This window comes from Callorhinchus milii, unplaced genomic scaffold (assembly GCF_018977255.1).
Source record: "Callorhinchus milii isolate IMCB2004 unplaced genomic scaffold, IMCB_Cmil_1.0 Scaffold5, whole genome shotgun sequence".
NCBI lineage: Eukaryota > Metazoa > Chordata > Chondrichthyes > Chimaeriformes > Callorhinchidae > Callorhinchus > Callorhinchus milii.
The window spans coordinates 19,915,364-19,982,500 of record NW_024704746.1 but is presented as its reverse complement, the minus strand read 5'-3'; the positions used below and the strand labels follow the sequence as shown (position 1 = coordinate 19,982,500).

General features: G+C 40.4%; 5 protein-coding genes across 5 annotated transcripts in view; 2 read left to right on the top strand and 3 right to left on the bottom strand.

Moving 5' to 3' along the window:
* The first annotated feature begins 10,764 nt into the window (after positions 1 to 10,764).
* cunh1orf210 (chromosome unknown C1orf210 homolog) lies at positions 10,765 to 17,584 on the top strand. The gene is given in 6 exon segments (NM_001292919.1): positions 10,765 to 10,780; positions 12,418 to 12,545; positions 13,124 to 13,637; positions 14,595 to 14,756; positions 15,601 to 16,692; positions 17,035 to 17,584. Coding segments are annotated over 4 exon segments (1,113 nt in total). The 5' UTR covers positions 10,765 to 10,780; positions 12,418 to 12,446; the 3' UTR covers positions 15,939 to 16,692; positions 17,035 to 17,584.
* A 2,361-nt stretch (positions 17,585 to 19,945) lies between these two features.
* On the top strand, positions 19,946 to 31,449 carry LOC103174622 (AP-1 complex subunit mu-1). The gene is made up of 12 exons (XM_007887086.2): positions 19,946 to 20,038; positions 21,384 to 21,540; positions 22,289 to 22,356; positions 23,260 to 23,390; positions 25,622 to 25,769; positions 26,584 to 26,710; positions 27,099 to 27,241; positions 27,792 to 27,863; positions 28,052 to 28,210; positions 29,381 to 29,503; positions 29,774 to 29,849; positions 30,095 to 31,449. The coding sequence occupies exons 1-12, from the start codon at positions 19,997 to 19,999 to the stop codon at positions 30,118 to 30,120; spliced, it is 1,272 nt and encodes a 423-aa protein (XP_007885277.1). The 5' UTR covers positions 19,946 to 19,996; the 3' UTR covers positions 30,121 to 31,449.
* A 1,566-nt stretch (positions 31,450 to 33,015) lies between these two features.
* LOC103174624 (transmembrane protein 125) lies at positions 33,016 to 35,869 on the bottom strand. The gene has a single exon (XM_007887088.2). It carries the CDS (start codon positions 34,198 to 34,200, stop codon positions 33,553 to 33,555), a length of 648 nt encoding a protein of 215 aa, XP_007885279.1. The 5' UTR covers positions 34,201 to 35,869; the 3' UTR covers positions 33,016 to 33,552.
* A 5,803-nt stretch (positions 35,870 to 41,672) lies between these two features.
* On the bottom strand, positions 41,673 to 59,339 carry cfap57 (cilia and flagella associated protein 57). The gene is made up of 22 exons (XM_007887091.2): positions 58,794 to 59,339; positions 57,349 to 57,662; positions 56,245 to 56,486; positions 55,597 to 55,759; positions 54,026 to 54,178; positions 53,571 to 53,710; positions 53,226 to 53,391; positions 52,869 to 52,982; positions 52,081 to 52,293; positions 50,867 to 51,040; positions 49,919 to 50,074; positions 49,173 to 49,328; positions 48,781 to 48,874; positions 48,468 to 48,658; positions 47,832 to 48,005; positions 47,224 to 47,382; positions 46,433 to 46,576; positions 46,003 to 46,119; positions 45,177 to 45,311; positions 42,969 to 43,112; positions 42,521 to 42,656; positions 41,673 to 42,161 (listed from the first exon to the last, which is right to left on the bottom strand). The coding sequence occupies exons 1-22, from the start codon at positions 58,948 to 58,950 to the stop codon at positions 41,995 to 41,997; spliced, it is 3,609 nt and encodes a 1,202-aa protein (XP_007885282.1). The 5' UTR covers positions 58,951 to 59,339; the 3' UTR covers positions 41,673 to 41,994.
* A 2,491-nt stretch (positions 59,340 to 61,830) lies between these two features.
* LOC103174790 (putative ferric-chelate reductase 1) overlaps positions 61,831 to 67,137 on the bottom strand; it is an 8,506-nt gene continuing 3,199 nt past the window's right edge. Inside the window, exons 7-15 of the mRNA XM_007887340.2 lie at positions 66,355 to 66,478; positions 65,547 to 65,660; positions 64,861 to 64,976; positions 64,692 to 64,778; positions 64,028 to 64,125; positions 63,367 to 63,425; positions 62,954 to 63,088; positions 62,828 to 62,853; positions 61,831 to 62,739 (exon numbers count right to left, since the gene is read on the bottom strand). Coding sequence (XP_007885531.2) covers positions 62,650 to 62,739; positions 62,828 to 62,853; positions 62,954 to 63,088; positions 63,367 to 63,425; positions 64,028 to 64,125; positions 64,692 to 64,778; positions 64,861 to 64,976; positions 65,547 to 65,660; positions 66,355 to 66,478 — 849 coding nt within the window. The 3' untranslated portion in view covers positions 61,831 to 62,649. The remainder of the gene's footprint in view (positions 62,740 to 62,827; positions 62,854 to 62,953; positions 63,089 to 63,366; positions 63,426 to 64,027; positions 64,126 to 64,691; positions 64,779 to 64,860; positions 64,977 to 65,546; positions 65,661 to 66,354; positions 66,479 to 67,137) is intronic.

Here is a 67,137-nt window from a genome sequence, read left to right as displayed (position 1 = left end):
AACTTTACAATAGTAGGACTGAGGTCCAGGCACTCCCAAATTCCACATGTAGCAAACTTTAAGAAGGTAGCGCCCAAAGTGCCCCAAAATCCATTGAATACCCCTAGAGATATGAAGATTAAAGTAACCTGTGTTAAAATCCTAATTTTGGGGGGGGGGAGGTGTAAATAAATTGATGTCGTGGCTGTAAAAAAAAACTAAATTGACCCTCATAAACAGACGGGGTTCAAACAATCCTTATACAACTCCATCCACGGAACGCTCTGGTTTTAGATGCTCTTCAGCACGGTGATGGGTTTCCGCATTTGTCCGACACCTGGCTGACCCAGAAATAAACTCTGTACCTTCCGTTTGTTGAAGACTCCTTTAAGGTCATTGCTCTTTTACACTTGAGACATTATGGAATGGAACCAACATGGCAGATTGGGCAACAGGTAGAATGGGGTGTGTGTTCCTTCAAGTGAAACTTTACTTTCGGCTATTACGACCACTTTTCCATCAGCCATTTTTTTCTTTTGACTCCCAAACCGAAGTTGTTTTTGTGTACAATGAGACGCAGCTCCTTAACTGATTTTCCAGTGCAGTTACCATTGCAAGGTTTCTAACCCCACGTTAATACATCAGCATGTTACTGTGGTCCAATGTGTAACAAAATACTTTTGATCCTGTTAATTCTGTGGAAGTTTTTCGAGTACATTATTATGTAATGCTACTGTGCGGGAGATTGACAAGGCTGGTTTGTTAATAATCCTTGCATTTGATACAGCGCCTTATCACCTCTTCGAGACGTCTCAAAGAGCTTCACAGAATATACTGTAAAGAGAATTGACTGCATATTTTATGGACGAGATTTTGTTCTTGCAAAGCAACGTGCAGGTTAAAGAAAATATAGTCTGCTAGCACGACTTCTGACGGCAACCAAGCATGCCCTGATCCAAATCATTTGCTCCGATAATGGAGCACTACCCAAGCATTTCACAGGTGTGTCAGCCTAGACAATGAGCTCATAATCTTCTGACTCAGAGGTCACAGTGCTACCAACTGAACTTCCAGTTCATAGTTGAGTATAAATATATCTAAAACAAGAGGTAAAACAAGTGTCACCTTGGCTCAGCTGGTCAGTGTTATACTGTAGTAGGTAGCTCTTGAGTCTCTGACATTAAAGGTTTCAAGTCCCATATTGGGGTCTTTTAGCTCATAGCGCATGAAGACCTTTCTTTTCGACTATGCCTACTGTCACCTCCCCCCTCCCCCAGCTCGGCGGCATGCTCTGCCACTGTCAAGCTCCCTGGGACGCTACCCTGCATGAGAGGTGCTTTATAAATGCATGTGGTTGTTGTTGTTGTTGTTGATGCTCAAGTGTGTTCTCATCGTTCAGATGAGGCATTAAAACCATCTCACCTATTCAGATGGACGTTGAACGATCAATGACTCGTTTTAATAATAATAATAATAATCCTTGCATTTGATATAGCGCTTTTCACGTCGGGAGGACGTCCCAAAGCGCTTCACAGAACACACTGTAAAGTGAATTGACTGTATATTTGTGGGCGAACGCGGCAGCCAATTGCGCACAGCAATGTCCCACAAACAGTCGTAGATTGAAAATGACCAATTTAATTATTGTTTTTGGAGGGATTATTTTTAGGCGTGTGGAGTAAGGAAACTTGCCCAAGGTTTCGCCCTGACCTGCCTGGAATTGAACTCAGGTCTCTCGCTTGCAAAGCGAGTGCTGAATAGAAAAAAATGTTTATTCCAGTGTCCTGGCTAACAAACCCCCAAATAAAACTGATAATTCACCTTCTGACTGTGTGGGAAATTGCTTTGAGCAAATTGGTTGCCGATTTTGGCTACAGATAGTCACTTCACTTTACAGTAATTTGAGACGTGTAGTGTGATAAGGCGCTGTAACAAAAGGAAGAATTATTGTTGCTTCATGTGCTTTTGAGGCCTTTAGTTTCATATCAACATTACCAGCAGGAAGTCTAAAATTGGTGAAATAGATAATTTCCAAAACTGTGTTCAAAAGCAGTGACTGTCACAGTCTCTAGTGGAAACAATTAACTTTGTCAGATGAGTGTCTCGGTCCACAGGAAGGACTGTGCACAGGACACAGTCATGAAACAATCAACAGCGAGTAATAGTTTTAGCCAGGTTAGTAGTTCAGTGGCAGGAAATCTGAAATTGGCAGAGATCTTTGGGTTGGGTGGAGTTAGCAACACAGGCGGCTGAGACAGGAAATGCTAATGCTGAGTTAACAAAAACATACTCCTTTGAGAACCTAACAATTACTTTTACATTAAATGTACTGTAAATTGCATAACAACTCAACTACTCAAAAGTTTCTTTATATTCATTACATTTTAATTCTATTGGGAGCTATATCTTCATTATTCCTCATCTGTTATATTGCAATTTCAGAATTTCTCTCAGAAGCGCACCTTACAACCAAACAAGACTGCTTTCATTCAGTTTTCAATAAGTTTGTGTAATGAATGCACCTGCACCTCAGTATTGTATGGTCACTTTTGACTTTGGGAGGTGTCAAAACAGATGGAATGCGTTATACGCATAATGACATGGTTTTGATTTACTCTGGAGTTAATCAAAGCTACTCAATAGCTTCTCCTTCAAGCCTTTCATCTGGGCTCTGGCCAAGTCTGCTTTCTCCTATCTCCTCGACACCGCTGTCCTCTGAATTACTTTGCTGCCTACATAGCCGAAACCCTCGTCCTCGTCTGTCGCCTCCAGATTTGACTTTTTATTATAATTATTATTATTATTTTTCCAGTGCCCGGTTGGCCGGCACCCTCAGCTTCACCCTCCACAAACTCCAGACCATATCCTCTTCCACACTAGGCTCCACAAGCCAATCACCCCATCCCTGTCCAGCTCCATTGCCTCCCTATCCCCCAGTGGATCGACTTTAAGATCCTCATCCCCACCTTCAGATTCCTCCGCAGCATTGCACCACCCTAACTCGGTGATCCCGGCCACACTGCCAATGGCAGCATTTTGCCCCTCCCTCTGTAATACTGGCCTGATATCCATCCCCATTTATTGCACCTTCCCTCTCTGTGTTTAGTCCTGCCTGAAGAACCACCACTTTGACTCCACTTCCAGGCACCTTCCCCCACCCTCCTTCCCCCTGAGTTCCTCTCAGCTCAGGCTGACACTCAGTCAAGTGCTTTGAGACAGGTTCCGAGTGTGAAAGTTGCTACAGAAATGCAAGTTGTTGTTGCTGTTTGATGCCCAAGTTGACAGAAAGGAAGTTATCCCTTTGAATTCTAATAATAGCGAGATAGAAACTTGGCCACGTTGTAACTAAAATCCAAATGACAGACAGGAGGAAGGGAAGATATTAATCCTGTACACTTCTCTTGCTCTGTTATATAACTAGTTTGACACCAGCAGAAATCTCCCAGCACGCAGGTCCTGTTTAATACCCAGCGTACAATAGAAGAAACCTCCCTACACATACTGGGAGAGTTATTATCTTTAGAAAAAAAAATTGTTGCTACTAGTGACCACCCCATTGTTGTTGCTGACTTTGGAGCGTGGCATTTCAATGCTAATTTATGGAATTCGAGATTAACTGAAACCTGAGTTAAGACAGTGTCCTTGAAGAGGCCTTGATAACAACGACAGTGACATTGAACTCTTGCCACTGGCTTCTGACACAGCTGACAATCACATCAAACTTGTTAAGAAACATCCCAACTTTCACCCCACAGATTTAACCTACAAAATATACATTCCCGCTACATTTTACGGTAAATCCTACAAAGTGGTCTGAAATGTTTTGCCGACGTGATAAGGCGCTACATTAAATGCAAAGATTATTATTATTTGAATTGATTGCTCATGTTTACATAGAGTTTACCCTCATGGGTTGCCTTATTGTCAAAAGGCAGTGGGTTAACTTGAGAACAAATATCTGCTTCGCCATAGAATTTGGAGGGTTTGGGGTGATGTACAAACTGAGACGAACGATCATTCCCGAGGACTTAAAGATTTCTGTACTGCTGGACTGTGGTGGGTTTGGAAATGCTGTCTGGAGAGTGAAGGAAGTTACATTTAAACAGTAGAGAATGATAAAGGTTCAAGATTTTGCTCAATTATTTTTTCGGTTTCAGTAAATATCTATGCAGAATTTTCTCCTTAGAATTCAGATGTATCTACGCAGAATTTCCCCCCCAGAAGATTCTGCACAGATACATCTGAACTCAAAAGATAAAGAAGGACATAGCTTAAAAGTTCTTTTCTTACTTTCTTCTCTTTAAAGTTGCTGCAAGGCTTTCATCATTATCCTTAGTTGTTGTTTAAATAGAACAGTAACTTCTCAGAGCTATTCATGAGTCTGCCCTTAAGTCTCTGGGATCAGCAAGACACGCTCTTCACGCAGTGGATTGTGCTTGAAATCTCAAAATCATAATTTTATGGGAGTGTTGAAACCATCTGGAGCTTACGTAAAATAAAACAATCGCCTCACTGATGTTCCAATGATATGACTCCTCACAGCAGTCAACATCAGCATTAGATATGGTGACTGCCGTAGGAAACTGGGTGTGTTTTGATTCTAAAATGGATTTTAATCGTGTCATTAATTAACGGATGGAAACAAATCCCAGTTTAGAAAACGCATGATTTCTATGGGACATAAATAGATTATCACGTTGCCCAACATCCAAACGTACCGACAGTGAATAATCTGACAATAAGTAGCTTTTATTAAAAAATGAGCCATTGATGGCTTAATGTGCTTTTCCTTTGAGTGGTCAGAAATCACTTTTGTTCTACCGGTTTGGCGATTTGAGTCAATCTATCTTTACCTTTCTTCACGTTTTGTAACAGTCCATTTCTCTTGGGGATGGGATGGGCAATGCGCTTCCACAGCACACAGGCAAAGTAGGAATAAATGATCAGTTGATAAAGAGTGGCACAAGAACACTGGGGAAAGGTAAGCTCAAAGGGAGAACTACTCAAATATATTATTTTAACAATAATAATCCTTACATTTTGATACAGCGCCTTATCACGTCTTCGAGACGTCTCAAAGCGCTTCACAGAATATAATAATAATAATCCTTGCATTTGATATAGCGCTTTTCACGTCGGGAGGACGTCCCAAAGCGCTTCACAGAAGACACTGTAAAGTGAATTGACTGTATATGTTGTGGGTGAAACGCGGCAGCCAATTGTGCACAGCAGTGTCCCACAAACAGTCGTGGATTGAGTGACCAATTTATTATTATTATTTTCAAAAAAAACAATTGAAGGAATTATTACACCTGGAAAAGTGAAAGCCAATCGACTAACAACTGGGTTCCAACTACTGCTAGATAAACAACAACAATAATAATCTTTGCATTTTGATATAGCGCCTTATCATGTCTTCGAGACGTCAAGACAACAACTATGAAAGAGACAGAAATTATGAATCAGGACTCTTAAGGTCATGTTGAATGTGTGCTCACCTTCTCACCCATCCACGAGTCTCTACTTCACCACCTGGTGGCTGACATCAAGACTTGTACCATTGCTTCTGTTGATGATTACCTCCCAATGTAAATGCAAATAACAACCCAATCTGGGACAGACAGAATTAGATTCTGAGGTGACAACACTAACATACAATCATTCATTCTACTGCAAAGCTTGACTGCGGTAATCCTTTCAAGGGTACACAACATTTGAGATAAGGGGGAGGCAAATAAGTGGCAAAGATAACTGCAAAAGGTGGTAACAGAATGCTTTACCAAATTCTAGCTTACCTGTTACAATCTTCTATAAAGTTTATATCTGATAAGCAATTCCTATTAAAGGCCTGATTGACGGGCTGTGGAATATATTGCCCAGCATTAACTTAAATGTTTGTAACATTATGCAACTAATTACTTAGGAGAACAGTATATGAAACAACTAATGTATTGTTGTTCTATATAAACACAGAAATTGTTGGGAACATGCAGCAGGCCAGGCAGGATCCATGGAGAGAGGAAAATTAGTTAACGTTTCAGGTCAATGACCTTTCAGATGTATTGTTCTGTAGCTTTTTTCTACCTGATTGACATGAACCTATGGGTTCAATTTAACTAAGGAATTGAACAAGATCCTTCAATATATAAAAAAATCTAAGGCAAAACCTTAGGCAAGTTTCCTTACTCCACACACCTCAGTTTACCGAGCAGTAAGTAGGAACCCAGTTGTTGGTCGATTGGCGGATGGTTTCTCCAGGAGTTAATAATGCCTTTTCAAAAACAAAATTGGTCACTCAATCCACAAATGTTTGTGGGACACTGCTGTGTGCAATTGGCTGCCGCGTTTCTCCCATAAAATATACAGTCAATTCACTTTACAGTATATTCTGTGAAGCACTTTCAGATGTCTCGAAGATGTTAAAAGGCATTATATCAAATGCAAGGATTATTATTATTATAAAAATGGAGTCAGTTAACATTGGACCCCTTTTTTGTGACTTTTAATGCTTTGGTATCAATGGTATTAAGTAAGAGAAAGTTTGCCGGGACAATGGAATGCTTGCATTATGTGTGACAACAGTGCAATGTAAACTGGCCCCACGCATGCTGTTTTATTTAGTAACGCATTTCGATGGGCAAGTAGTTTTCTTTTTCTCATACTATCTGAGACTGGGCTGATCATAACGAACAAGACTCCAAATGAAACGCACAGCCAAGGACAGGAGATTCATAGAGATCAAGGGAGAGTCAGGAACTGGATTACCCACAGTGGGTTAACTTGATTCGGATATTCCGTTACCAAGCAGCCCTCAAACCGTTGGCAGAAGCTATTCCCTTTTAAAGGATAGCTTACTCTAAATATCTATGAGTTATTGTTTAAATGCTTCTGGTTGTAAACAGGAACTAACACTGAATTGGGTCATGAGACATCAGTTCAGGTTGGCTGTGAAAGGGCTTTCTGTTGTGTCATTTCAATGAGTGCTTCACACCAACACATCTAGTCAACAGACATTCATTGTTCAGTCTCTGAAATGTATATTCTGCAGTAATTTTAGAATACTTTAATTTGATGGAACCTTATCTATCCTTATATCCTACCTGAAGACCTACCTCTTTGACCCCCTCCTATGGTTACCTTCCCTTTCTCCCTTGCTTGGTGTCCATCCTCACCTCTGTACGTGGCTCTGAGATGCTATCCTGCGTGAAGGGCGCTATAAAAATGCAAGCTGTTACTGTAGTTGTCGTCATGTTGATAATGACCTTTTCAGCTATAGATTCACATTGCGACATTGAGAAGAAGCTGACTTCATCTTGGTGAATGCTCATCTTAGACAATGCAAGGCACAGAAAAAANTATTCTTGTGCATTGAAATGTGACGGATAGGGAGCACTTGAGCAAATATCAGGAGCAATAAGCAATAACAGAAGGGAGAATCATCAAGCAGCAACAACAACTTGTATTTATATAGCACCCTCCACACAGGGTAGCGTCCCAGAGCGCTTGACAGTGGCAGAGTCTGACCCTGAGCCGGGGGGAGAGGGAGGGGAGAGGTGACCATAAGCACGGTCAAAAAGGAAGGTCTTTAGGCGGGATTTGTAAGTGGGGAGGGGGCAAGGCGAAGGGATTGAAGGAGAGAATTCCAGAGCTTCGGGGCGTAGTGGCTGAAAGCCCGGCCGCTGAAGGTGGAGCGGTTAGGGTAATTTCAGGCATTAATTCCTTGCAAAGCTCAGAAGAGGTGTGTTTTCAAGCAGTATCAGGTCGACAGAGAAGGGATACTTGAGAAAGGCAAGCAGGAGAAGCAATGTCATGATGAAAAAATGGGAAAGCCACTCAATACTATTGTAATAAATGAATCCAGCAATAACCCAGGGCTTCAGCTAGGAGCAATAAGTAAGATCATTGTCATCTCCCAGAAATAAAGCAGCTTTTTAAAGGTCAGTGCCAAACTACATCAGTTCTGTAAGATATAGACAGGAAGCAGCCAGATCCTGAAGATATGGCTGTTATTGTGTGCGAGTCTATAATGAAAACACTGCTTTCACTGCAAGGAAACAAATGTGTTCTGCCCACTGCTCTCCATGCCCTGGAAAAGGGACATGATAAAATTGTTGGAACAAATCTCAAAAGACAGTTTCCTTATACTATGATTTCCACATGCACTCTTTCAACCTGGATTTATCTGAACAAAGAGGAAAGAGTTTTCAATAATAGCAGACAGGGCGTATTCATTCTTAATGACATATCTGTGAGATCTTCTGAGGAACAGCTCGTTCATTAATACAGTTGTGAAATATAAGTTTTAAATCTATGCACAACTAATCCCATTATGGGGTGACATCTGTGGCATTTCACAATAAGTTTAAAGTGATCTCATTGTGAAATGCCACTAATTTTATTCAATTATAGTACACCATGCTATTGTATAAACTATAGTGCAATATGGTCCAATATTGCAGAACACAATATTAAAAACAGTCCAAAATAAAGTTTTGTGTAGTAAAACATAGAACAGTGGTCAGGTGAACCTTAATGAACCCAAGGCACTATTCGAAAAAACAAGAGAGTATCTCTGTGTCCTAACGAACATTCCCCCAAATAAAATTACTCGTTCTCATTATGGTTGCCTGTAGGGCATTGTAATGTGCAAATTGGCTGCTGCATTTCCCTAATAAACAATCACTACACAGTGGTAACTCCTGTGAATCCCTTTGAAAAATTTCGATGACGTGATAAGCCGCTACATCAGATGCAAGGATTAATTATTCTTATAATATAGTACACTGTAGCACTTTGTGATACAGCAACAATACAGCCATTATGTAGTCGACTGTGGTGTTTAGCAAGTTAAGGCAGTGACAGAGCTAGATACCACATGGTGATTGACTAGTGACTAGCAGACAAATACCAGCGCCTCGCCGCAGCTCGGATGAAACCATAATAGCTGCTGACCCAGAAACTGAGACAGACAGACAAAGTGACAGAGCTGGCTATAAACTTCAGAGCCTTACAGTGACAGAGCTATAACAACTACACATGAAATCCTGCAGCCCATAGCTGATATAGAACAAGGAAACCAGTTTGGCTCGTTTCAAACATGGCCCCATTGGGACAGGAAATTCTCTGTCTGCTGTAGAAATATTCCAAATCATGGATCCTTTCCTCTCTGTTGTCCAAATCACGTGACATTTGGTGGCAGGAGTGTTCAGAGGCCAGTGATTGCTGCAGTCAGCAGGAGTCTCTGTATTGTTGTTGAGACTCCTATCAAACTTCCTCCTGACCCTGTGAATCAGTTGTGACTTGATTAGAGTGCGGAAACATTACTTTTCCAAAAACAGCTCAGCTCAGAGCTCTCGCTGCGTGTGAGCAACAGGACCTAGTATCAACCCATTAGGTAAACTTCAGGCAGAAGAATGATTCCATTTGATTTTTAAAGGGTCAAAGTGAGATATGGGGTCTTTATGCAAAAAAAATTTCTGCAATCGTTTTCTCTCCACAGAATGGAAACAACCAAATATAAACGTGGGTTAGGAAGGCCGAGTCTGATTAAGAGCAGATTTACCGAGAGTCAGATTGAAACTAGAGGAGAGAGGAAATGGTCTCACAGGGAAGAAGATTTACACTGGAATCAGAGAGAAAGATTAAAATAGGATTGAGACTGACTGGACGAGTAGTTACTGGCCTAGAAGCCTTAATCTCTGTCTTGTTCAGGAATACTCTGTTTCTTCCTTTTTTCTTCCAAGTCTCAATCTTTTTTCTCTCTCTATTTTTTTTCCATTTCAGCCCCTCTTCCACTTTGTGCTCTCTTTCATTCAGTTTCTCACACGTAGTCTCCTTACCATTATTACGGTATCCGTTCTCTCCTTGAAGTCGCATGTGCCTGTGTGCTGCAACCTTGGAAGCAAGAAAACTGACAAAAGACCCTGATGTGTCAAAGAATTTCTTTACAAATTGTCTGAGAAAGATGCTTGAGGTGTTAGCCTGGCTCAGCTGATAGCACTCTGACATCTGAGGCAGGAGATTTGTGGGTTCCAGCTCCATGTCAGGACTTTGAGCTCATAACGTAGGCTGACACTCCAGTGCATTACTGAAGGTGCACTGCATTGTTGCAGTTGCCATCCTTCGTGTCACTCAACCAAACTCCCTTCTGCCCGTTCAGGTGCGTGTTAATGATCCCACTGCATGATTCGAAAAGAGAAGGGATTTTTTTTTCCCAGGGGCCTGGCCAATAATCCCCCCGATAAAGTTGCTAGTTCACCTTTCGGCTGTGTGTGGGACATTCCAGTATGCAAACATCAGCTGCCGCATTTGTCTACAGAATACACAAGTCATTACACTTTACAGGAAATCGTGTGAGGTGCTTTGAAACATTTAGATGACCTGTTAAAGTGCGATATCAAAGGTAAGGATTATTATTATTATTGTTAAGTTAGTTAGGCAGAATGGTCCTTCTCAGCCTCAGCCCAGGCTGGATTTCAAAAGAAACTTTTCTTATGCGTGTTTTGTTAGGAGGGGGACTGTGTCTTTGAAACACATATAGACCCAACCCTAGTGTTGGTGCTGATACACGATTCCTTTAGTTCATGGCAAGGAAAGCAAATGAAGGGAAGTTGAAATGGGTTACTAGTTAAACATTAGCTACTATTCAGCCTTCAGATCAGTAAGTGAACAGGTTCCTGAACAGTTAACAGATTGCAACCTTTGCACTGTAGCACTCCCACATTATAAGCACTCCTGTATGCTAAGAGGGGGAAGAGTCGACATTCAATACATACCTGGCCTTTTATAAAATATTCTTCAGGTAAGAGTTTCCTTTTCTAACATTTCACTCAGTGAGCTTTGTGGTTTCAGTCTGGTGGAGAAAATGCAGATCCATTAATACATTTAATATCTTAATCTTTAAATAGTCAGTACCCAGGAAATAAAACTGCATCATGTGTGGGTGAGGGTTCAGTTTCCTTTCACAAACACGCACAAAATGCAGACTGACTGAGGTTTGTGTTGAAGTTAAGGTCACATGTGGGACCTAAGAACAGGTAGAGCAGGATTGAAAAGAGAATTTATAGAGCACAGGAATATTAGAAACAAAGAGGGAACACAGAATGAAGGACAAAAAACGAAGGCTTACAGAAGAAAGGTATATATCAAGTCTAAGCCATTGTGACTTCCAGGTTATATTTTCTAATGTTTGACTTAGTGTTGGTTGGATAAAAACATGTTGAGCAGTTTAGAGAGTCAGAATCAACACAAACAGATGAAAGGAACTGGTAGAAAGCAAAGATTTCACAATTGCACAAGCCGAAAACAACTCATAAATTGATCCGAAAAATGATCACGATGAACAGTACAATGGCTGCCAGTGGGGAATGCAAAGACATTGTAAATAGATAGGGACCTGGGATTTCTTAAACACTGCAACTGAATCCTGCCCAGATTATAGGCTGCTTCTGAGGTTTGGTAATATTGTACCAAGCCACAAAAACTTGTTGTAGCAAGTGCCAAATTTGAACTGCACATTGTTCCTAACAATGGTAGTGCTTCCCCTAATATGAAAAAGCCATTTCTCAATACAATGTTTACTGTTTATCCATGCAGACTTCTGGCTGTGACCCCGAACAACTTTAAAATCTAATCTGACAAGCATTGAAATAATATCTAAGAGAACATTTGGCTGATATTCACAGCTGGACTGCATTTAAACAATAAACTTACTACCTGGTAACAACCACAGAGGGCTTTTATTTTCCAAAGTGCAGACAGGAAAGGAAGTTATTAGTTCTTTGCCAGGCACATTTCTGAGACTGGCAATTGCTGTGCCTGGTTCATTATTAATATGTGTTCATACTCAGATTGTTGAGGTACTGTTGGTAATACTTGATATGCTACTGTTATGTATTGATGCAATAACAACCCGCATTTATATAGTGCCCTTCACGCAGGGTTGTGTCCCAGAGCATTTGAACTATGATGACATTCGCCTATTCGTATAACATTTTGGTAAACAGAAATCAGAACTATTTAGGCAACACCTAGAGTTATATGTATTCATAGATATCATGTAATTCAAAACAATATTCAACATTTTTAATTTAATATTATAAACAATACTAAGTTTTTTTTACTTATGATGGACTCTTACATCACTAGCAATATTTGTATATTAGCATGAATACCACAATTGTTACATAATAAAAAAATTAATTATTAGTTAAGATAGTAGTATTAACAGAGTAATATTACTGATATTCATATTATTAACATGCACCCTGGTGCGTTATTGTTCAGGATTATTACAATCTTGCTATTGATATTTATGTTCATTACCGAAAATATTTGTATTGTGAGCAGATTGTTGCACTGAAATTCATGCAAATAACCAATGGCACATTTTTATTGTATGTGGATACTTTGACATTGACACAACTTGGAAAAATACAGATTAATAGAAAAAGTCCTTCTGACGAACCATGAGAAGAATAAGATGCCACGATTGGGTCACGATGGCATTTTGTATGGGTTTCCTAATGACTGTTCTACACGCTAGCCCTTGTGAAATAAATAACGAGGTGAGTTTGCAGTCTCAGTTTATTGACCAACATTGGGAAGATTTGAAGTTTTTATTCCTTGACTGATTGTTCAAGTATAACCCTGAGGAATGAGTGACGCTGTAAGGGAAAGCATGATGTAAATTGATACTCTACAAATGAGCTGACCTGAGAACTCCCAAGTGTTAATATTGTGCACAAGCTGAATTATACTCTTATATGTGTTCGCCTGCAAATATAGTCACTACACTTTAGAGTAAAATCCTATGAAACGCTTTAAAATGACAACACGCTAAATCAAATGCACAATGATACGATTAATATTATGATTTATGATAGATAAGATTCAAAATGATGAAATAAAACATTGAAACTCTTTATGAAAGATCATGGACAATCATTGAGATGAAACTAACCAGCCATTTGAGAACAGATGGATTATCAGATTTAGGAATTAATACAGATTATTTTATAATGATATGATTAATATTTCTGGCCAACATAATTTTTCCTTTGGCCAACATGGTCAGATTTAAGTTTAACCTGCGGAAAAACTTGTAACTGAAATTTGTAATTGGAAATTTGTACGTATTTCCCAGGGGACAGCAAACTGCAATGGGAGGAAACTTCTGAATATCCCGAAAGATCTTCCTGCCAATTTGACAAGTTTGGATTTGTCACACAATTGGGTGAATGTGTCTGATCCAGATAACTGCAGACAACTGCAGGCATTTAAAATCCTGATCTTCCTCAACCTTTCAAATAATCACATCCCAACTCTTAACCGTGGGATCTTCACGGACATGAAGACTCTAAAATTGTTGGATCTGAGTCACAACAATATGGCTTCACTCCACCCTGGTGCCTTCCAAGGTCTTTCTAGTTTACACATCCTGATTCTGAGAAATAACAGGATAAAAAACGTAACTCCTGAGCTTCTGAATGGTATGCAGAAACTTATGACACTGGACCTAGCAAACAACAGACTGACCACAGTGACAACCCAGTTGTTACAGAAATTCAGTGCACTGCAAGAAGTTCAACTGAAGGGAAATCCCTGGGTATGTGATTGCTCACTGTACCCACTGCAGCAATGGCTGATGACTCGAAATGGTAAGTGACATATTTAATTTGTGTCCTATTAAGTTTGGTCTGAGAAGACTTTGCTCACAGACAAACCCATCCACGGCCACAAGAGGACTGTAAGCCTGACAGTCCTAGTTTACATTGCAACCTACAGCTATTAATCTGAAGCTAGTCCAAAGCATACAATGTTCAAGGAATTAGTAGATATCTGGGGCCTCCAGAGCATGGGATAGTCAGTATTAATGTATAGAATGGTCCTGACTCACAGCCCAGACATCACACTCAAAGCACAGTGCAGAATTGTCAATCAAGATATGCAAAGAGACAACGTTGCTCAGAATTCCCTCTATACACAATCTCAGCCTAAGTCAGGTCCATCCAAGGATATCTAAGGCAGTCAGTATAGCCATATACAATATACAAGTACTAACAATCCTGTAATAGCTGTAGCAGATGAAGAAACAAGAAGACCAATGTTTGGTATGTTTTTGCCAGAAGCGTAAGTAACAAATTGGACTGAGACAAACTACTGTATACATAATGTGAAATGAATGGAGTAAATATGCTTGTATTTTTTCCTTTATCTTTTAATAAGTATCCTGCCTTTTTGGTTTTCCTCCGCAGTACACTCTTATTGAGGTACAATAATTGATTTCTGTAAAATGTACAGTAAAATAGTGACACTGAATAAATAAACTGCTTAACAAAGCACCACTTATGCAAAATTTACAATAATTTTATGCAGTTATAAACAAGCAAATGAAATCCATTACATGGCTGTTTGTGGGACATTGCTGTGTGCAAATTATCGCTCGACCAATTGCAAAGATTTTTTAAAAAATTAACAAAAAATGTAAAAAGTTAAATCATATCAATCAATCAATCAGTATTTCATGCCATTCCTTTGTCAGCAGCTGGAAGATGAAAATAACTACAAAGGATAATTAAAATAGCATTGTGAAAGTCCTTCTGTCCTTCTGTCAGATTCCATGGAAGACATACAGTGTGGCCACCCTCCTGATCTCCCGGGTAGGACCATACTGACAATGTTGTGTCCAATAACTGGTGCAAGAATGATCAGAGGAATCCGAATTCCTCGTAATACAAACAATTCGACGTCTACAGCTCCATATGTCTCCATTGCGAGTAAGTTTTGCTAATAACAAACAGATGAACAAAACTGGACAATTAGTCATTGGCATTAACTAGGTCTGTTGATCATTTAAAAAGCGGTTAGTTATTTGTTATAAAGCTTCACTTGATGATTATTTCCCCTCCCCCTAAAAATTTGATAGTTGGTCACCATTACATGTATCTGGTCATTAATTGTTAATTGCTTAAAAAATAGTGATTACTAACTTTTTTTTTGTAAATGAAATCAACTTTCTTTAGCGATGTTTATATGACATTACTGAAGCTCAGTGAGATAGAATATTTTTTGTGGATGAAGAGATAGAACACATGGATTTGTCAGCCTGGTACAAAATTAGTTTTCTCATGACATCTATTTGCATCTAGTTTGCATAGATTCACATTACGTTTTCTTCAGGGCATTCGTGTAGATTGTGGACTCCTTTTGCTTAGTGGTTAGAGCGCTCGCCTCACAAGCAAGAGGACCTGGGTTCGATTCCCGGCAGGATGAAATGTTGGGCATGTTTCCATACTCCACTGGGCTCCATTTACCCAGCAGTAAGTAAGAACCCGGTTGTTAGTCGATTGGTGGTTGCATTTCCGGGGATAATAACACCTTAAAAAAAAATCTGGTCATTCAATCCACGACTGTTTGTGGGACACTGCTATGCGCAATTGGCTGCTGCGTTTCGCCCACAGAACATTCAGTCACTACACTTTACAGTATTTTGTGTGAAGCGCTTTGAGACGTCTAGAAAATGCGATTAGGCACTTATATCAAATACAAGGATTATTATTACTATTATCTCGATGAGGGCACTTTGATGTTTAATTACCATTTATTTATTGAAATTTCCAGCATCACCGTCACCACCAACAAAAAGTGCAAATACCTTGCGAGTTCTGCTTGGGGTCCTGGTCACTGCTATATTACTCTCTGTGCTGATAGCAATTGCTGCAAAATGTAAACTCTTTCACAAATACCTCGCCAGCTACAGCCACCAACTGCTGCCAGAGCAAGACAACTGCTCAGCTATTGTGACCATTAGCAACAGTGGAGAAAGACAGACAATTGGGGCTCAGGTGATGTTTCCACCTCCAGGGCTCGATGAGGATGATGGTTACATTGAGGACAATTACATTCAGACCGAGGTAAGGGAAGAGGAAGATGATGATGAGCTACACGTTGCCATCTAACGGGAGAAAATGAACAAGGAACAGATCCACGTTTCCCTCACCCAGATAATAAAGGCTCGACACTCTTGCAGAATATCCAGCTCTTCAGGATTTTTAAAAAAACGCACAAAATCATAGAATCAATTTGAAGAAAATTCAAATTTTATTTCTGTCTTTAAAAACGATCTATTCAATTTTCTTCGGAGGTCAATGCTTCTTGTTTGATGTAATTTGAAATCTGCTGAAACATTTTCCTGCAGTTGTACTTTTCTTATCAAACCTTGATACATTCTCACATCTAGGTAACGTCCCTCCATACAGTATGTCACCCTTATTTGCCTTCACAATAAAGCTCAATGGAAGGAAATGACTGGGGAAAATTGCTTTGAGTGGGGGAAAAAAAAAAGGAAGAATATGTTCAGTTTAACTTCAAGCCTCAAAATGGATGCTCTGGAAATGAAAGAGGACATGCGGGTCACCAGTAGGATATCCTACTGCTGACTGGAAACCAGCCTGCCAGATTGTGAGGTCTTACAGGCAACTTACAAAGGGTCGTGGCTTGAACCTGAGAGTTTGCGAGGAAACATGAACATGGAGGGAGAGGGTGGGGGTTGTGGGGGGGGGGATGTGGGCGCTTATGTGTCTCAAAAAAAAATCATAGCTCGAGGAAAGAACTCACAACATAGCTCAATGTGTATGTACAAGACTGACCTTGCAGCATAGGGAGGGAAGCAGAGGGGAAAGAGGGAATCTCAGATCTAAGTAATGTCCCCGCATATAAGGACTCGTGGAGTCCTGTAGCTCAGTGGTTAGAGCACTCGCTTTGCAAGCGAGAGACCTGAGTTCAATTCAAGGCAGGGCGAAACCTTGGGCAAGTTTCCTTACTCCACACGCCTAATAATAATCCCTCCAAAACCAAAAAAAAACAATAATAAATTGGTCATTTTCAATCTACGACTGTTTGTGGGACATTGCTGTGCGCAATTGGCTGCCGCGTTCGCCCACAAATATACAGTCAACTCACTTTACAGTGTGTTCTGTGAAGCGCTTTGGGACGTCCTCCCGACGTGAAAAGCGCTATATCAAATGCAAGGATTATTATTATTATTATTATTATTATAATTAATGACCACCCCATTAGCAGTGGACAACAGTGGGTTCCAGAAAACTGCTCATTGAGTAATGTTGAGAGGAAATGACCTGGATCACAAAGGCTGCTTCAAAATTAGTTCTTCATATCCTATGTAATTGCTTTGCGTACAATATCCCATATATTATATATTTTGATCTTTCGTAGAGAGACACTGACAAATAATGTCACATCCAAAGTTACTGCTAAATAATGACACTAAACATTTGGGTTTAAAGGCCACTTAATAGCATAAGATCACATTAGTTTGGCAATGGAACATTGTAAAATGTGAATCAAGACTGCTGTAACAAAGAAATGTTGTTGTACCTTAAATATATTGTGCGGGACCAGATTGAGTGTGTATATTCATCCACAGTGCTTTCATTAGAAAGATCTGAATAAATCAAGATATTTTATAGAAACAATTATAGTGCTATACAAATGGCTATAGGATCACAATGTTCGATGTACTTTAAGAATTTTATCCAATTGATTTGTTTTTTTGATTCTTGAAATTAAACTTTACGGAAACAGTAGTTCATTCTGCTGAGATTACTGCCTCTACTGCTGAATATTCTTTGATGTTAAAATGTGGCATATGATGTGATAAAATCCCATGGTGGGACTTTCCAACATTCCTCTCCTGAAGATTTCTCTGCACGAGATGAAATAGGATCTCCTGCTCCGACTTCAGTCAAATGAAGAAGGGGAATTTCTCCCAGCGTACTGGCCAACAATCCCCCAGAGAAAATTGATCAGTCACTTCATGTTTGACATTGTTGCGAGCAAAAACTGGCTGCTGTGTTTACCAGCAAAATACAGTCCTTACACTTTACTGTACAATCCTATGAAACACTTTCCAATGTCCTCTCAATGAGAAAGGTACTATATTCATTACATTGAGGCTCGACTATGCAAACTCACTGCTTGTCGGCCTCCCCAACTCCTCCCTCCACAGGCTGCAGATCATCCAGAACTCTGCAGCCCGTGTCCACTCCCGCACCAAACTCTGTGACCCTATCACCCCCATCCTTGCCCAACTCCACTGGCTTCCCATCACACAGAGGATACATTTCAAGATCCTGGTTCTCACCTTCAAAGCCCTCCATGGTCTAACTCTCCGACCTCCTAACCCCCTACCATCCTGTTCGCTCCCTCCGTTCAGCGAGCTCTGGCCTGCATCACGTCCCCCGCCTTGCTAACCCCATTATTGGCGGGACGGGCTTTCCGCCACTCTGCGCCCACGGTCTGGAACTCCATCTCACAGTTCCTCTGTCTCGTCCCCTTCCTCGCCACCTTCAAGACCCAACTCAAGACCCTCCTCTTCGACCGTGCTTTTGATCTCCCTGCTTCGCCCCCTTGCCCTCCTCCACACCGACCCTCAGCTCGGGTCCGTAAATCTGTCTGTCCAGCGCCTTGGGGCGCCCTCCCGACATGAAAGACGCTTTACACATAATTTTGTTGTTTGTTGTTGTATATTAAATGCAATTATTATTATAATTATTGTAATAAGAAATGTGTTTGTGGGACTCTGTGTGGCATGTGCCAGAATGTGTTTATATAGTGCATGTGGGATTCTGGATAGAAAGCTCTGCAGTGTACACGTGTGGGTCATTGTGTATCTCATGCATGAATACATAATTCTGAGAACATACATGGGCAGATATGAGGACTTGGATTGTGCCTATAGGTATAGATTATGGGCATGTTGGGATGGATAGATGTGAGTGTTTTGGATACAAGAGTGGGTCTATATATATATATATATATAGGTGGGGTGTTAATGTGTGTCCACAATATGTGCAAATGAAGTGCAGGGGTAATGATCTACATTTGCATTCTCTGTACTTAGATTTCAACATAAAGTTTCTACGATACATACAATGTGGAATACCAATGTTAGGTAACCACTATTACAGTAGTTATATTATACAACTCGTATTTGATTTGGTTGGTATCTTATCGCGTCTTTGAGACGTCTCAAAGCGCTTCACGGGATATACTCTAAAGTGTAGTGACTGTATTTTGGCAGCCAATCGTGCACATCAGGGTCCCACAAACAATGGTAAACCACGAATGGCAAATATCGGGGGTGCATTTTTAAAAATAAAACATCTTTTTTTCATTTTTCCAGCAAAGGCAATCAATTTGTCCCACTACAGCTCTGGTGAAGAACAGACACAGACACACAGCACATGTGCCAAACACATTACACCACCAGTTGAGTAACAAACACCCTTTGTCAATTGGTTGTAATTGTATACTAAAACCTCCTCTACATCACATGTCCTTCCTGCTTCCTGTCCAACACAGTTTCCAGAAGTTAAATAAATAAAGGGCTGTATTTGCAAATGTTCAAGGGATGAAACCCGACTTTCTTTTTTTTTCTGGGGAGGGGGGTGTGTGTGTTGTGTTGTTGCAACCAGGAGAGCAATAACACAAGAGCAAACGTTAATAAAGAAATACTCCCTCTGCCAGTCTTTGCATTACTAAGTGCATGTGGTGGGGTGGGTGTTGGCACTGTACCAGAAGAGGTGCACTTTTTGTGTGAATGGTATATAATTCTATGTGTGAACAGAGCAACGTGTATATATATATATTTTTGTTGAGGTGGAGGTCAGGTGAGAGCTCTGGACCACCCATCACCATCACCACCACCACCACCACCACCACCATCACCATCACCACCATCACCATCACCACCATCACCACCACCACACACTCAGCATTCCTGCAGGTGTGGATTGACAGGTTGTCCTGTCTGTCTGTGTCCACTGTGTGGGGTGACGTGGAAGCAGAGGATACGGAAACGAAGAAAGGGGGAAGAAGAAGAAGAAGAAGAAGAAGAGAAACCAGAGAGGTGACAGAGAGACAGAAATAAAATAATAATAAAGCAGAGAGAGAGAGGGAGAGAGAGAGGGAGAGGGAGGGAGTTGTTCTGAGCATCATGTCAGCCTCAGCAGTGTTTGTCCTGGATCTGAAAGGGAAGGTAAGTCAAAAAAAAAAAGCTGAGAGTTTTATTGCTGTTATTAGTACTCATTACACACACACAGATACTCACACACACTCTCTCACTCACTCTCTCACTCACTCACACACATCAGTACCTGAGCACCAGGTGAGCGCTGCGACTCCACGTCTCTCAGTGACTGGAGTTGAATGGCAACACCTGGAGTCACCGACTCTCCTTTTTTTCTCTCTCTCTCTCTCTCTCTCTCTGGAGAGAAAAGTGGGGGAAAGGGAGGAAAAAGGGAAGGTTCCGATCGCGATCCACAGACAGTCGTCTCATCCTCTCACCCACTCAAATGGGACGTTTGTCGCAGTTGTAACTGCAACTTGTATTGACCTCATCTCTCTTTCATTTTCCTAATGAGGTCTATACCCTTGAACTGACGACCCCCACACACCACCCCCACCCCCCACCCCACACACGACCACCACCCCCACCCCCCCCCCCCCCACCCCCCCCCCCAGACTCACACAGAAATCGCCGCCCGTCGATCGCGAACTAATCACTTCTGGTTTTCTTGAGGATCCGCTGCCGCGTTTCGCCCACAAGATATATATCCTGTGAAGCGCTTTGAGACGTCTCGAAGACGCGATAAGGCGCTGCATCAAATGCAAGGATTGCGATTATTATTATTATTATTATAAAAAAAGCTTTTTGCACAGAGATGGGGGGTGTGGGGGGCGGGGGGGGTGGGAATGGGATTGAAGCCGTACTACTTACAGAGAGCCAGACATGGACCAAAAAATGGTCTTCTGTGCTGAAATATTATTCTGTGATTCCAAACGTATCTGACCTCCGAGAAGGGCGCTATTGTGAACGCAATTAGTTGTTGGTGTCGTATGACTGTAACGTCACGTTGCTGAAAGATCATGAGATGCTAACGTGTTAGATGCCCCTCTCCGCACCTTGTCAAAGATTGTCCGCTAACAGTGACCAAGACACGAATTCGTGCTCACAAAGGGCCCAGCAGAAAGTCATGATTCCGATCCTCGAAGCATTTCTTTCAGGATATATTTAAATGTTTATACGATGTGTGGAACACTAGAGAACACCATAATGTCAGCCTTTGAGTACTTTGGATCTCAAATCAGTCCTCCGCTGTTTGTTCATTAGTTGACCGTGTTTCATCTGCCTTTGAAGCATGAAAGGTGATGACGTCGGAGGCTGAAACAATAATAATAATAACCCTTGCATTTGATACAGCGCCTTATCACGTCTTCGCGACGTCCCTCTTGAAATAATGCCTGGATGCGGGTAGTTTTTGGTGAGGCATTTTGTTTCTTCGATTCATTTTGCTTCTTTGATTTGTTTTATTTCTTGTCAGGTTCTGATATGTAAAAATTACATGGGTGACATAGACATGAGTGAAATTGACCACTTCCTGCCGATGCTGATGCAGATGGAGGAGGATGGACCTGGTTCACCCATCTTCACCCATGGACATGTTCACTTCCTTTGGATAAGGCATAGCAACCTGTATCGTATCCTTTCCTATGTCAGCTCTGCTGAGGGCATGTTCCAAAGAGTTTTGTGTTATTTCTATCATGGTGGGGAGGGGGGAAAGAGGGAGAGGGATGTTGTGAGCTGAATCTCTATTATACCCTTTATTGTGGTGGAAACTTTGCTGTGTTGCTGAATTTGGACATATCTGTGATGGGATATTTGCGGGATTTATAACACTGTTCTCATCGCATAAGATTTTCCTACATATATGGAACTCTCAGGCTACTGTGGATACTCTTAAGCGGGGTGATGGGATCGTACGTTAGACACCTGGCTGACCAAAACAAAAAGATTTTTATATAATTCATGGTTTCTTTATTCACACATAAATATCTAATGAAATCAAGTGCCATGGATGTATACATTGGAATTATTACCATGTGCCCAATAAACAGCTGTTGTGCCTCACTAAAGCTTAAGCCACAGATATTAAGTTGCTTATAAAAAATATAAGTAAAACAATATTTACAGCATGCATTTTATTGAATGCAGACTGAATTAATTTAGAAACGAATAGCTTCCAAGAGACCTTATTTATGAGCTGATTGAAGCTGCAACTTTATTGAATACAAATGAATTGCTGTATTTATTATTTGAATTGCTTGGCTTTGAGAGTGATCAGCATAGTTTGAGGCTGACCCACACTGGTGAGGCATGCCTAAACCTTTACTTTAGAATGCGATTGACTTCTTCTAAGGTTTACTTTCTTTAATCTAACACACACAGTGGTGGCAGTGACAAAGAAAAATGGAAATGCAGCCTTAGTTTTTTCATTTTTGTACAAAATTATTCAGGTGAGTCTTTTTACTCATTTCACATGTTCTCCACACTATCACATTCACATTTAAATTGCTCCCAAACTGAATTCTGCTTGACTGCTGCATTCTTACTGAACCATAGTGGTAGATTAGACTGCCTTAGTCTCTCTCTCTCTCTCTGAACTGCGCTCCCCAGCCTCATGGATTGACTTCACGTCTTCTAGACTTCTCAAAGTGCTTCACAGAATATACTGTAAAGTGAAATAACTGTATATTTGTGGGCAAAACGCGGGAGCCAATTGCGCACAGCAGTGACCCACAAACAGTCGTGGATTGAGTGACCAAATTTTTTTTTTTTTAAGGATTATTATCCCCAGATAAGGGATCCGTCAATTGAATAATAACCGGGTTCCTACTTACTGCGAGGTGAACAGAGGCATCGTAGAAGCATTGTCATTGATGCCGGGTCACTGAGCCACAGGAAGAAATTCTCCTCCCAGAATGATAGCCCAACCGCATCATTACAACAGTGAAAGGTGTTGCAAGGATACAGTCACTGTTCTCCCCCTCACCAATTTTTCCCCTCATTTTCTAAAGGCATTTTATTTTTTTTCTCTTTCTATGGAGTAGGCCCCCTGCTGTTACAACAGCATTCATTATTCATGTCTGAGCCTTGGCAGGGAGTGTCGACAGCTAATCTACCTTGAGAGCATCACAAGCCCTGTCCTGTCTTCCACACGTGAGCATCTACAGCAGGAGTCGGAACCTTGGCTATTTTTTTCCTTAGCTAACTTGAGGTCCTAGCTAACTTGAGGTACATTACCCCTTGCTGTCACCATGGCAGAGATCAACCAATTCCCCCACAGACTTACCTTGAAGCTGGGAGCTCTCCCATTGCTGGATTGAAAAAAANCACGTAAACGTTTGTATCATTTTCAGGTTTTCACAGAATATTTCAAGGAGGTCGAAGAGGAAAGCATTCGGGATAACTTTGTCATTGTTTATGAGCTTTTGGACGAGGTGATGGATTATGGATTTCCACAAACAACAGACAGTAAGATTCTGCAGGAGTAAGTGCAGATTGAGTGCACCAAACAGATAGTTTATTTTTACCCAAGGTGGTTAGCTATAATCATTTGCTGCTGCACTACATCACCTTATGAGATCCCAACGATAAATTAATCTGTAAAAATGACGTGTTACTTTTATAATATTTTTTCAGTCACAATGTGTAGCAGCTGCACTGTCTGATGTTCTGTGACGTGCCATTTACACCTTGCTGCAAGTTTTGGTCCATTACAGAGAGTCATGATTCATGAGTTACTTTAGCAGATTCTGGGCTCTAGAGTTTGTGAGCAATAACCTCTCACTCCTACTGAATGATACTAAGTAGATAATTGAAGTGAAAGATCATGAGTACGACAGCGAATAAAACAAACCTGTTCGGTTGAACATTAACGATCCCATTGCACTATTCGAACAGAGAAGAGAGTTTCTCTCAATGTCCTGACCCCTTCATGGCTGTTTGTGGGACAATGCTGTGTGCAAATTGGTTGCTCCGTTCACCTACAGAGATACAGAGCCACCACACTTTACAGAAAACTGTGTGAGTGCTTGGAGATGTTTTGATATGATAAGGCATTATATTAGATGGAAGGATATTATTATTGTGATTATACAGTGGAGCGGGGAGGCAAACCTCTAGCTTACAAGCATCTGCCCTTGTATGCGATTGTGTTCAACGACGGTGAAAGCTCACTTGGTTGGACAGTATGACTCACCTCCCTTGGGATCTCCCTTGAGAAAAGCACTGAAACCATGGCGATGACGTTCACCCTGTGTAGTCCAACATTACCATCTGTTGGTGAAAAGCTAGAACAGCATCAACAAGCAGTGCAAAGAGAAGAGAGTGTGATCGTTCATGTCTCCTGGTAAATACACATCTAGCCTCTTTGACCATTGTCAGAGTTGACACCTCCTGCTGTCTCTCCTGGTATCAATATACAGGTTTATGCGTCCCATTTATCGGCCTGTGTATAGGCAATTGCGTTCTGCTCCTGTGACTCAATTCCTTAATTCTTCATTTTAATGATGGTGTAATTTAGTGAACCGCTGCTTAATTTTATGTATGAATCCTGTTTCTGTGAACATCGCAGCAAAATGACATACCACGCCTCCATATGCCACACCACGCCAGCTCCTTCTGTGCTGTATAATTGTATGATTCTATGATATCCCCGGTGCCAGTTCAGTGAATCCTACCCCCATGCCTCGGGGAACCTCCATCTACTGTATCATCATACCCAGGGGAAACTCTGTGTACCACACTCCTCGTGAGCAGCTATGTCTATGCCATGCCACCCCCCCCCCATACCCAAGGGGCATCTCTGTGCACTCCACCCTCATATCCAGTATGCAATTTGTTGTACAGTCATTTGCCATGATAACCCATTTTGTGATCGGGCACGTTTCAGCATACATCCAGTACTAAACACTAAACCATGGGCAAAACCTAGTACAACCCTTTCCTAGGGCAATGACACAGCCCAGGTACCCTTTCCTTAGATTCAGATGAACATAACCAGACAAAGAAAGAATAAAAGTCTTGCAATTTAATTGCGCCTTCTCACGTCAAAATACCTGAAAAAGTAATTACTGTCACGTGGATTGAATGGTTTTGTAAGTACAAAACAACCATCATTCTGTGGCTTGCACTGTAACTCCGTTGCTAAAAGTTCCCATTCCTGTTCACTAGGCCATGTTAAAAGGGGAATCTCATTGCTGCTGTGCACCTGCTGCTCATTACACTCTTTGGACGAGTCATCCCAGAGGATTGCCACCACCACTGCAAACTATAAACAATGTTATTTTCATCAGGTTCAATCAGCCCTTCAACATTTGTGTATTTACCAAATTGACACAAAGCACTTCTAGAAATAGATTAGATTGCAGCTGTATTTTTTTTTCTCTCCATGGGATCTCAAATTATTTTTTCCGATAGAAATATCTGATGCATTTTCTTAACTGAATTCTAAGACCGATTCTTGGACAGTGAATGACAGCTTGAGGAGCACTCCTGGGTTGGATAGGATATCTTGATACCCAGTGCATCTTAAGCCAGCTGGGCTATCAATGGCAGATAAGTGTCAAAGGTGTAACAAGGTATATCAAGTCCTATTCTGTTGCAGGTGTCTGTATGGTCTCAAGATATTTTAAGTCTATCGCTGAAGTGGATGGAATTTGACTGCAAGAAGCCCACGGGCCGGTTAATGATGCTTCATTTTTTAACCATTATCATCAGGTACATCATGCAGCAGGGACATAAGCTGGAGATTGGAGCTCCGAGACCTCCAGCCACCCTTACAAATGCAGTGTCTTGGAGATCAGAAGGTGTAAAGTACAGGAAGAATGAGGTGTTCATTGATCTGATTGAATCTGTCAATTTATTGGTGAGCAGCAAGGCCTATAACAGTTAAGAGTTAGCTCAGTCTCCCGCAATCGTTTGGCTATTCTCTTATTGTTTGTTGTGATCGGCAGGTGACTGGCTATATGAGAAATTGGGAAGCTTTCCGAGCACCCCCATGTTTGGCTGTCGAATGGCCCCACATAGTTTTAGCATTTCATCAAAAAATGATTGTGTTACACCGACAGTGTTTAAATTGTGAGTAATTAAAGAAAACACCTTCAATTTCATCGAATCATAGAATCTTACCGCACAGAGGAGGCCATTCTGCCCATCGTACCCATGCCAGCTACCAACTAGTTCCACTCCCCCGCTATAATTTTGGTACAGGCATGGCGGGGGNAGGGAGAGACTGCTTTATAAACTGTGAAGAAAGAAATGCAAAATTGAAGACATCCATTATTCCCCTCCTCACACATATTAAAATGAATGAAGTTACAAACTCCTCAAAAGATACATAGCTAAATTCTTATGCACTGCCTGCAATGACACTGACTCTGTGTGTGTGTGTGTGTGTGTATGTGATGATCCAGAATAAGAGTGTGGAGAAAGAATTAGAAAATAGGATTTGATTTGATAGCTTCACAATATATTGAATGACGTCTTTCTACGGTGAACTATCTATTACTTTGTCAGTGCTGAGTGTGGTAATTCTGACTCTGTGTATATGTGCATGTCTATCTCACTACTGGCAGCGATTCTGACTTTGTCTGTCTTGGTTGCATACAGTAAGGCTATCTTGGCACTGCTTGTGGTAACTTCATTTTACTGGTGTAAAGCAGTCTTTTTTGTTGATCTAGGTGAGTGCAAGTGGCAGTGTCTTGAAGAGTGAGGTCGTTGGGAATGTAAAGTTGAAGGTAATCCTGTCGGGAATGCCAGAGCTGCGACTTGGGCTCAATGACAAAGCGCTGTTTGAAATCTCCGGACGTAAGTAATAGGTGGAACGAGGAGCAGAATTGATTTATTTCCACTTTAACACTGGTCTTAGAAAGGGTTGGTGGGATTGGATTGGGTGAGTACAGTCGATTTGAACATGGCCTCTTTTCATTACTGACATCTGGGTGTGAATAGAGCCCAGCCTGATCAGATAAACAGCCATATAAGAGCACCGATCAACAATAAATTGTCAGTCCCAGTCACAAATGTTTCACTAGTGCAGCAGGGATTGTTGTACAGCCAGATAATAAGAGCTGGATGCAGTGTTGGATCATTAATTTACCTTCCTTAGTGACCAGAATGCGGAGGTCCCTAAAGCAGCAGACATTGTGACTTGGTTTGGATTCCTCCTTTGCCTTAATTTTTTTCTTTCTTTCAGGGGACAAGAGTAAATCTGTGGAACTGGACGACGTGAAGTTTCATCAGTGTGTGCGCTTGTCTCGCTTTGAGAACGATCGAACCATTTCCTTCATTCCACCAGATGGAGAGTTTGAGCTGATGTCTTACCGTCTGTACACTCAGGTACGTGGCACCCTCGGATATCTGCGGGTAAAGCCCTGACATTATTGTAAACCTGTAATACTAATCCTTATAATAATCCTTGCATTTGAGGTAGCACTAGGTAGATTCACTTTTCTGTGCACTGTACCAGTAGCTAAAGAGCACATAACAATCAATTAGTTTCAGATCATTATTAGCTGTTAACAACTTAAAGTAAATAGCATATACAGTGTTTTGTTCTCCTAATCAACACAGGATATACAGTAAATCCTGTATATTATTCAGTGGGATGAGGGAGGTTGGCACATTGCATGAATGTATCTGCATAAATGCATCTATCTCTCTGTCCTTGATCTTTAAAAAGCAAATGCCGATATCAAGATTCCTTTGCAAAAAANTGAACGGTCACGAAGAATTATCATTAAACTAACTTGCTTTTGTTTCAGCTTGTTTCCGAGTTTTCTAAAATAAAAAAAACTCTTTAAACTGGTGATATTGTTGGACGACTTAGTCTGCCTGTCTCCGTCTGTAAAATGTCGCATGACTATTCATCAAAGCCATCTGTTTGCAGGTAAAGCCTTTAATATGGATTGAGTCAGTGATTGAGAAATATTCGCACAGCCGAGTGGAAATTATGGTAAAAGTACGTAATTCTGAAACTCTAGCACGGATATTTACTAAATGGTTTTAATTGTGCGTCCTAGAAAAGTCTGTTCCTTGGAAAACCACCTTTAGTGAGGTGCCCTATTTCTCTGCATTTACCTGTCTGTACACATTTTCTGGTTCCCTTTGTGTAATCCAACTTTTTAACACTACTTCCTCTAAATTTAGGCCAAGAGTCAATTTAAACACCGCTCCACAGCAAACAATGTGGAGATTTGTGTGCCTGTTCCAAGTGATGCTGACACACCAAAGTTCAAGACCAGCACAGGCAGTGCAAAATGGCTCCCAGAAAAAAGTGTTGTCAACTGGTCAATCAAGTCTTTCCCTGTGAGTAACCCAGAAGGTCTACACGACTCAAAATACTGTACTGATGCAGAATGCAATGGAGCAGAGTGTACGTCATGCATCACACCATGCACCCTGATTCATGCTCTGCATTCTGCTGCTTTCTTGATCTCTGGAATACTGCCGTGACTCTGTGAAAATAGACTGGAGTAGGTTGGGGTGTGTTTTAAATTTGGTTAAGCAAGCTAGCAAATATATAATGTGTATGCGTGTGGTGTGTGCACACGTACATATCCAGCGCCTTAGGATGTCCTCCCGATGTGAAAGGTGCTTTGCAAATGTAATTTATTATTGCTGTTGTGGATGAGATAAGGTTAGCTAAGTCTGTTTGCTGACTACAAATGAATGCCAGTTATTACCTTTCTTGGCTACTGAGCTCCTCCGAGTGACTGACTAGTAGCAATGGCATAGGCAGGACAGCAGTTTGCTTTATTAGCCCGAGAGGTGCATTTCATTGCCAAGGTGTACAGGGAGTGAATGGAGAGCTTCACACCCTGCTAAGAGAAGCAAAGGAAAATAAATATAGTGATAGAACAATTGAACAACTCTGCAATGCTCTCCTCAAAACCTAAAAGCGTCATTTTCTAGAATCAGTCTCATTGCTCTTTTCTGAATCCTCTCCAATCTATTCATTTTGAAAGTTAGGTACCAAAAATTAAATTTTGATTTGTATTAAAGCAGTTTGTGTTATTAGTCAGAATAGCAATGAGGGTGAATATGAGGGAGAGTTTGGGTATTGTAGAAAAATTACTGTTTTGGGGCTGTTTGCATTATGTGAGCAAGTCCAGCATTATAACGTCATTTAGCTCACATAATAATAATAATAATAATCCTTTTACTCGAGATGGCTCAAAGAATGTCACAGAATATACTGTAAAGTGAATCGACTGTATATTTTGTGAGTGAAACTCGTTACTGCTCTGGAACTCTCTCCCTCAATCCCTCCGCCTTGCCCCATCCCTCCCCAGTTTAATCCCACCGAAAGACCTTCCTTTTTGTCTGAGCTTACAGTCACCTCCCTCTCCCCCTTGGCTCAGTGTCAGACTCCGCCACTGTCAAACGCTTCGGGACGCTACACCGCGTGAAGGACGGTATATAAATGCAAGTTGTTGTTGTTGTAGTACTGACTCTCACTTTTCTGTGCTCTTCCAGGGTGGAAAGGAGTATCTGATGCGGGCTCACTTTGATCTCCCAAGTGTGGAGGGTGAGATGGAGGCAAAGCCCCCGATTACTGTGAAGTTTGAAATCCCATATTTCACAGTCTCCGGAATCCAGGTCGGCAATTTAGTAATTAAATACACGTGAAAAACATTCAGCCTTTTGGTTAATAATGGTCTCATACTTGAGAAAGCTAAGGGTTAGATGATCTGATCGATTTAGAGTGCGACAGAATTTCAGGGTCTCTGGAATCCGAGATTGCTCTCGATTAGGTGTTGTAGCTTCTGCTCGTATCTCAGTGCTATCGTATCCAGACAGGAACAGAATGATTCAGATGTACATGAAGTGCCCTTTTAATGGCTGTTTGATTTATTTTTCTTTTATTAGGTGCGCTACCTGAAGATTATTGAGAAAAGTGGATACCATGCACTTCCCTGGGTTCGCTACATAACACAGAGTGGAGGTAGGGAAATCTCCCAAATAACTATGAAAAATAGTAAATAGTAGGATTTATTCTCAACCTCTCGGATTCAAGAATTTGATTGATCTGAAAAGTATCACAATACTTATTGCTAACATCTGCCTGGACAAGCATCTGTCCTTTGAGCTAATGGGGAGACTGGGAGAGTTTTTACAGTGTGAAAGTGAACTGATCTGTCCTGGAGAAATGGTACCTTTTTTCCTGTCTCTAATTGTGTTTTATTCCAGATTACCAGCTGAGGACAAATCAATAGCATCGCTGTCACCCAGCAGCATCCAATTTGAAGGACAACATTTTTGAATGAAGGAGAAAGGGAAGACTCTCTTCAAGGCTGTAAGTGGGTGGATGCCACACACCGAAAAGCCTTCACATCACTTCCACATACTGGATGGAAAAGATGTGACCATGTGTATCATTCTTCATTGCCGTTTGTTTGGTTTTTTACTGGTGGACACTTTATTGCTGCTCCTAGCAGGTTTCTCTGGTAGCTAGAACGTGTCAGAATATTACCGATCTTTCGATTGATTCATGGTCATTTTCAACACTGTAAGTAACGCTGTGGGAAATTTTGAACTAGTTTTACTTTTTGGGGTGAATCCTTGTGAAATTGGACCTGAAGCCCTTTACAAACTCTTCACTTCCAATAACAGTTTTCCGAAACATGGCCATTGACTGGGTTTATGTGGAAACAAAATAAATTGGATAAAAATTATAAGCCACATAAATATGATGACAATCAATGCAATTCCTGAATTATATAATAATGTTTAGTCCCCAGTTATTAAGGGGACTTGATGTGGAATCATCCCTACAAAGACTGTCATAAATAAACATTTCTATAAATCTCACTACTGCTCAGTTATGACAATATAATTCACAAGCTCAATGGAAACAGCTAGGAATAGACCTAGTATTGATACAAATACATTTTCTGGAACAGAACAATGTAAATGGCAGCTTTGTATTCAATACAAAGTTAGTTTCCTCATTTGCTGCACTTTCATCATTTACTACAACATCAACAACTTGACCCTGACAGCTCCACTACTTTATGATGAACTGGAATTGCAGTATATTAGAGTTTTGCATGAAACTCATCTGGAGTTTCTGATCAGTTCTGACGAATGAAACTATCAGATCTCTTAAATCTCTTGCATTGTTCCTCAAATGATAAAAGAGATGACAATCTTGATATAGTGTGTGTATATATATATATATGCTGTATTATTAGCTGTGGATGGGTCAGTCAATATTAATTGTTATGAGTGAGATCTAAAACTGGACCATTTCACCCTCTCTAATTACCTCCAGCACTGTTTTGTACTCTCCTGAGCCGCCAAGTTCAACAAGTGAAACGTTTCTCTCTCTCCATTTTCGTTTATTCATTCCAGCTATTCCACCTGAACCATTTTGTTTTGTCCTACATATGCTTGCGATTTGTTCATTTTCTGTTGAAAAAGTGGATTAAATTGTTGCTAATTGTTCAGAATTCTCCCCCCTCTCCCCCGTTCAATGAATGATGTTTAAATTCCGGTGGTTTCAAACTCCAACCTGTGTTACCGAATAAAAATTCACGATCAAAGCAGTTTCCTATGGTTCCGAACACAAATATATTCTCATCGCCTAACACTGAGAGCAATTCTATTTTAAATCCTACATTAGAAATCTAGCTTCAAAGAGAAAACAAATCATTGCTTCTTTATCAGTTGGAGCTTTCAAAGTATTTGAATGAAGCAAATAAGAATGCACGTAATCGCCACATTTAAATGTAAACATTTTCCTATTCTTTCTGTTCTGTTAAATTATATTTTAAACTCCTTGTGGTAGATGCTGAGTGAGCGTGGATAATATTCATTGTATTTTACAGTCAGTGACAGGCTCTGACACTCTGCTTACTTGTCCAGCTGCCATGATCTCAGCACTTGTAGTTAAAGCACACTTTGTTCATCACAACAGCTGTGCATATGCTGAGATGTGGGTTCCTACTCATCTATTGCGTACCAACGTGCTGGGTCCTCATGGGAGACACTGTGCATTTCTCCTGCAGAGTGAATCAGCCATTGTTAAGCAGAGAACCAGTATTGGTCTGGTCCTGTCACTAACAAACAAAACAAAAGCTGATTGCATTTTACTGGGGAGTAGGGAGGGATGGGAGGAGTTTATTAAAACAATTCACAAGATCCTCTGACAGAAATTTAACTTCGATTTCATTTAAGCTTCATCATGGCTTTCACACGTCAATGACAATGTGCTTAAAGTTAAGTGGCATTTCTAGGCAAACGTGTCAGTGAATTTGCATACACAGGCAGCCAGGACATGAATAACATGGATGTGAGTACAGTGTTGACAAACTAAGGGGCCGACTGCAGAATAGGTCTCACAGGGATCCAATCAATCGGGTCTATAAAACGGAAGGTGCAGGTCTGGCCAAGTGCAGACACACAATAGAGCTGGCCATAAACTGCTTACTTAAGAGTTTCTCCTGCAAATATTAATAATACTTGCCCTCGGCCACTTCGGATTACATTAAAACCCTGGCTATCCAGAATAATGGTGTGTGTGTGTGTGTGCGTGGAGATCTTGTCCAGTGACTCCGAATTTTCCAGCTCACCGTAATTACAATACCGGTAAATGTAACTACACTCATAATTGTTTGAATTCCATGAGCAGAAGATAGCGAATAAGGTTTCCTCTGATTGTGGGATTCAAACTGCGTCGAAGTCGATATCCCTGGCCACTGAAAGCCAGCAAGGATGGTGAAGCGGGGGTAAGCTGCTAAGAGAGGTGGGCCTAAGCATTCCAAGTCCCTGCCCTGCGTGAAGAGCGCTATATAAACACAAGTTGTTGTTGTTGGGCCGGCAGGAGTCTACACACGCGCGGAAATGTTTTTAAAAAATTTAGGTTTCAGGCCCGCTCTGGCTAGATACAAATTCCGGATACCCGGAGCTTGGTAATCAAGGGGTTTACTGTATTAGAAAACACAAATGCACAGAGTACTGACAGACAGACAGACAGACAGACAGACAGACAGACAGACAGACAGACAGACAGACAGACAGACAGACAGACAGACAGACAGACAGACAGACAGACAGACAGACAGACAGACAGACTGACACCATTCTTCACTATTCAAGAATTGCATTTATTATAAGCAGCTAGAAAGTGATGACGTTATTAACGCAGGCACTGAAATGACTTGCAGTTCAAACCTACTCAGAGAAAAGTGCACTAGTGTTTAACATGTGATTCATTTGGTTTCATAAAGTCCCTGAACTAATATCATTTAATGCATGGATTTGCTCTAATGCCAAGTAGTGAGGTAAAGGGAATTGTAATAATCCTTCAGTAATTTAATTAAATTAGTGCTAAAATCTTCACATTTTTACTTTTTTGTATTTTACACATTTCATATTTATTTCCCAGTTCAACAGAATTACAAGTTTTAGTTTACGTAGTTTGCGATTAAATAGCACAAATTAGATATAATTACTCTATTACGATTGATATTAACACAAACCTACATTAAATTCCATTGTTAATAAAGAGTTTGCAAGTTTAATCCTTTCCTAACATTATATCAGTCTTAACAGCTGAAGGTAGCAATGTTGGGAGAAACTCAGTGCTCCAGTGAGCTCAATCTCATAGCTCTCTTAGTTCGAATGCAATTGCTACTGTCTCTGCACTAGATTAGCTCTACTGGAGGAAGTCTCCTCTCCGAAATGCCTCCAGAAATTATATAAACATTTGGGATCCCTCTGCTCGGAGACCTGGCTCCGATCTGGGGACAGAATTTGATGATTAACATATAGACAAGGAGTGAGAGGAGAATCGTGGAACCAGCAACGGTGAGCGTCACCCCTGCGACTAACATGTCATTCCAGGGTATATCTGCAAGGTAACCATCAGACTTAGCCAGGATAGCCAGTATGCAGCCACAGGTTACTAACATAGACCCAGCCACCAAACACACCAGATGATCAATTAACCCTCCACTCCTTAAAATGTCAATCTGGGCTCGATTCCTCATACAGTTCATATCCTGGATAGCAGAGCTCAGCAACTGCTTCAAAAGAATCAGCAAAGCTAAAAGACACAGTACAGTCCCCACTCCAATCCTCCATTCACTCGATTTACTTGTAGCAGAAGACAATAAAACAATTCCCCCAACTCCAGTTCCTAGAATTAGGACCACAGCCCCAGAATAACACAAAATGGATCTTTTAGGATCTTCGAACCACCATAGATCCATCTGATCCTCCAGGATACTCTGCTGGATCCGGGCACGATCGGCTGGTAAACGCCCAGAGGAGATTTCAGAAAGCTCAGACATTGGCAAAACATTCACGAGTTACCAACACATTGGTGAAGTACAAGACCAAATCTCCCCAAAGTATTAAAGGTGATATCCTGAATAAACAGATACTAAATCTAAGGGATGTTCTTCAAATGGATGAATTCAGGAACACAATTCTTCGTAAAGTCAACGTTGACAAAAGCAAAACATTGAACAAAATAGATATGATCCATATGATACATCGAATTGAGATTCTTCAATGTAAAGAAAGATCCTTACTTCAATGTCCTGTAGATATTTTAAGCTCGAGTCTCTGGCTGGACAGAACAATTCGATGATGCTGTCTGGAGAACAAATCTCTCAATTTCAGATTGACTGGAAATTCCACTCATTCGATGGATTAAACTAAATCAGACCACATTCTCAACCAGAGAAGTTTTTTCAAGAATCCTGCCTTGTTCGAGCCGTAGAAGCTCATTGTATGTTCACCTTGAACATGCCTGCTGCAGTTCACAATCTTGCGATTATCCCACGAATTCAGCTGGTGTCACTTCCTGATTGTTTTAACGTTATCTTGCTTCCTTCAATAAGTCGATTGTTCAGTTTTCACCTTTCAGATTCCAGGTGAGTAGTGTACATCTCCAAATCCTCTAATTCCTCCTTGCTGACAGCCAGACAGGGAGCCAAGGCAATGTTAATCTGCACATGCCCTAGAGAGAAGTTCAGTACTGTGGATGGAATCAAACTGGACTCTTCATTAAAGCTGCTCTTCCAAGCTTTACATTTCTTGCAATCAGTGCTGCCCTCAGGAGTTCAATCTTCCCCTCTGTCTGTCTCTCTCTCTCTCTCTCTATCTCTGTCATTACTTAATCACACCCTGGCTCTTTTGCAACATTTTCTGCCATATCTCCATGCATTTCCTGAAACAGTGCTAAACTATCACATTCAGATTTAACCTTTAAAGAACTGTGAGATGCGTACAGACCTGTAGGGGAAGAGAGAAATCTTCAGCACAGATTATTTTTCGATGAGCAGGACCTGTTTGACTGGTGTGAGAGTGCACAGATCCAATATCAAACTCAAAATCCAGTATCAAACGTTACAAACTCTGCCATCTTCACTACCTTTGTACCCATTGTAGTGAATCAATAGTACAACACAGAAAGCCCAGGTTTCTCTGATTGAGTCCTTTAAATCTGCTCCACTTCTTCACGTGTGAAACAGATTGTGTTATACAGACAGACGCTGCTTTTTCTGAATTGGAACTGCTTTTTTCCTGCTGTAATTCTCCAATCTGGTATAAATGCTGTTCTGTTTCAAGTGAGGTATTTTATATCCGGTTCCGTGGGAGGTCAAATGTTTCATTCCTTCACAGGTGCACGTGTCAAGATTCCTAAGCTTAGGTAAACGTCAACTTCCCTTCGTCAAGGTGTATAGGGCCTCTCACCGATTATTGATGCAGGTGCTATAGCAGTTTTCCCGGAGTCGGCTGGTGTATTTTTGCTGTGCTCTTGATCCAGGTAAATCTCTCGAGATCAATTTCTGACTCCACCTACCTCAGTTTCTTTGCAGGTTTGGTTTCTGCTATATTTAATGCAGATTGTGGGTCATGTTCCAGCCTCAGTCTATCAGGGTGCTGCAGGACCTGGTATTGTATTTGCACGGTTGATCTCTGCCTGATTCCTCTGCTTACCTGAACATTCCTGGGTCAGAGTTTACTTTCCATAATTTATTCCAACCTTTTACCTGGACCTGACTCTGATTTCCACTTAAGGTGGAACACGTTTTTCACCATTAGAATCCTTTCTTTCAAAAAAAAACAATTCACAAAATTCCATAGAGAATTACAGAATCCAAATGATCAAATAGAGACTTTATTTCAAACGTATTGCTTAACAAATTGTAATTTTTCGTAGGATTGCATTATTATTAAAATTAGAAAGAGTTGTTAAAAATTGTTTTATGAATTGTCACGCAACTGTTTTCTATTTCCTTTGAAATCAAATCAGATAATTAGCATTGATTAGTGCTTTGAACAGAGTGCTCTCTTTGTTTTGTTATTTGCTCTTGGCAGCTATTATGGTTAATACAAGGAATTGTACTTTATTTCTGATGAATACGTGAATGTGTCCTCTGTGGAGCAAACAGACTGTTTCTCTAGTAACCGTGCATCTGAATTGCAACAGAAAACCAGTTGATAATTTACCACAGCACAGATCATTCCTAATCACTCTGCATGGAGTCCTGTAGCTCAGTGATTAGAGCACTCGCCTCGCAAGCAAGAGACCTGGGTTGCATTCCTGGCAGGTCGAAATGTTGGGCAAGTTTCCTTATTCCACCCGCCTCTATTTACCTAGCAGTAAGTAGGAACCCTGTTGTTAATTGATTGGCGGATCACTTTTACAGGGGTAATAATTCCTTCCAAAAAAAATAACAACAATAATAAATTGGTCACTTCAATCCAAGACTGTTTGCTGTGTACAATTGGCTGCTACAATTTGCCCACAAAATCTACAGTCAATTCACTTTGCATTATATTCTGTGAAGAGCTTTGAGACGTCTCGAAGACGTGATAAGGCGCTATATCAAATGCAAGGATTATTATTATTATTATTAAAATACATGTTCAGTGCCAAAGTGCAATCCTAACCTTACACTATCCCAATGAAGGTAATGGGTATGTGCATTCGGATCCTTTTTATGGCCCTGTGGTTAATATCCAGTTTCAATTTCCCGTGGAGGCGGTCTGCCCTATCACCTGCTTATCCTCAATATAAGCAGAATGCTTTACAATTAAAAAGTGAATCTTACCTGGAAAGGCGATAGATTAATTTACAGTTTGTGATAGCTTTTCGACTCTGTTAAATATTGGCACTGTATAATCTTATCGTAGTTGTTGTAACCTTATGGTCCGGTCATTGCTGCTCTTTTGTCCTGAGCTGCTGAAAACTGGAGTGCAGGGATAAGAGGTAACAACAATAAATTGTATTTGTATAGCGCCTTTCATGTCAGGAGGACGTTCCAAGGTGCTGGACAGTCAAGGGTTTGCACCCTAGCTGGGAGTTGGAATCAAGAGGGGTGAAGGGCAAACTCGATCCTCTGGGGGGGTGGGGAACCAATTAAGTTGGATGAGGATGGGGGTGATCAGCTCCTGGAGCTTAGTGTGGGAGAGAACACGAGCTGCAGAATTCTGAATAATCTGCATCTTATGGAGGGAAGGATTGGTAAATCCGACAAGCAGGGAGTTAGCATAGTCAAGCCTGGATGCCATGACGTGATGAAGCTCCAAACAAAGTTTATAGGAACCGGAATGAGTCAAATAGGGATTTGTTCTATTTAGTAAATGATAGAAAATTGATTAGCATTTAATTGGAATTGATTGATTGAAATTTAATTAAACATATGTTATGTATTGGCAAGAACACTTCACAACAACAATTACTTGCCACTCCATTCTGAATGTGTCATCCTTAGCCCTTACTGCCCTCTTTACTGTAAACTCCTCTCTCATCATATCCCCTTACAACAGCTCTGTTCTCAACATCATCTACTTACTGAGGAGATCGCATTACTATTAAATGGGCACCTCTCAATTGAGATTGTTTCCCATTAAAGGTAATAACAGATCTTAAAAAATAATAGGTTAAGAAAAATGCAATTAAAATTCTGATTTCATTTGCTTCTTGTGCAAGATATCATATTACATTACTGGCTTGTTCCATGCCAAAGAAATCCCAATTTAGCTGTTAACTTTGTAACCCATACCTCCTTTATAATGATGCATTACCAGGGTATTTTATTCTCAGTAAAAAGCATACTATGTTGGTGGTTTGGTGACAGGACCAGACCCTTAGCAGATCTCTGCTTAAGAATGACTGATTCACTGTACACAATATCTCCCATGAGTACTCAACATATTGGTATTGCAATAGATGAGCAGGACCTAACATCCCAGCATATGCATTGCTGTTGTGTTGAACAAAATCTGCTTTAATTCTAGAGATCATGGCAGCTGGACAAGCGAGAAGAGCATCGGAGCCTGTCAGAGACAGGAAAATAGAATGACCATTATCCACAATCAACAGCATCTGCTTCAAGGAGTTTAAAATATAAATACAATAAACCAAATGTTTAGAACACGAAGGTGTTAATATTTGGCTATCCTGGTATTACACTATACCACACAACACTGGTATAAAGAAGCACACATTGAGTGCTTTTATCTATGTACACATGACTCTGGGTATGAATTATTCCTTAAGAATCCAGGCACACAGTACAGTACACAATGATAGCAGAGTTGACACTGAAACTTTTTGTCTTTAGTCTGACCTATTAAGGGTTTGACGGACAGAAAACAGCATTCTCACATTCCCCCACCTCGCAATTTGCTCACAAAAATATAACAAAAATGAGACGGAAAACCGATATCTTGCTACTCAAACAAAACCCATTTAAAAAGTGCATAGTGTTTAGTTTATTTGCTCTTACTAAAATCTAAGTAAGAGCAAATAAAATCTCCCAAACAAGATTTGTTTTAATAAACATTGGCGGATTGTCACTTCTGATGACCACTGAGGTAAAAGGAATCTGTGATCACTTCGCCAAACTTCAGTAGATTAGAATTCGCATTAATTGATACTAAAGTCTACATGTACATATTTTATGCTTGTACAGATGCAGTTATATTTTCTACTTGAACATACATATTTTAGCGACTGGACTAGGATCACTATGATTGATATTAATTTACTTTAAACTGCACTGTTAATAAAGATTAATAGATACACTTTAAACTAATTTTATCATTGTACTCGTGTTACCGGTAGCAACACTGTCAGAGAAAGCAATGCAGCAAATTGACTGAGCTCAGTCTCTAAGCTTCTGATGGAGGGAAATCTCATTGTGTTATATCAGATTGGATGTGCTGGAGGCTTCCCTTGGTCTCCTCTCTGAAATGCCTGCTGAAATTATATAAATCTCCGGGAGCCCTCTTGCTGAGGACCTGATACCCATTTGAGGATAGAAATGGATGATTACAACATAAAGAACGAGTGAGAGGAGAATCACAGAGGCAGCAACTGTGAGGATCACTCCCGCATTTAAGATATCGTTCCAGGGGATATCTGAGAGATCAGGATCAGATTTTGCAATAATAATCAGTACGATGCCACAGATTAGTACTGCACAGGCAGCAACTAAGATCATCAGCAAGTCAATTAAACCTCCACTCCTTAAAATGTTAACTTGGGCCCGGCTTCTCAAGCAGCTCATATCCTGGATAGCAGAACTCACCAGCTGCTTTACAAGGATCAGTAAAGCTAAAATCGTCAGTAAAATGCCAACTCCAAACCTCCATTCACTCGATTTACTGGTAGCTGTAGATATTAAAACAATTCCCCCAATTTCAAATCCTAGGATCAGGACCACAGCCACAGAATAACACAGAAGAGATCTTTTGGGATCTTTGAACCACCATAAATCCACATTATTCTCCAGGATACTCTGTTGGATCCGGGCACGATTTGCTGGTGAACGGCCAGAGGAGATCTCAGAAAGCTCAGACATTGGTCCAAAGATTCACAAGACCAACAACGAGTCTTCAAAATCCTAAAGGTGAATTTCTGAATTAACAGTTGTTCAAATGGATGAATTCGGGAACTCAATAAACACGACTGTAACAGTTCCCAATCCTACGAATTCAGAAGTTGTTTGACCTCTGCCTTCCTTTCTTTCTTTAATAATTCAATTTTTCAGTTTTCATCTTTTAGATTCCAGATGAGTAAAACTCCAAAGTCTTGTTGACAGAGCCAGGCAGAATATACGTGTGGGTGTTGTGGAAAGAAGTTCAACAATGTGGATAAAATCAAACTCGAATGGTTATTTAAGCTGTTCTTTGTACTTTGTGCAGTCAGTTCCAACACCCAGGTATTAAATAAAAGACTAATATTTATTCACAACATTCGTTTAGTTGAAGAATTTTACATGAGCTCAATTTCCTGGAATAGTGTTAAACTATGGCATTTAGATTTGACCTATAAAGAGGTGTGTTATGTGCACAAACCTGTAGGGGAAGAGAATTCAGCACAGATTATTTTCTGTCACATAATACGTGCTTGATGGGTGTGTGAGTGTGCACAGATCCAGTAGTACATACTCTGCTTTCTTCACTAAAGTTACTAAGAGTCTTTGTTCTGTTACGGTTAATCAGTTAATTACGGTTGCTGATGATTTTAGTTAATCAGTAGAACTCACAGACAGCCCACGATTCATTTCTCTGATTGAGTCCTTTTATCTGCTCCACTCCTTCAGGTGTAAAACAGATGGTGTTACAAACAGACGCTGTTTCTCTGAATTTTTCCACCCGTTTCAATCCTCAGATATGGTAAAAATGCAGATCTGTTCCAGCTCCTTCCACCTGAGCATTTGTATATCCATTTTTCTGAGAAGTCAACTGTTTTATCCTCTCACAGGTACAGTTAATGTTATGGATTCCTTACTTGGGTGACTAACTGCTCCAGGTGGGTCCCAGTCATTGTCCAGATGAGATGCGAAAGAAAGCCTTGTCACCAGTTGGGGTACAGATGATGTGCAAGCTTTCTGGAGTTCCCTTTAGGTTTTGCTTCGATACAGGTAACTCTGTTAAGATCAGGTTCGAACTCCAGCTCAGCTCCTCTGCGAGTTTGCTTTCTGCTTTATTTAGTGCAGTGTCTCTCTCAGGTTGTGTCTTAGACGATTTAGACTTTCAGCAGCTCCTGTTTCTTTCTTGTACTGCAGGGTTCTTTTGTGGATCCTGTTTGTTTGTGCATTACTTTTGGTTATATTTCCTAGTTAGGTTTGAACTCCACCCACCTGGGCTGTGCTGCCAGACAGGTTTACAGGTTTGTTAAGAATGGGGTTCAGATAAATTCCTGCTTTTGTATATGCTGAATCTAATTCCAATATCTTCTGAGTCAATGCCTGGAGTGTATGAATTAACTAGATTGTCCAGTTTTATACAAACACTAAAAGTTCAGCTTGAGGTACTTCGGTTGGTACTTAGAAATAAAGGAAATATTTTATAATTAGTTACGACATTCCACACATATTGAGATGAAGAGAAAATTAAACCGAGGTCTGTCTGCCTGTTCAGGTGGACGTTAAGGATCGCATGGCACTATTCTAAAAGAGAATGGAGTTTCATGGCTGTTTGCCAGACATTAATGTGGGCAAATTGGCTGCCGTGTCATCTACAAAATATGCAGTCACAACAGTAAAATCCTGTTAAACATTATGAAATGTCCTCTTGCAGCAAAGTGCACTGTATTAAAGGCAATGATTTTAGTTGACCACAGGAGGGAATGCCCTTCTGCCAATAACAACAAGAAGATTACATTTATATAGTGCCTTCACATCGGGAGGACGTCCCAAGGCGCTGAAAGTAGATTCTTCCTTCTTCCTGGCTGAGTCAGTACCTTCTTTTAATTTTACTTCCTCCACGTAAATAAGCCACAGCTAGATTCTTCCAATGAATTATAATTATCAAATTCCTTTAATCAAGACTAATTTACTTATGATAACAATATGATTTGCTGCCAGGTAATGTACACTGGGACTTAATACACAAAAGGTTTCAGGAAACATGAGAACAAAGTTTAATAGTTTACCCTTAAAACACTAGTCACTGCTTTGGTTTCTAACAGTGTGACGTTGTTCAGAAGAGAAAGGAAGGACAAACTGAGTGACGACAAAGTATCTGTCAGAAATTATGACAATTGTTTGCTTTGTTAAGTAAAGGTGACAGGGTAAACTCATGATGTGCTGTCTTCTTACATATATTCCAAGCAACTTTTACACAACGAGTGAGGTTATCTTTCCAACAGAAGTGGATCGCATATCCTCCTGTTGCTGAATTTGATCCCGAAGACGTTTTATTTCAAGTCGCTGCATTTCAATAATACGTTCTGCCTCTTTCTCAAAATTAAGACGCATTATGCCTCCAGTCCTCGAACAATCATCTGCCCATGGAAAGAGACAAAAAGGTTACATGAGATTACATAGCTCTTTTATCTAGTATACCGATTTTAAGCCATTCCCTCTGTATATCCCTCCCTCTGAAATGAGTTTGAACAGCCTCAATCCAGTTAGTTGTGGGTTTGCAGAATTACATGGAATGAATTGTCATGGAAACAGGCCATTAGGACCAACCGGACAATACCAGAAAAAATAATTAATAAAAAAAGTATAACAATTCTCTTTCAATAATGCACCTGAGAGTAGTTCTTACTACCTGTAAAGTCATAGATAAAATCAACTGCATTATTTAAATCCATTCGACGTTCTGTAGTACACTGTTGGTCAGATTGACGTCTGTTACCTTTGAATTGTAGAGGGCATGGTTTTTTCTTGTTTTTCTTGACTCCAAGAGTTACTTCTAAATCATGTACTTGGATTCGAGCAGCCTTCAGATCATGCCTCAGGTCATTAATTTCCTTAATTAGAATAACGTTTTCCTAAAAAAAAGGACAAGGTTTTGATTCAGAGGTGATGAAACATGAATAAAACAATCACAATGGAGAGTGATTATTATTACAATCCAGATTGTCACGACTATGCAATACTGAAGCACCATCGTTTAGTTAAGGTCCCACCTGCCTATTCTTGTCACTTAGGTAAAGACTTGACGACAATTCTCGAGTGTCGTAATCAATGCTATTCCCTCATCCAGATTTATTCCTCCCCCCAAAAAACTAATTGGTCATCCATCTCATTTCTGTTAGTAGGACATTTAGGTGCAGGTTAAGTGCCACTTTTCTTATCTGTACCTGCATGATGCGGACGTTATCTGTGCGGTGAATCTCTGTGTCCTTCACTAGCTTTTTCTGCAGGGTTGCAATGCTCCTCTCCAAGTGGTCCCTTTGTCGACCAAACTCTCGTTGAATGTCTGCATCAACGACTGCAATTTCAAACTGGGAAAGGGAAAATGGTTAAAAGATAGGCAATGATTTACTCTGCAGTTAAATCAACCACTGTTAAATTATAAGCTCCATAAATTCAAATCATATTTTCTCAGTAAATATTAGAAATAAAATGGAGGCTGTTAAGATTAGCAACGGTGATAAAAAAAAGTTTTCAGCATCAACATGGTAATAATTGATACGGGATACAGTTGATGCTTCCACGGCATTAAAATATTTTCTGGTTTCATTGGCAATTGAATATCCTGAAGACATATGCAAGTTTACGGTACCAATGTTTACACTTGCCCAATGCTTGGGTAGGATAGTATGGTTAGTTTACCTAGAAAAAAATTACTAATATAATACAAACGTGTCTAAAAATGGCGCTTTGAATCAAAATACAAACATTTGAAATGAATATTAATTAATCCTCAGTAAATAATTAATTTTCATATGTAAGAATTCTTCACGTAGTACAGGGGAAAAGTCTGGGAATCCAGGTGAGTGGGCTAGAGATGACAGTGCTGTTTTTTGGGACAGGGGTTACCTCTGGTTCCAAGGGTAGTATATACAGTAGATACATCACTAGTATGTAGGTTTGCACTGCAATGGAGCTCAGTGCTGTGAATGTTACCAATAGGATCACAGTTGCTGAATACATAGTGTTACCAGTGTTCACCTCTTTTGCTCGAGGCTCTGTTCAGCATTAGGCTGGATGTGTAGTTGCCATGACTGTTGCCTGCTCCATTACATCTCTGAAGTTACGGGCAAGTGCTTGGGAAGCTGTGAGCAAACACGCCAGCCTTGGGAGCTGACTTTTGATCTCATTGTCTGGAAATGGTGGGGTGGATTTCACCCTCACCTTTTGTTTCCTAGTGACAGCCTAACTTTTCTTTGCGTCAAAGCCCTTTACGTTGGAATGCTGCTCGCAATTGGCTGCCGCGTTTCACTCACAAAATATACAGTCAATTCACTTTACAGTGTATCCTATGAAGCCCTTTGAGACGTCTTGAAGACGTGATGAGGTGCTATATCAAATGCAAAGATTATTATTAGTATTATTATTATTATTACTGGTCTGCTTGAGTTCACTGGATCTGCAGGTTGGCCATTTGATATCGTTTAGAAATCAGCATCTGGAGAGTAACTCCTTCTGGGTCACAACAATATTTCCCATTTCTCAGGCTCTCCTTGATGGTATTATTTACTTCAGCTTTACTTCCTTTGAATAAGCAATGGTGCCCGCAGCTCCTTAATGTATTGTTCTGGCCGGTTCATGATCTGACAGAAGTCCTTGCTTTGCAGTTAAATAGGAACGTTGAGGAATTTGACATTTCAACTATTCATACCTGGTGTAAATGTCAAGCATTCCAAAGCCAAGCACAGCGCAAGCATTTGCGGAGCAAAGCTCCCTCTACTCTGTTTTTACTGAATCTCAGAAGAGCGCCCTCTCCTGCCAATTTAGTGGCACATTTTGCACCAACTAGGAATTGGGCTGAGATTGTCTGAATACATCGGATTCTTAGAGCCAACACAGGGGAGAGGACTCTTTCATCTTATTGGATTGGACTTGCATTCAAATCCCAGGACATTGTTGTACCAATTCTACCGCCTAAGTGTGTCATTGTCAGAAAAATCCACGATTTGTTCAAGGTCTTCTCATATGTGCATCAACCGAACTCTTAACTCTGAGTCAGAAGGTTGTGGGTTCAAGCCCCAAGTCAGGATTTGGAACTAATGTAATGTCGGCTGACAGTGCTGGGGGTGTGCTGTATTGTAGGAGGAACCGTCCTTCGGATGAGATGTTAAACTGAGTTACCGTCTAATTGTTGGACGTTAAGGATCCAATGGCACTATTTCTGAAGATAAGAGCGATTGTTCCCATGTCCGGGCTAACCATCCTCCGTTATAAAAAAAATTGGCCATTCCCTTCATGGCTGTTTGTGGAACATTGCTGTGCACAAATTAGCTGCTGTGTTTGCCTACAAAATACTCAGTCACTATACAATATATCTTGTGAAGCACATTGAGTCATCTGCTTCTACATAAAGTAACTATAGAAACAGGCCTTACCACATCAGACTGTGGAACATATTTCTCATATAGCTCCCGTACACTTTCCTTCAGCTTCCTTGGCTCTTGGATGAAGGCCACACAATGGTATAGATCAGTTTTAAAACGCTTGATGACGGATTCTACATTCCGCACCTGAAAGCAAAGGAATACGAAATGTAAAGAAAAGTATGAGAGAGGCAAAAAGAGAAACTAAAATTATGTAAAAAAACAAATTGGAATTTATAAAAAATGAGTTTCACATTGTTGTGTGTGTGTGTGTGTGGCTATATAATTGTGTGCAGTACGTGAAGTTTTTCTTACTTTTGTCCTCAAACCTTGCGAATGTGTATTATTTGCTTGTCAACATCTATAGAACAGTTCAGTTCTCTCTTTCTGTGGGTAACTTAATTATGATTATGGAGACATTGTCACCAAATATTGCAGTAGCACAGAGAAGAGAGACTAGAAGCTCTTTGGATATTTTCTCTGGTTTAAAAATGTTCCAAGGTCTAAAAAGCTTAGCTTTGGGGATTCTCTTAATATTTTGCAAAATTCTTGGATTCAATCTTAATTTGAAAGCTATGGTAGTTACCACATTTCTTTGGACTCAAACTTCAGACTATTTATTGTTTTGTATGGCTGAACTGAATCTTTGAATAATGGAATGGAAACTTAAAGCAACAAAAATAACTCAAATGTAGGATAGTTGTAGACAGCATACTAAAACAGAACTTCAATCAGTGTATGTGTGAGAGAGAAACGGATAAAGTAGGTGTGTTTCTATGCGTGGGAGGCAGGAAAAAGAGTGATGATTAAATTCATCTAAATCAATTAAAGTTCTGACCTTTTCCCTCTCTCTGTGCATTTCAGTTTCTGTTGCCTTCAGCTTTTGTTTCAGATCAGTGATGTTAAGTTCCAACTGAGTGTTCTGTTTATGAAATCGCTCTAACTCACGCTCCATCTGTAGACAGACAGTTCATAAGGAAAAAAAATTGATTTGATTACAAAAACTTTCGTAAAAGACGTTTTTTTTCCTACTTTTGTCCTCAAATGTTGTGTACTTTCTTGCTTTTGAACTGCACTTGATAATCCTCTACAAAACTGTAAACATTTCCGGGACCAGCTACAAATGAAAACAATTTCTGGCCTCAGACCTTTAATAATAAATGGACTAAGTAGTGCCATCTTTTATATCATCGTCCATAATAGATATACATGATTGCATTCTGTATGATGCCATCTCTTCCATGCAAGCAACAGGGTACAAAACTCACCTCCTGTATTTGGTCCTTCATTCGTTTTATGTCATTTTCTCGAGGTTCAATCTGTTTTTTCAACTCTTTAATTTTGAAATCCAGAACAAATTTAAACGTCTCCAGTTCTTGGTTTTTTTTCTTGAGATCATAGATGCGTTTTTCCTGCACATGATCAAAATTCCAGGTTTAATTTACAATTGCATCAATGCTATCATTTGAATTCACTTTTCACTGCGGAACATAGAAACTAATTGAATATTTAGAAGTGTTTCTGCAATATTTCTGTTCCTTGAAATCTACCCCATTTATACACTGAGGAAAATCCAAAGCAGACAACATAATGAAGGGAAATGTTTGTGCAAGCTTGTCAAATACATTTTTTTTCATGTTCTGATTCATAAATAGGTTTTGGTTGTCATATTTATTTATATTTATGCCTAATTTCTGTTTCTTTTTCAGAACAAGATCTGTCCATTACACATTTTGCTCCGGTGTCTTGTTCATACATTTAAACAATACACACTGGTTTATTTTCTCCCAGCGACAGCATTTTCGCAAATACAGCAAATTACTGCTTCTCCTCCAATACGTGTTCCGCATTCTTAAAATTATGCAGTATCTTAATATCTGTTTCCTGTGGGTGTTTTCACATTAACATGACAATATAACAACTAATCCTTACTTTCTGCTTCCGGCCTTTTGCACAATTACACATTTTAGTAGCTTACTTGGTTCTATCTTTTGCATTTACCCTTTCTCTCCTTGCCCATTTCCTTTTCTCTTATTCTTCATCTTCTCACACCCCTCACCTTGTCCTGAATGGTTTCATCTCGTTCATGAATTTCTTTCTTCAATCCATGAATTTCTTTCTCCAGGGATCTGATGATTCCTTGCAATTTCTGATGTTCTGTCCTAAGTTTCTCAATCTCTCCCTGCCTGTCTTCAATCTCCTTCTGCAAACTTGTGAACTGTGAAGGAGAAAAACAAAGAGAACAGAGAAATGAAGTGAGTTGGACACTGACAGAAACAAAAAGGAACTGAGATCAGCAGAAGGAAAGAATAGTGATCTCCTCAGAGACATAACATTATAAAATTGTTTCTGAAGAAAATTTGGGGTATGGGCAAATATTGTATACGGACAACTCTATTGTATACGGACAAAGATTTACATTGAGTGAGGTCAAGCCCATCATAGGTTTTGCAATGAAAGGAGTGAAAGGAACATGCTTTGTAACTCATATCAACTTTTCTCAATCAGGATTTTTGGCATTACATAATTCTCCAGTTGCACAATCCTCAGTAAAAATTAATAATTCAAAATAATTTCAAATATTAGTTATGGATCTCCTGACTGGGAGGGTTTATCTTTGTATTAATAGACTCCCCAAGTTTCTCATCCCTGTTTACTTCTTTTTACCTTCTTCTTCATGATTCCGGTTTCTCCTTTTAGACGGAGGTTTGTTTCTCTCTCCTCTCTCAGATTACGCTCGTATTTGATTTTGATATCCTGAATTTCACGGTCACCGTCTTCTTCAATTTGTTTTTTTGTTTCATCAAACTCTCGAAGCTGCTGCCTAGATTCATCATGCAACTAATGGAAAATGAAAGGAAAGGGACATTGGAGCAACATAGTGAACTCAATAGAACGAAGCAATAAAAAAAATGTTGCATTTACATAAGCGCTTTTCACATCGTATGGTGTCTCAAAGTGTTTCACAGAGACTGTGCTGGACATCAAGCTGAGGGCAGTAGGAAGGAAACGAGGTGACAGTGGACAGCGACGGGTAATGTAGCAAAGATGAAGAAAAGTAGTCTTCGTCAGGTACTCTAAGTAACAAAAGAGAGCTGAGGATTAAATAGAACAGCACGATTTTGCACAGTACAAGCAAAGGTACAACAGTTTTAAACTAGGGTATTTTTGCCCAAGTGAAATTAATATTTTGAGAAAAGATATTTAATATTTCAGTTGTGTGGCTTGCGAGTTCTTTTACGCTCCTCAGTTTAATGTTCAACATTTGGGTGCAAATATAGCCAGGTAGTTTTCTGTCAATACCTGTTCAAGCAGCGCTATCTTCTCCTGGAGTTTGGTCTCATAGTACTCAGTTAGCTCTTCTAATGCTTGATTCTTACTCTCACCCATCTCATGCAGTTGCCTCTCGTAATCTTCCTGCATTCGGCTGGATTTGACCTGCAGCTCCTGGTACTTTTCGTACTCCAACATCAGCTTCTGATTGTTTGTAGATTCTGAAAATAGAAGTGAAATGATATTCCTCAGAATTGGAAGGAGCTGATTTCAACTCTGTCTGCACTACTTACTGCACACATGAGAGAGTGCCAAAAAAGCCACTGTGTTTCAAAGTCATTACCTAAATCCTGGACTTCTCTGGCCTGTTTCTCCAGGATGTCCGATACATCTTCCTCATGTTTTAACTCAACCTTCTCTTTGTCAGTTTTCAATACCTGCAATATAACGAGTGATTTATTTGTTTTTGTTTAATTCCACAAAGCTAGAGACAGCTTCGCACACACGGGAGGATATGCCCTCAGACGCTAAACTCGAAACACTCTTGCAGAGAAAACACCTGGAGCTGGAACTCACCATGTGAACACAGCAATAGCACTTGTTTTTAAGAAGAAATAGGCAAAGGTAAATACTGTAGCACAATTTTCGTTAAAAATGGAAGAGATGACGAATATCTTCACGGAAACTGCCCTTGCATTTAAGATAATATCGGAATTGGCTGTTCTTGCTACCCACCTGGTTCTTTGTTTTGAGAGACTCCATTTCCTGGATAAATTTCTCAGTTAACTCTTTGATTTTCTCATTGTAGTTCATATCCTTCAGTCGGAGTTGGTATTCATTCTCCATTTTCAATTCCTCAACACGAGTTTTCAACTCCAACATGAGTTGGTTCTGTGAAAAAAGACAAGAGTCAATTTCCTTTCATTATTTTAACCTTCTCTAACTACTGTGGAACGATAAAGGAGAGATTAGAAAGATTAACGGTCTACTGAAAGGCCTATACTTTGTCCCACCTTCAAAATGGGTGTTTTAGGTGCAGTGGCAACATGTTCCTGAGAGTGAGCGGAGGTGTGAGATGGCAAAACTGTTGACCTCCACCCCCTCCTCCTTCCCCTCTAACCTGGAGGCACATACCCTGGGGAGTCTACTTCTCTTTCCCTCTCACACAGGCATGGGAGGCAATGAGGATGAATGTGATGTAATATTCTAACACAATTATTATGAATATTCTAATATAGCAGTTTACCGTGCACTTTCTCAGGATAAATAATGAAAAACCACTGGTTTCATATTGCTGTAATATAAACTCAGGAAGTGTGAAGCAATTAAAAATACCTAACAGCATTGGACAAAGCTCTGAGCAGAATCGTAGTTGTGCATAAGATGAGCAGTCCTCTCAGCCCTGATCTAAAGTCTCAGCCCTGAACAGCCTCTAGCTAAGTGTGTGCATTTCTCTGATTCTAAGATCCACGGAACTTTACTTTTTCTTCCAAATCAGATTTTGTGATCAAAATTTCCTCTGCATATCCAATTTCCTTTTCTCGTTTCAGTCCCCGGCCCTCAACAATCTTCCAGATAATAAGGCACGCGTCTTCTGAAACAGTCAGCAAGTATTGGTCATCATAGGTAATGGCCATCTGGAGAGAGAAAACTCAGTAAGAACTGGCAATCGAAAGGCAAAACCTAAAAATGTTTAAAGGTACGGAACTCTGCTCACAGAAATAGGGTCAGAATTGCAACATTAAAATGTTTAAGCAAGACTAGGGAATGGATGAATTCTTCCTCTTCTTGTCTTGTCCTTTAATTAAGATAATTAATTAAAAAGTCATTTATCTCGAATCCAAACCTTTAATTAAGATAATTAATTAAAGGTTTGGGTTCGAGATAAATGATTTTCTTGAATGATGATCCGTGGCAGTTTATCATCCTCATTGGTTTCAATAAGGTAACATCAATGGAATACTTTCCAGTTTTTAATACCATGATAGTATTATGAATTTACAGAGCGGTCTGATGCAGAGTAAAGCTACCAACAACTCTACCCAAATCAATGCGTCTTGACCCCATCCTTAAAATAGCACTCTTTGAAATACCAACGTGGCATTTCCTTCTTCACCGAAGAACACTGTTAGGAAACTTACACAGGTTTTCCTATTAAAAATGAGTTCGAGAAAAATGTGAGCAAAAACTTCGGAGCAGAATGAAAGTTGACCTTGGAGTAAGCTGGGAACACTTGCTCTATTACTACCCAATTTGTGGACAGTGAGCTGGAACATAAGGGGATACAATCAACTGCTGTTTCCATTCCCATCAATATATCATCCATTAGTTACGGAAAGCAAGGAGTGATATATGAAGAAGGCTACAAAAATGAGCAACTGTAACTAACTCAAATTGAATGTCAAAGAGCACTCTAGCAGTTAGCATACCTTAACTATGGGTCCAGCATGTGCCTGATACTCATTCCAATCCCTCTGGATAGATAGTGGGATTTTCATGCATCTGATCGTTCCACCAGAAGTGCCTGTAAACAGCATTCGTCCAGAACGAGACATTATAACGCAGCTATATACAACATCATTTGATGGAACTTCTCGAAGAATCTAGGTGGCGGGAAAAAAAATCAAAATGATTTAAGAAGTTTCTAGCACAGACGAGCTCTTAATCTGCAAAGGCTGAGGATTAATGATGATGAAACCTGTTTTTGATAGCATCGCAGTGGTGCCATAAATTTCCATGATTCTATGATACACATAATTACACATTATTATGTTACAGAGGGTAATTTAAGCGTGGCAAGTGATATGAATACAATCATACATAATATTATATAACAGAGTTTGTATAAATAGTGCTTATTGTTAGGTTTATCAAATGAATATGAAAAACATAGAATTGGAGGGAAAGTGTGGCACCAGTAAATGTAAATTTTCTTTAACACAAACAAAGTGACTCATCAGAGAGAATACTCTCCAGGCAGATTTGTTCATGCTAATCAGGAAAAAGGGCAAATCATATTTTGTTCTGTGGATCAGAACATTCTTTAGCATTTTTTTTTCATTTTGTTTAAGTTCTGCATTTGCAGATATGCTACAATTTATAAAGATAACAGAAACTACTAACGGAAAGAGATGGATTCAAAATTGGCTGAAGGTTAGGAAGCAATACAATACAATTTATACTTATATAGTGTACTTTCAGGTGAGCGGGATGTCACAAAGTGCTTGAATCGTTGGCTGAGATGACTAAAAGCACTGGCAACAAGACCTTTTGGATATACTGAGACAACAGAACACAAGAACATAGGTTTAAGATTGCAAAGGGCATTTTCAGGACAGACACACAAAGTATTTCTTTATCCAAAGGGTAGTCAGCGCTTTGGGATGTCCTCCCGACTTGAAAGGCGCGCTATAAATGTAATTTTGTTGTTGTTGTCGTCAATCACTGGATTGAGAAGGATTTAAAAAAACAGCTTGATGTTCTAATCAGAGCACAGTTGGTGGTGGAATTGGAGGATTTAACAACAGGTGGAAGGCATGGTAAAACATGTCTGTGTATATATATATTGCTTCCCGATTTGATAATGTTAAGTACTAATAATCCAAAGGCTATGAGGGATTGCTCTTCACAGCATCCTACAAACCTGGGAGTCGGAAATTTCTTTCAGAGTTCGATCGGAACCCACTGCAAATATAATTTTCCCATCTGTTGAGACGCACACTCCATTGTAACTACAGGATTTCAGCACACACTCAGATTCTCGTTTTCCAGTCAGTGTATTCCACTCATAGACTGCACCATCCATGCCACAGGAAATAATTTTGCTGTCATCAATGCTCCAAACAATGCAGCGAACCTTTACATGGGAAGAACAGCGGAATATAATAATAATCTTTGCATTTGATATCGTGCCTTATCACGGTTTTCCAGATATCTCAGAGTGCTTCACAGAATACATTGTAATGTGAATTGACTGTATACTTTGTGGCTGAAATATCAATGTATAATCCCCACATACCATTATCCATTTTATAAGAACGTGTGAATTTATCTATTTTTGTTGATGTATTCATAAAAATGTTATAAAAGGATTGGTAGTATTTGGAATTCATTACAAGAAGTAACTAGGGACTGGATCAATATAATCATTCAAAAAAGGGAACTGGATAAACTCATAGACAATAACAAAATTAAAGAATATGGGGAAAAAAGATGGAAAATTGGATTAAATAAAAATAGAGTGATTTAGCCTTAGAGGCAGTAATGACAAATGGTCTCCTGGGCTGAACAATTCTGTGTTTCTATTAATTTATGCTTGTTCATAAATATGAAATTACCAATATCCATGTAATGTAGCAGCTGATGGGCTGAGAGCAAAAGGAAAATAACAGATGAACAAAATAACTGATTCAAATATTCTCCAAATCTCACCTTTCCATTGTGACCCTTAAGATTAACAATATTTTCAAACGTCGTTGTGGCAAAAATGTGAATGACATTTCCATTTACTGTCGCAAATAGGTGACCACCGTTGCTAAAGGAACACTGGAGGAACAAAACTTTATCTTTAGAACAACAACAACTTTTATATTAGCATTTATATAGCTATTGTGGCTTTAGAAGTCATGTTATTACAAGCACAATTTTTGGCGTTTGAATATCTGATAATGCAAATACAGAGCATTCAGAGTCATAGCAATCCAGGCCCATACAAGTGACAGAGTAGTTTCAAAGTATTGGTATGGCTAAACTAAGCTAGGAAATAGGGACAGAATATGGAACGCTCACCTCTCTACAGCTTCGAACTGTGAACTCTTTGAAGCTTCGAATATCATCAATCAGAAGATTCATGAGTCGCAACTTGTCGGAGAATCCAACGAGAATGTACAGACCAGATGGATGCACAGCAATACTGTACGCTTCCTCCTGAAACTCCTTATAAAGATCTAAAGAACTGGAAGAAAATAAGATGGACAAGAAAACAATGGACAAGAAATGTAAGTTTATGACAAACTCAAATGAATTTAAGTTTTACCAGAATGCATAATTACAAACAAATGAGCATTTTTCACCGAAATAGCTTCAATTTAATATGGAAGTTTGTTAAAAAAATATATAGTGCAATAACTGTACTTAGTCTCATAGTTCCAGATACGAACAGATCGGTCCACAGAGCAGGTCCCAATGATAGGTTTTCTGATGCAGATTCCCAAGCCTGTGATTGCACTGGAGTGGAAGGATTGACAGAGAATCTCAAAGTGCGTTGGTTCATTCTGTTGATAATTTCACAAAAATTATATTAAAAAATACAAGTAGAATGCATGGACAAACACCAGTATAATGTTTGCCAGGATTAGTTCATAAAACATATGAAAACGCAGCAACATTAGAGTTGGTTCCGTTTTTAAAACAAACTAATAAATGCAAAAGTTATCAATATTCAATTGCATAAAAGAGACACACATTTTAAATTCTATGCATCTTAGAATAATACAGCTCTTGTGCTGTGATGTTCCATCAATTTTGTTTTGAATTTGCTTTGATTTTGGAACTATTCTTAGATTCCTCTCTCTTTGATCATTGCTTACCTTGGTCATTTCAGTAGAAGACAGAATAATGCTGTACAATTGATTCTTATTGGTGGTAGCAATTAGCGTCTCTTCCGATGGACTAATAGACAAAGTTACAATCTCTTGCTGTTCTGATAGGGTTGGATCTGTGCTGAATATATCCTGTGGGATCTGATGGGAAAGATTAATCAAGGCTTCAGACAAAAGTGTGGTGATGGTGTGGAAGGAAACCTCCTTTCATATTGGAAAGTAGATGAAGCCAGGGTGAGATTGCAAACTCAGTACATGGGAAATTATTCCACAGTGATGATTTGAAATACATTGGAAAGAAACTAAGGTTGCACACCTTTGCTGGAAGGGTATTAAGAAGACTGTGATTAAGTGCAGAGATGATTTTAAAAAGACACATTTTTTAGTTCTTTTCTCGAGGCCAATGATCAACCACTAAGGAGTGAACCACTAAGGTTTTCTTCTGGTGAACCATGACAGCTGTTATATGAACATAAAATAAGTTGGAGAAGGAGAGAAATCAGCAATCTGCATGATCTACCATCTGTGGAGACCTATAGCTCAGTGGTTGGATCGCTCGCCAGGTAAGCAAGAGACTGGGGTTCGATTCCCAGCAGGGCAAAACCTCAGGCATGTTTCCTTACTTCACGCGCTTCTGTTTATCTAGCAGTATGTAGGAACCCAGTTGTTAGTCAATTGGTGGGTTGCTTTTCCGGGGGTAATAATTCCTTCAAAAAAAAATAAAAAATTGGTCACTTCAATCCACGATTGTTTGTGGGACACTGCTGTGTGTAATTGGCTGCCGCATTTTGCCCACAAAATACACAGTCAATTCACTTTTACAGTGTATTCTGTGAAGCTCTTTGAGACGTCTCGAAGATGTGATAAGGCGCTATATCAAATGCAAGGATTATTGTTTATTTATTATTTCTCAGTCTTCACCACCGAGAATGGTGTTGAGGGGTCTGCTTTAATCATTGGACTGGATATTTGACCACTTCTTTCTTTATCTTCAACAACAACAAAATTATATTTGTATAACGCCCCTCACGTTAGGAGGACGTCCCAAGGCGCTGGACAATCAATGTTTTGGACCCGAGCTGGGGGTCGAGATTGGGGAGGGTGGAGGGCAGGGTGGGGGCAAAGTGGCAGAAGGCCCGCCCGCCAATGGTGGTGTGGACGGGGCAGAGGACGTGAAGCAGGCCGGAGCCCGCTGAGGGGAGGGAGCGGGCAGGTTGGTAGGGGATTAGGAGGCCACAGAGCACTTCAGTATTGTGAGTGATTATTTTTCCCATCCATTAGTCGAGTAGCCATGTTAACGCCAACATTTCTACCGTTACAGATATGCACACCCCATCATGGTTGGCCGAAATAGGTATCTTCAATCTCTAATCATCAAATTGCATATTTAACTTCTAAAATTCAGCGTAAGGCAATATCTTCCACTTGTCAATGGGCCCCACTGAAATAAACAGCTTGCTGCCTTCAAGGTCGAATCCATCGATGGCAGGTTAATGCCTTGAACACACCTGACCTGTGTATTTTAAGCAGTTCTGCCTCATCCAGTCACTGAAACTCACCCTAATTTCTCTGGTTTTCTTATAGGTATCCTTCTCATCTCCTTTTTCAAACTGATACACAGTTGCAGGCCCAGCAGCACACAGGAAACCTTTGGAATACGCAGCTATAGCAGTGACTCTGGGATTGCTAACTTGAGCGAGATGCATCATGAAGTTATGCTGCCTGTCAGGTACACAAGCCAACAATATTATTTAAGAGTAAAGTTTTTTTTCTTCCCTAACCGCAATATTTCTGCGACACGAGAGAAAAACGATGAACCATTCATTCAGAGTGAAGTCAACTTTTAGGAGTGCTTTATTGCTTCGGATAGTTTAAGTGATTTTTAAAAATGTATAACTCCAATTTGCACGAATTATTTAATTTGGATACGAAAACAGATCTGTTAAATTTATGGACTCATTTAATTCCTGAGGTTTAAGATCTTCTGCCAGCTCACTTAAACTCTAAGTGCAAGTGTAACAACTAAAATGTTACATTAATATTTTTTACATAATTTTTACTTAGTGTATACTGAACACCCTGGTTACTTAATTTACCAGTGAAAAATTAAATTTCATACCTCGCAATATTAATTTAACACATTGCTTTGAATTCTGAAAATCCAGTAGAATCTAGTTCTTTATGCCTAATCAAACAAGTATTCATACCTTTGAAACTCTGCAATATTGAACTCCCAGCGCATATCAGCTGACTCAAACAGGCAAACTCTTCCAGTATCAGTGCCAGCAATAATGCGATCCTCAGCCACCCAAACATGTGAGAGGTAGTGTTGTGGCTCCAATTTTTGGAAATTGATCTGCTTGAAAGTTCCCTCAGCATAGCGGAATAGTTTGAAAATGCTATCCCCAATCACGCAGATCTGTGTGCCATCATGGGGGTTAAAAGAGACCTGAAACAAAAATCACAAACTAGTGAATGCCAAACATATTCATGGGGTCGTAGAATGAGGCTGTAGGGAACCTATCACCATGACATATTGTGTTAACACTGTGTATATAGCTATAAATTGTTGGAGGTACTGTTCTTCATTGTAATAATGAAGTCCAATAGGGATTGTATGCTTTGCAGCTTTATGTACAATAATAAAGAATCCAGTGCTGCTAGTTCTATAGGACCACAGGATTGCTATTTGGACAACATCATTAATAAAACCCTAAAAGTACATTGTAATACTTAACTTGTAATCTAAGAGGATATTTTAATAGGGCATTTTCTTGGAAGCTTTACTTGTGATTATTCATCTTTTTCAAGAGATCAAGAAAATTGTTGAAAGTATTGGACACAAATCTATAAATTATGGAAGAAGGATGTTAAGATGAACAAATGGCCATGTTATTGTTACTGTATTCCTATTTAAATTTATGGATTCCTATCATTTTATAAATATTTTAATACATTGGAACAATTTGGAATTGCTTTCATTTTGTGCACTTTTACAAGTTAGATGCAGTAGCCACACACATTGTTTTAAAAACAAATCACTGAAATTCACAAGAAATCGTAATGTTTCATAAATTCCGCACTTCCAACTCAATTGTTACCACCACTTAAATTTTGTACCAATATTGGCACTTTTTCTTAAACAAATGAATGGCTACACATGATTCAGAATTATTATATTTTCCTTCTGAAATAAACTAAAAGAATATTTTAGAAGTTCAGAATCTGCCTTCAGTCTGAATTAATAGTCGATATTCTGAAGAATTGCAAATGAAAAAGGCTGGTATTGCAGTGTCACCATGGTAGATTACCTGATAAACAGGGTTACTCTGGATAGTAGTCTTGATAACGCACATTAATTTTTGTTTCTTCCACATCCAGTAGACCAGATTCCAATCAGGATCTCCAGACTCCGCAATTATATATTTGGAGTCTGGTGAGAAGGCCAGACTGACAAACTCCTGTGCCTGAAGTTCGTTCATGCTGAGGACCTTTCTTTTTCTGCTTTGATCAGGCTGCAAATCATAGATTGTGATTGTGGCCCTTTCACCTTTTTCGGAAATGGCCAAATATCGTCGATTTGGACTTATGGCAAGGGCTTGCATTCCATGGCTTCTTTCAGTTCCTGAATTCAACAACGCAAGAAATAGTCAGTCGCTGTTTCTAAAATCTGTAGTCATGCTTTGCATGATTCAGTGTAGGATCTAATGTAAACGGCACGCACTCTCAACTCCACGCAGAGGTTAGGCCGGAAGGTTTCAAAGCTCTATTGTTGTTCCCATAGTGATTGGGAGTATTAGTGCAGACAAAAATAGGATAGGGACTTAATTGGTATCCTGCGAAGCAGTGCTCGAACACTGGCTGAGGAGGGAATTGCTGTCAAACAAAAAAAAAATCGTGTCTCCTAGTCGGAATCTAAGATGGCATTAAGAAAATAATTTGGGACTAAATTAACATGGGGGGTGGGTGGCGGGGAGGGAGCGGGGAAATGGTCTAATCCAGCGGTGGCTAACCCGTGACCTGTGGCAATAAACATGCATACAGGACATTGATTTAATGTCTCATCCAAAGGATAGCATCTCAGACAATGCATGGATTCCCCCCCAGCATTGCACCAGAGGATCAGCCGAGACTGAGCTCTAAAGACCTGATGTGAGACAAGAAACCTCAGCCTTGTTAATCAGAGGTGAGAGTGCTACCAACTGAGTCAGGGGCTGGGAAATTATTGTGAGGGTTTTCAGACCAGGGTCACAAGTATTTACAGTATAATGAAGGATTCTAATATTTTACAGCAAGATAATCAGAAAACTAAGAGCTATGAAATAAGCTTGTGATCTCAAAGAATTGGAAATATCTGGTTACATCACAGGCATTGATATTAATGTGATGTGTTGATCTATTGCAGACTTAAATAACACCTAGTAAATCCAGTACTGCGTGCCTTATTTTTTAATGTTATTCACTTATCACAGATTAAAGATTCTCTGTCTAGTGTTGTGCCAGATTCTCATCATCTTAACTCACTTTGAACACAGCGGTATCTGGCTCTGTGATAAGTTGAGCTTTTTAATTTTATTTGTACACAGTAATTTGGTGTACTGTTGAGACGTCAGTGAAACCAAAAGGAATCCAATGGCCAACAAAAAAAGTGCAGGCTGACGTTTTCAGCACTTGAAACATTAACATTTAGCCTTATATTAAATAATGGTTCTACCCCCCACCCACCCCACCCCCCTCACTGGAGGGAACCACTTACCTGGGATGAATTTCTGCCATTTCTGGTCGATGTTGTAACGTATGCAGGTGTTCCCAGCAGGGTAGATTATTGTTTGTTCGTCCAAATAAATAATGTTATTTGTGACAGAGGCATGAAGCCCAAAAATGTGATGAGGCTGAGCTACTGGGACAGCCATGTTACACTACCAGGGCAGGACAGTCTGTACTCCTCTCTCTACACAAGCAATCTGAGAGTTTGTCTGCACTGTAACACAGTGTTTGACTGTGTGTGTGTGTGTGTATCTCTCTCTCTCTCTCTCTATCTATCTATCTATCTATCAATCACTGCATGTGTGCTGCTTGTAGTGATCATACACTATACTGGTCTGCCTCTGTTACACACGTGTGTGTCCAGTGTCTAACATCAAATTTCTGGTTATGCCTCTAACACAAACACACACACACCAGCTGAGGCTCTCTCGAAAACACGTTACACCTTTAATGTTAGTCTCTAACTGACACTCTACACTCACACATTGTGCTGCATCTCTCTAACCCTCTACCTCTCTCTCTCTCTAACCCTCTACACTGTACCTCTCTCTCTCTCTAACCCTCTACACTGTACCTCTCTCTCTCTAACCCTCTACACTGTACCTCTCTCTCTCTAACCCTCTACACTGTACCTCTCTCTCTCTAACCCTCTACACTGTACCCTCTCTCCTCTCTCTAACCCTCTACACTGTACCTCTCTCTCTCTAACCCTCTACACTGTACCTCTCTCTCTCTAACCCTCTACACTGTACCTCTCTAACCCTCTACACTGTACCTCTCTCTAACCCTCTACACTGTACCTCTCTCTCTCTAACCCTCTACACTGTACCCCTCTCTCTCTAACCCTCTACACTGTACCTCTCTCTCTCTAACCCTCTACACTGTACCCCTCTCTCTAACCCTCTACACTGTACCTCTCTCTCTCTAACCCTCTACACTGTACCTCTCTCTCTCTAACCCTCTACACTGTACCCCTCTCTCTCTCTCTAACCCTCTACACTGTACCTCCCTCTCTCTCTAACCCTCTACACTGTACCTCCCTCTCTCTCTAACCCTCTACACTGTACCCCTCTCTCTCTAACCCTCTACACTGTACCCCTCTCTCTCTAACCCTCTACACTGTACCACTCTCTAACCCTCTACACTGTACCACTCTCTAACCCTCTACACTGTACCACTCTCTAACCCTCTACACTGTACCACTCTCTAACCCTCTACACTGTACCTCTCTCTAACCCTCTACACTGTACCTCTCTCTAACCCTCTACACTATACCTCTCTCTCTCTAACCCTCTACACTGTACCCCTCTCTCTCTCTCTAACCCTCTACACTGTACCTCTCTCTCTCCCCTCGGTGTGTGTGTGTGTGTGTGTGTGTCACAGTCTGGGGTGGGGTGGGGGGGGAGTGAGGGGGGGAGAGAGCGGTGGTGAGAGGTTTGATGTCCCAACTCCCAGGTCAGATTTCCTCCATTGAAACTCGCGTCCGTCCGTCCCCCTCCCCACCCCCTCCCCACCGGTAAATACCGCCGTAACCATGGAGACGGACCGACCGGAAGCCGAGCTCCGTTGCTATGGTAACCACCGGGAGCGGCGCCTCTCTCTCCTCCTCTCCTCCTCTCCTCAGGCCCTGACTTCTGGGATGTGTGGTTTGTGGGGGTGTGTGTGTGTGTGGGGGGGGTTCATGGACCTGTTCCTATTATTTTTTTTAAAATTTATTTCTCGGTTCGCTCCCACCGCAGGGGGACCGCTGGACGCTTACGGCCCCGGACGTGTGGCCGCCGGGGCGGTTCCGCCCTCCTCCCCCCCCCCGTCGTGTCCGTACCGGCTCCCGCGCCCGCGCCCCCGAGGGTCGGGGAGGGAGGGAGGGAGGGGCTGGGGATGGGGGCGGGGAAGCGCGGGAGACCGAAAGCTCGGGTCAAAGAGGAGGGTCTTGAGGTGGGTCTCGAAGGTGGGGAGGGGGGGAGGGGGCGAGACGGAGGGGGCGAGACGGAGGGGGTGAGACGGAGGGGGCGAGACCGAGGGGGGAGGGGGCGAGACCGAGGGGGCGAGACGGAGGGGGTGAGACGGAGGGGGCGAGACCGAGGGGGGAGGGGGCGAGACAGAGGGGGCGAGACGAGGGGGCGAGACCGAGGGGGCGAGACGGAGGGGGGAGGGGCGAGACTGGAGGGGGGAGGGGGCGAGACAGAGGGGGCGAGACCGAGGGGGCGAGACCGAGGGGGCGAGACGGAGGGGGGAGGGGGCGAGACGGAGGGGGCGAGACGGAGGGGGGAGGGGCGAGACTGAGGGGGAGGGGGCGAGACCGAGGGGGCGGAGGGGGCGAGACGGAGGGGGCGAGACGGAGGGGGGAGGGGGCGAGACGGAGGGGGGAGGGGGCGAGACGGAGGGGGGAGGGGGCGAGACCGAGGGGGCGAGACCGAGGGGGCGAGACGGAGGGGGGAAGGGGCGAGACGGAGGGGCTGTGGGATGGAGTTCCAGAGGTGTTAAATATTTCGGGGATCTGTCCGGTTCCCTCTTGAAGGCCACACGTTGGGATGGATTCTGCCTCAACCTCAGCGATGGCATTTCCAGACCCGAACGGAGCCTCTGGACAGCACTCTCCTGACCTCCCCACTTGCTCCTTTATTAATTTGCTAATTTTACTAATGTATCTTAAATTCACGCCCTCTGGCAGTTGACTGAGAACGGGCTAAGCCTTCGGGGCAACAGGTGATATGCTCCTAAAAGTAAATCTGCAAGGAACACACACAACGCGGTAATCACCCTCTTTGCCTCCACACCAGCATTGGTGGCTGAGCCTTCGGTCATTACGGCCTCAAGCTCCGCAACTCCTCGGCTCTATCCCCTCCCCTTCACCCACTCTCTTTGCGTCTTAAAATCCCACCCTAAAAACTACCTTCATTATCTTGGACTCAGTGCAGCCCCCAAAAGTGCCTGTTTACCTACCCGAGAGGATCGTCACAAGTTGTCTTATTAGCCATCCAACATGGACTGGTGCGATTGAGCCCTCACTTGGTGGTTATCGGGAGATATCAGGAATTTATTGTGAACCTCTTGATAAAGCAGCATGAAATGTGTGAGAACAATGTCACCAGAATAACAAAAGTCATAAATGAATCGAATGCTTTTTTTAATACAAGGATAAGTCACCATCATAAGAAATGTAATCTATTACTTCAAAGACACCACCGCCCACACTTGCAAGAGAAAAAAAGCTCTTGAATCACGTTGGCTGGTGCTAAATTCTCAGATCTTCAGGCAAGCTTTAAACCACCAAGTTGTAAAATACCAGATGTTGACAAGAAAGCGTTGCAATAAGTAGATGAAATAAATTAAGTGCATTGAAATCATGAAAGTGTGGACAGTAACTTTAGGCTAACTAAAAGGTGTTAGCTTTTATCGTATAAAAATAAATTGATTCATTCATTGTTGAAATTAATCACAATAGTATTTTCCGAGGAGGCGAACATTTTTTTTTGTAAAGTTAGGAGTACATACGGATATTAGGATATGTTTGAGATATCCTAGCCCACAGAGTAGACTCGGGACTCATTAGTTAACCACATTCTTAATTATTCTTAAACTGTACTGGAGGCTGGTGATAACAGAAAGATCCAGAAGAGCAAGAATATAGTACTTTAACTTTACATTCAGAAGAATTGCTTCCCTCTGAAAAAGAGTTCATTGTGTATTCCTTCATTCAGCATTCTACTGACTTCATTAAAGAGAATCCTATTTTTTTTAATATATATTAAACCTTAGGATAGTTAGGAAAATATAAGAAAACTAGATTTAAAATAAACTTGTGATACAACATGGTTTTGATTCATCATTGTATCTAGTACTGTTCAGCTGTTGGAGATCCCGATTAGAAGGAATAGCAGAAATAACAGATTTCCACAGAAGTACAGTATCAGCAGCATTGTTTTCTGGGTCACCTGAAATATTAAATATAAATACTGTGTTAAGACAAAAGGACTACTGGTCTACCTTTACGAGAATTCAATCACATTAAAAAAATGTTACCTTCTGATCTTCGGTTTCTTGCAATTCTGCAAAGATATAAAATGATTGTTAGAACACTTTAAAAAGAGAACATTTATGAGTTAACTTTTAACTGCAATTAAACTTTTTTCTTGAATAGTTTATTACCATTCCTCGTGCAACACTGAATAATTTCCATAATGATATAGAAAATTGCTTCCCAGGCAACACATCCTCCCATAATGTGCCCAATCAGGCCATTTGACTGCGTGATTAGCTGAATTCCAAGAAATATCGTTGCCACTGGTAAAAAAAAACAAGTCTTCAGAACATATAACATCCAATAGAGAGTATACCATTTTTGTTCGATAAGACTATTAACTTCCAAGTATATTACAGTCACATTACAGCTCTGAATTATGAGAATCCCAAGAATCAAAGAATAATAATGACCAATATAATAATGATTGATATATTTGTTTGCCTATTAGATTTTCATGATATGATTTTAGAAAGTTGATATATCCAAATTCACCGAATTGTGGTAAAGTATACTTTTGGCTGCAGAAAGACCAGCATACCTGCCAAAACCTTTGTCAGCAGTGCAGTTATTCTGTGGACCCAGTTGAAAATAAATCTCCTGCAACAGAAAGTACGGCAAACACTTGATGGGATGGTTATTTTTATATCTGAATACTTGAATAAATTATTTGAGCTTAAAAAAACTAGCAAAAAATGAGTGATATAAGCAGCGTTCCAATCTACTGTAACTGACTAGTATATCTAATTGTTTTACTCAACCTCCTTTGTGCAATATTCTTGCTCAGTCAACATTATTAGCTGATAGTCTGACTGATGCACATCTGTTAAGACACAATGTATTACAGTCTAAACTACCTCCTAATTATTCCAAATTAATATTGCCGCTGATAAACACTGAACATGGCCTTGAAACAAATGAATGCATCAAAACAGTAAGTTTACCACTGATAAAGGAAATAATTCCCACACCCCAAACTGGCATTAAAATTACAGTTTAATGCCAGTTCAAGATGATGAACCAAGCAAAGACAGTAGATCCTTAGTGGAGACAATTTTCTATAAGCACGTGCCATTGAATCTTCAGTTGATAAACTGGAAAAAGCATTTCAAAAGGCAGGTTGTATTTAGAGTAAACAGGAGAGTTCTATTGACGTAACATACTCCAGTCTGTTTGCATGCAATATTCATTTGAACACTCACCGTCTTTCACTGGGAGGAGGTCTCATTACGGCTATGGTCGGCTGTAACAGTGTAAGGCCCATTACTACGCTTCCGATGAAAGGATGTGGGCTGGCATTCTAAAAGTAGACCAGCGTAGCTTTTAAAATGTTTTCTACACGTTTTCATAAGACGAGGACAAGCAAGGGGCAACTATGCATTATAAATTAAATCTGAATTATTTTCTGAGGGCATGCGCATCTACTATAAACCAGCAAACTTCATGTGGTCAGGAACCAAGCAAGGTCATCTCTGGATCAAGTCGTTTTTTTATGCTTAATAATAATAATCATCATAATAATCCTTGCATTTGATATAGCACCTTATCGTCATCCGGACGTCTCAAATCGCTTCACAGGATTTTACTGTGAAGTGGAGTGACTGTGTATTTGTAGGCAAATGCACTGTCCCACAAACAGCCATAATCATTATCCTGAGTAGGAAATTAGATTTTTTTCTGAGGACTGACATCCTTAGTCAACACCGGCTAATTTGATTTGCTTTGAAAACTGTAAAGGACAGTTGCATTTAATTAGTTCTATCTAACAATTGAAAGTGTTTTCTGCATTTTAAAAACCTTTATTTTCTGCTACATAAATCCACTGTATGAGAGGTGCGTGAGTTCAGCGCACAATTCAGGACTTACGCTGCTCAGTCCTTGTACATGCACAAATGAGAGCACAAAGGCAATAATCGTTACTCCAACAGTGAGCATCATCAAGGACCTGTGGATCTAAAGAACATCAGGGAAATGTTTTAGCGCAGGAGCTTAAAAGCAAATTTTGTTTTTGGGCACCAGTGTTTCTCCAGCCTACCTGAAACCAAAGGTCTTTCTTCTGGAATCTCTTTCCCTTCCAAGCTCTCTTAAAGTATCGAGCAATAATCATACCCATACTTCCAATGCACATCCATGCGATTAGCATCAATGCACCTATCGTGAAGAGTAATTAGCAACATTTAACACTTCGAAAAGATGCTTGAAAGCGCAGCACGAAATGTACACCGCCAGAATATTTTACAAATACAAACTATGCTTTGGTTATAATTTGATGTGCTTGGATTTAAGGAGATTTATAATAATAATAACCCTTGCATTTGATACAGCGCCTTATCGCGTCTTTGAGACTTTTCAAAGCGCTTCACAGAATATACTGTAAAGTGAGGTGACTGCATATTTTGTGGGCAAAACGTGGCAGCTAATAACACACAGCAGCGTCCCACAAACAGTCAAGGATCGGGTGAGCAATTTATTATTATTATTTTTTTTTTTTTTAAGGAATTAGTACCCCCGGAAAAGCGATCCCCAATTGACTAACAACCGGGATTAAAGAAGATGGCCCAACATTTCCCCCTGCCGGGAAATGAACCCGGGTTCTCTCGCTTGCAGGCGAGTGCTCTAACTATTGAGCTGCAGGACACCACAAGTCATAGTAAAGTTGTGAATTAGAAATTCGTGGGTGATTATCTGTTTTAACATCCGAAATAAAGTTTGCTGGTTTACCGTGAACTTTGATAACCACTTTACTTCGTGTTCCTCCAAGTGCCAGGGTTGGTGCAGATATATCCACTTTGACTTGTGAAATGTATGGGTCACTTTGATGCTTCTGAATGTAGCCTGTATTAAAATTAAATGTTTTCATCTTAAAACCATTCACGGTGTCTGCAGACTCTTCTGTACATTCTGCACATTATTTGTATTCTACAGCGTTTCAGATACCCTTTAAGAGTATGAATCGGATTCCAAACACTGAGTTGAAAAATATTATATACGATAATCACTTGTGGTGGTTATTCCATTGATAAAAAAAATACAGTCCAAAACAATATTTTTATTATCAACCGGTTTGGGTTTGAACAACCCCAAATCACCACAAATATAATAATAACAACACAATAATAATCCTTGCATTATTGAAATAGCTTAACACGTCTTCAACACGTCTCAAAGTGTTTCACAGAATATACTCTAACGTGAATTGACTGTATTATGGTTTATGTTTAGAGGTTGCCAAAGACTTCAGCTGCTGACATGGTTATTGCCATGTTTCAGTATTGCTGTTCAGGAAACCAGCCCAACTCTGATCACTGGTGAGAATTAATTAACACATCACACGTTATATTATTCACTCCCATCTACTTCAAAAGTGCCTGTGGTGTCGGACTGATTCACAGAACCTTGATACTCACTTCCGCTCTCGGCCTTACGTAGTTCAATGCTCTGAAGCAAAATTTACTCATCCAAGAGAGATTAAGAAAAAAACATAAAAAGACATTGAATGATACATTTTCTTTCTGTCCACACAACTTACCATTGCTGGCTGGTCCATGTGCATACAATATGTAGTACGTCCTGTCTGTGGTGATGTTTCTCGAAGTGAACGCACACTTAATGATTCCATTCTCATAAACTGTAGTAATATTTATAATTGCTTCCTATTTCCATCAAAATAAAGCCTTTTTAAGTCCACATAGCTTATTAAAAGCAACATAGTTTCTATTAAAGACAGATTCATTTCATTTATGGCACATTTATCTTCCACTTGTAACGCCATGAAGAGGGACTTTGGGAATTCTTTGCTTCTGCACCAATATTTTGCTGATTTCACCAGCCTTTACTTTGCACATGCGCACTATTACCATGCGATGATTGAATGTCATGATATAGAATTGGGGCTAAGGTAAAGTAAAGGAAACGATGGTTGATTGCTTAGATAACTTCACTTACATATAATTCTCCAGCTTCCGCTACATTTGTTTACCTCAGTCTCTGTTTGGGTCAAAACTAGAACATGCTTGCCAGTGTAGAGGCAACTATTGGGTTGTGCCATTTTGGAGCTAATTTCCACATTAATGTAAGTTCCTCATCATGCAAGAGCACTTTAGCTTAGAGCTAAAATGGACTTAGCATGTTAAATGCAATCACTTGAAAGAGATCATAAAACACATCAATGAATAGTTCATTATGTCTTTAGGATTCACGTTCTTCATTACGAATATGAACCACACATCCTTTTCAAATTATTTCTGAAGGCTTCATCATAACCTCAATCTGTATTAGAATCATGTAGTTTGCCATTAAAATGACATTATTT

What these genes read in the sequence shown, in the direction of transcription:
- LOC103174622 (XM_007887086.2), top strand. Translation starts at nt 19,997, where the DNA reads ATGTCAGCCTCAGCAGTGTTTGTCCTGGATCTGAAAGGGAAG. An exon ending in TTTTGTACAAAATTATTCAG is followed by an intron (nt 22,357 to 23,259) that starts GTGAGTCTTTTT and finishes TATCATTTTCAG; the next exon opens with GTTTTCACAGAATATTTCAA. An exon ending in GACAGTAAGATTCTGCAGGA is followed by an intron (nt 23,391 to 25,621) that starts GTAAGTGCAGAT and finishes CATTATCATCAG; the next exon opens with GTACATCATGCAGCAGGGAC.
- LOC103174624 (XM_007887088.2), bottom strand. Translation starts at nt 34,200, where the DNA reads ATGTCTGAGCTTTCTGAAATCTCCTCTGGGCGTTTACCAGCCGATCGT.
- cfap57 (XM_007887091.2), bottom strand. Translation starts at nt 58,950, where the DNA reads ATGGCTGTCCCAGTAGCTCAGCCTCATCACATTTTTGGGCTTCATGCC. An exon ending in AGAAAACCAGAGAAATTAGG is followed by an intron (nt 54,179 to 55,596) that starts GTGAGTTTCAGT and finishes CTTTCCCATCAG; the next exon opens with ATCCCACAGGATATATTCAG. An exon ending in CCGGAATCATGAAGAAGAAG is followed by an intron (nt 47,383 to 47,831) that starts GTAAAAAGAAGT and finishes TCTCCTTCACAG; the next exon opens with TTCACAAGTTTGCAGAAGGA.